This window comes from Bufo bufo, chromosome 3 (genome assembly GCF_905171765.1).
Source record: "Bufo bufo chromosome 3, aBufBuf1.1, whole genome shotgun sequence".
Lineage (NCBI taxonomy): Eukaryota > Metazoa > Chordata > Amphibia > Anura > Bufonidae > Bufo > Bufo bufo.
Genome location: NC_053391.1, coordinates 595,665,467 through 595,737,555, shown reverse-complemented (window position 1 = coordinate 595,737,555; position 72,089 = coordinate 595,665,467). Strand labels below are relative to the sequence as shown.

General features: G+C 44.8%; 1 protein-coding gene and 1 non-coding gene across 3 annotated transcripts; both read right to left on the bottom strand.

The window, feature by feature from the left end:
* Window positions 1-22,159: 22,159 nt before the first annotated feature.
* On the bottom strand, window positions 22,160-63,714 carry LARP4 (La ribonucleoprotein 4). 2 transcript variants are annotated; one of them, XM_040425897.1, is made up of 16 exons: window positions 63,488-63,714; window positions 51,227-51,371; window positions 50,244-50,408; window positions 46,536-46,623; window positions 45,637-45,773; window positions 44,811-44,914; window positions 42,111-42,221; window positions 40,650-40,703; window positions 39,775-39,987; window positions 37,396-37,496; window positions 32,065-32,286; window positions 31,436-31,484; window positions 29,947-30,105; window positions 29,543-29,679; window positions 26,003-26,162; window positions 22,160-25,069 (listed from the first exon to the last, which is right to left on the bottom strand). In XM_040425897.1, the coding sequence occupies exons 1-16, from the start codon at window positions 63,503-63,505 to the stop codon at window positions 24,731-24,733; spliced, it is 2,202 nt and encodes a 733-aa protein (XP_040281831.1). In that variant the 5' UTR covers window positions 63,506-63,714; the 3' UTR covers window positions 22,160-24,730. The 2 variants fall into 2 exon arrangements, with proteins under 2 accessions (XP_040281831.1, XP_040281832.1); XM_040425898.1 differs by lacking the exon at window positions 51,227-51,371.
* Window positions 32,836-32,946, bottom strand: LOC120996867. Its single transcript, XR_005777964.1, has one exon. It is a non-coding gene; the product is annotated as a small nucleolar RNA SNORA76 (small nucleolar RNA).
* Window positions 63,715-72,089: the final 8,375 nt, after the last annotated feature.

The window sequence follows — 72,089 nt, the reverse complement described above, 5'->3', positions numbered from 1 at the left end:
GCTACCAACCTGCTGGCTCAGCCGCTGCCTCACTGAGAACCTTTAAACCCTGCTGCTTCTCCACTTCATCCCAAGGCACAGGAAACAACTGGACAAGGTAAAGGGGAGAAGGCTTTTAAACATTTGTTCTCCACATTGTTTCCTGTCCCTGGGAGGAGGGGTACCCTCTTGTTTAGTGCCGTTTGAGAGGCAGACATACCGCATACTGGGACAAATAAGCCTGAGTTAGGGGCGTAACTACCATAGCGGCAGTCCATGCGACTGCTATGGGGCCCAGGGCAAGAGGGGGCCCAGTCTTAGTTGGGATTATCTCCTCTTCTACTCGGGTTGAAAACTTGGTCAGGACTCTACCCTCTAAAGGAACAACTTTTAGCAAAAGAGGCAGTGAAAAAATGGCCCAAGGGTCACTGAAAAGGGTTTAGGCAGCAACCCTTCTTTCCTGTGTGGGGGGCCTGGTTTGATCCTTGCTATGGGGCCCTTACTTCTCTATGTACGCCACTGGCCTGAGTCACTAACATGGGGACAGGCTGCTGTGTGCATCCGAAAAATTCAATGGCGTTATTTGCCGTAGAATCTGGACACTCATTCTGAGAGCACAATTGTCTTATTATAAGGCCATTTTGGAGTGGGAAACATGCTACATTTCCCAGACATAAGATCAAGGCAATATTTACACAACAGTGAAGAAAAAAGGTCATTAAAAACTGTGTGTTTTTAACATTTTCTTTTTATTGATTAAAACGTATGTATGGGTGCTGTCGGACCGTGATGTACAATGTACAATTTTTTGACGCCCATGTGAATAACCACATTGACTACCATTGTTCTTAAAATGGTCATGTGAATGTAGCCAGATTATGGGGAGGCTTATGTATGAAAAATGTATATTGGCTTGTCCTTCTACCTTGCTAGTCAGTCCCAAGAAGCACTCAAAAGGCAGCATTCCCTCCACACATGCTCTTTTAACTCTTCACATTGACTCTAGCTGGACCTCACAGCAAATTTTGAACATGCTCCTCCCATGTCTATTCAAGGCACCCCACCAACTCAGTAGTTATGCCCCCACACAGTAGTGCTGGACCTGTGGTGTAAATAAAAAAAGTAATACTCACCTAGCCCCGCTCTCCCCAGCAAGTGCAATGCAGTAACGTCATAGCACCTGCTGGACTGAAAGAGCATATGGGCCAAGGACAGGCCAGGTAATGATCCTTGGCCTATGTGCTCTTTTATTCAGCTCAGCAGGTGCGATGCTGTTACTGTATCACGCCAGCTGGGGAGAACACAGACCAGGGAAAAAGGCCTTGGCCATGATGTAGGACAGATGTCCATTACAGCCCGGACCCCTGGTAGTTCTGCCACTGCTTACAGCTCAGCCATATTCCCAAAAATCTGCAAGCAACCATATCCCTGTTATAGCATTACCTCCCCAAACACTCTTGTGGCAGCTTCACTGTGCCACAGCTCATCCTCATTCTGTGGAGGTGATCGCCATATGTAAATGCAGCGGTGCTTCCGCACTGCGGCCAGGCCTAAGTTTTCGTGCACGGCCGACCGGAGCTGTCGGTCGGCCGGGGCACAGAGGGACCTGAGCAGAGAGCGGAGCGGACGCTTGCGCCCACCGGCTGGGGGATTTAACCCCGGACTGGGAATATCGCTGGCCGGAATTTTCTTGCAGCGACTGGCTTCGGCGTTAACCCTTCCGGAGAGGCGCTACCTGGTGCCGGCTCCTGAAAGGGTGGATCCTGGTGGTAGCTGCGGGACCGGCCTGGGACACCACGGTGCATGACCGTGGCCGGCCGAGTAAGCAGCGCCTGCCAGGATGTAATTAACCCCCTAAGTGGCCGTGTAGCCGTCGGCCTACAGGGGAAGTAAGAGGGGGTCCTGGTGTTATAACACAATAGTGTGGCACAGATCTGCTGCCACCTAATATCTGAGGGTCCATACTTGGCTATTGTAAGCCATTCGTTGTTTGGCTGAACATAGTAACGCCCAATTAACAGCAAGTCTGCAACATCCTGTGGCAGAACCCTCTAGTTACTAAAATAAAGCCTAGTGCCTGTTTCCTGGTGCCTGCCACCAAAGAGGGAGGGGGAAGAAGGTTAAAACATACTTGCCTAATCCTGTGTACTCACCTCATCTTCATCCTCTTCTCTTCATCCTCCCTAAGTGGGCCTATAAGGTCACCTTCTCCAGCAGGGTCACCTCCTCAGCAGCTGGCACCAGAGTGGCAGGAGTCTGGTGTGGCGGGACGGTCTTCTCTTTGGCGGACCTAGGTGACCCCTTGGCTGGCAGGATGCAGGGGAGCGAGGCACCTTGTCTTCTTGTGGGGGAGGAGGCAGCGTGGAGGACCAACTCTGCCGTGCTCCCCTCGGGAGAACAGGGAAGCGAGGTGATCACTGTTTCCCACCTGAAAAGAAGAACAATAAAAAACTAAAATAAAAAATCGTCAGGAGCTGCCCTGCAGAGCATGGAGGTCTTGCCTCCTATTGATACTAGAAAAAACTGAAGCTCTCTCTCCAGGCTGGAGGGGGTATAGCTGCCAGGGGAGGAGCTAACAGCTTTATCTAGTGTCAATGCCTCCTAGAAGACATAGCTATACCCACGGTTCCTGTGTCCCCCAATGAATATGGGCGAGAAAGTACCAGCTTACATGAGCTCCACGGTCCATGCCACCAGAGAGGCTGGCATTTTTTCCTATAGTGTTCAAGCACGACCACCACTGATGGATTGCAGGGTGGTTGTAACCATGGAAATGAGAAGTGTATAATGTGATGGGAAAATGAACCAAGCCAGCAAAGGAGGAAATATGGAAAATCACAATACATTAGTAAGTGGCTTGTATTAGCTTTCTCTACATGATAAATGGATGGGGACACCACACGTCGTGTGCTGTCCATATTTCTTTTTTGCGGCTCCATAGAAATAAATGGGTCCGCATTTGATTTGTAAAAAATGCAAACCGAAAATAAGTTTGTGTGCATGAGGCCTAAGTGTGTATACATATGTACATAGCTCTCAGTCACTGATAGCACTTTAAGAACACTCCCGGTCAACTGTCTCACTTCAGCAAGTCGAAAACATGAAAAAGGAGAAAAAGGAAGAAACAAGGTTATTCAAAATCTTTCAAGGGATCAACTAAATGCCCCTGAAGAAGTGGAAAGGGGCGCTAACAGGACTGTAACCACATTATGTGAAGAATGTAGAACAACAGAGTGGAAGTAGGCTGCTCCAGTTAGTGTCAACGAAGTTTAACACTATGTCAATGAAGTGAATAGAAGGAAAAAAACATTACCAGTGAAGTGATTAGGTCTAAACCAGTTGGACAAGACAACACTGATAATCGGGAAGGAGAAGAGCGCCAAACTTCTAATCTAATGCCAGATGTAGTGAAGGGTGAATATGCAGTAAGCCGGATTGGGGTTATGCACACTGACGCTATAATATGCAATGACTGGGTCAGGTGTAAATGATAATTAAGTTGAGTTTTTGGTTTTTGTTTGTGACGCCAATTGCAGCGTGCACAGGGTACTAATACAGGGCCCTTTTAAGATGTTGTAACTCACGTACCAGGTGAGGAATGCCAGAGTGGTATAATGTCTCTGTGTGGTAGTAGTAATAGTGTCAACGGTGTCTCCTACCTGGGTACGGCTGGACTCCTGGATCCTGGCTCACTTGCAATAAAATTAGTGTTGCTAGTAGGAGTAATTGAGGAACTTGGTAGCAATGAATGAGATCCAGAATTGGAATATAATTCAAACTGGTCTTTACTGGATGCAGCATTAATCCACACGAGATACAGCAATAGTCCTTGGTCCCAGCAGGTATTGGCAATGTATGGCAGGAATCTGTCTTCTGCTTCTATCATATGCCTGGAGAATATGGCAGGAATCTATATCTTCTGCTCTATCTTCTGCTGTGTATGGGACTGACTAGCTGAGGAGGATTTTGGCTTCTCCTGGTCTCTGGACGTTACTCACAGTTGTGCTCACAGGGTATGGTTCTTCCTGGAGTTCTGGAGGTGGCTGCTTGCTTTCTACCAGCTGAGGCTGAAGGGCTCAGACTGGGAATGGTGATCTTTAGTCTCAGCCGAGACAAGATTCTGGTTTGGGATCCCTAGAATTGGGAGCTCCTACCAGCACAGCCTTTCCCTAGCCGGGGTGGCTGGCACACTAACTCTAACTAACTTCCTTTCCTCCCCATGAGGCAGGACGTGGGTGAGCCCACTCTGCTCAAAGAGGGGGAGGTAAACTGGAATGTACTATTCCAGTCTAGATATGCTAAACTGAACTAAGTCCCTTCTGAACACATTGCTGCCACCTGCTGGTGTACATGGAAATTACAGCAAAATACATGTAACAGGCTTAGAATATGCACATTTGTGAGAATGTGATGTTAAATTACACAGGATGACAATGCAGATACACTTAACAGGTTGTAGCGGGGTAAAAGAGTTTTGTAACATAACTCTGGGATGTTACAAATATATTATATATTATGTAGTGGTAAGTGGATAAATACCCTTCCATATAAGGAAACAAAGGGATGAATGTAACATTATTATTATAGATTGTTGATGGTAACGGTACCACAATAAAAATCAATGTGACCAGAAATGGACTGAACACCAGTGTGTGGATGTGCCCAATAAAGGTCAAAGTGCAGCAGATCTGCTTCTGATGAAGGGGGTATTATATGGACCCCTGAAACGCGTTGAGCCTAAATTTATTCCTAAATAAAGAGAGAGTTCATGAAGTAGAGGATTGGGCTGCTATTTTCCATCTCCACTGCAGATCTGGCCTACTTACCTGGATTTCTACCTTTCTACGAACTATCCCGGATCAGGTGGGAATCACCCCAGGTGTCTTGAGTTTATCCTGGAGGTGACCTTCCTTGTGAAGTGAGTGGAAAAGTTTTTATCTTTCAATTTGGTATACAATTACTTGTTTTTATATACAGTACAGACCAAAAGTTTGGACACACCTTCTCATTCAAAGAGTTTTTTTTATTTTCATGACTATGAAGGCATCAAAACTATGAATTAACACATGTGGAATTATATACATAACAAACAAGTGTGAAACAACTGAAAATATGTCATATTCTAGGATCTTCAAAGTAGCCACCTTTTGCTTTGATTACTGCTTTGCACACTCTTGGCATTCTCTTGATGAGCTTCAAGAGGTAGTCCCCTGAAATGGTCTTCCAACAGTCTTGAAGGAGTTCCCAGAGATGCTTAGCACTTGTTGGCCCTTTTGCCTTCACTCTGCGGTCCAGCTCACCCCAAACCATCTCGATTGGGTTCAGGTCCGGTGACTGTGGAGGCCAGGTCATCTGGCGCAGCACCCCATCACTCTCCTTCATGGTCAAATAGCCCTTACTTTCAAAGTTTTCCCAATTTTTCGGCTGACTGACTGACCTTAATTTCTTAAAGTAATGATGGCCACTCGTTTTTCTTTACTTAGCTGCTTTTTTCTTGCCATAATACAAATTCTAACAGTTTATTCAGTAGGACTATCAGCTGTGTATCCACCTGACTTCTCCTGAACGCAACTGATGGTCCCAACCCCATTTATAAGGCAAGAAATCACACTTATTAAACCTGACAGGGCACACCTGTGAAGTGAAAACCATTTCAGGGGACTACCTCTTGAAGCTCATCAAGAGAATGCCAAGAGTGTGCAAAGCAGTAATCAAAGCAAAAGGTGGCTACTTTGAAGAACCTAGAATATGACATATTTTCAGTTGTTTCACACTTGTTTGTTATGAATATAATTCCACATGTGTGGATGCCATAGTTTTGATGCCTTCAGTGTGAATCTACAATATTCATAGTCATGAAAATAAAGAAAACTCTTTGAATGAGAAGGTGTGTCCAAACTTTTGGTCTGTACTGTATATCAATTTCACTTTGACCTTTATTGGGCACATCCACACACTGGTGTTCAGTCAATTTCTGGTCACATTGATTTTATTGTGGTACAGTTACCATCAACAATCTATAATAATAATGTTACATTCATCCCTTTGTTTCCTTATATGGAAGGGTATTTATTTATCCACTTACCACTACATAATATATAATATATTAACCCTTCACTACATCTGGCATTAGATTAGAAGTTTGGCGCTCTTCTCCTTCCCGCTTATCAGTGTTGTCTTGTTCAACTGGTTTGGACCTAATCACTTCACTGGTAATGTTTTTTTCCTTCTATTCACTTCAATTCAGCAAGTGGCATTCATCATATAGAGAAAGTTAAGACAAGCCACTTACTAATGTATTGTGATTGTCCATATTGCTTCCTTTGCTGGCTTGGTTCATTTTTATATCACATTGTACATTGCTCAATTCCATGGTTACAACCAGCCTGTAATCCAGCAGTGGTGGTCGTGCTTGCACACAAAAAAAAAAAAAGACAGCCTCTCTGGTGGCCGGAACCATGGGAGCTCACGTAGGCTGGTACTTTTTTCTATAGTGTACAAGCACAGCCATGGTGCTGGACTGCAGGGTGGTCATTACCATGGAAACTTACTCTGCATAATAAATGCTATTTACTGAAGTGGCAAAACCCCTTTAAGTCCCTCTGCACTGATGGTGGACGCATCAAAGAGCTGCAGGTCTCTACATAAGTTTGGCACTTCCTCCAGCAGGCTGTGCATCATACTTTAACCTACACCAGCTCCCTTGCTGGCATAGATTTAAGCCATTTTCCACCCCAAAAACTAGGATGGAAAATTATAAATGAGCCCAGCCTGTCAGCCGCCCACACCACACTTCTTTTTCTCTGCACTCGGGAAAAATGGTGTGAGTGGGGAAAAAGTTATAGATTTTGCTGCAAAAATCCCAAGAGACAAAATCTGATTTATAAATGATCCCCAAAAGTGTTTAACCCCTTCAACCCCGGGCCTGTTTTCCCCCTTCCTGCCCAGTCCATTTTTTGCAAATCTGACATGTGTCACTTTATGTGGTGATAACTTTAAACGCTTTGACTTATCCAGGCCATTCTGAGATAGTTTTTTCGTCACATATTGTACTTCATGACACTGGTAAAATGGAGTAAAAAATAATAATTTTTATTTATAAAAAAATACCAAATTTGCCAAAAATATGGAAAAATTTGCAAATTTCCAAGTTTCAATTTCTCTACTTCTATAATACATAGTAATACCTACAAAAATAGTTATTACTTTACATTTCCCATATGTCTACTTCATGTTTGGATCATTTTGGGAATGATATTTAATTTTTTGGGGACTTTGTTAACCCTTTAGGTGTTCCACAAGAATTAATGGAAAATAGGCAGATTTTTCATTTTAATAATTTTTTTCCAGTTACAAAGCAAGGGTTAACAGCCAAACAAAACTCAATATTTATGATTCTGATTCTGTAGTTTACAGAAACACCCCATATGTGGTCGTAAACCGCTGTACGGGCACACGGCAGGGCGCAGAAGGAAAGGAATGCCATACGGTTTTTAGAAGGCAGATTTTGCTGGACTGGTTTTTTGACACCATGTCCCATTTGAAGCCCCCCTGATGCACCCCTAGAGTAGAAACTCCAGAAAAGTGACCCCATTCTAGAAACTACACCCCTTAAAGTATTTAAAACTGATTTTACAAACTTTGTTAACCCTTTAGGTGTTCCTCAAGAATTAATGGAAAATAGAGATACAATTTCAAAATTTCACTTTTTTGGCAGATTTTCCATTTTAATATTTTTTTTTCAAGTTACAAAGCAAGGGTTAACAGCCAAACAAAACTCAATATTTATGGCCCTGATTCTGTAGTTTACAGAAACACCCCATATGTTGTCGTAAACCGCTGTACGGGCACACAGCAGGGCGCAGAAGGAAAGGAATGCCATACGGTTTTTGGAAGGCAGATTTTGCTGGACTGGTTTTTTGACACCATGTCCCATTTGAAGCTCCCCTGATGCATCCCTACAGTAGAAACTCAAAAAAGTGACTACATTTTGGAAACTAGGGGATAAGGTGCCAGTTTTATTGGTACTATTTTTGGGTACATATGATTTTTTATTGCTCTATATTAAGTTTTTTTGTGAGGCAAGGTAACAAGAAAATTGATGTTTTGGCACCGTTTTTATTTTTACAGCGTTTACCTGAGGGATTAGGTCATGTGACTTTTTTATAGAGCAGATCGTTACGCACGTGGCAATACCTAATATGTCTACTTTTTCTTATTTATTTAAGTTTTACACAATAATAGCATTTTTGAAACCGAAATAATGATATTTTAGTGTCTCATAGTCTGAGAGCCATAGCTTTTTTATTTTTTGACCGATTCTCTCAGGTAGGGTCTCATTTTTTGCGGGATAGGGTGACAGTCTGATTGGTACTATTTTGGGGGGCATACACCTTTTTGATCACTTGCTGTTGCAATTTTTGTGATGTAATGTGACAAAAATGGCTTTTTTTTTACACTTTTTTTTTTTTTTTTTTTACGGTGTTCACCTGAGTGGTTAGGTCATGTGATATTTTTATAGAGCTGTTTGTTACGGACGTGGCGATACCTAATATGTATACTTTTTTTTATTTTTTTCACTTTAGCACAATAATAGCAGTTTTGAAGCAAAAAATAATCATATTTTAGTGTCTCCATAGTCTGAGAGCCATAGTTTTTGTATTTTTTGACCGATTATCTTAGGTATGGTCTCATTTTTTGAGGGATGAGGTGACGGTCTGATTGGTACTATTTTGGGGGGCATAAGCCTTTTTGATCACTTGCTGTTGCAATTTTTGTGATGTAATGTGACAAAAATTGCTTTTTTTTACACCGTTTTTATTTTTATATGGTGTTTATCGGACAGGGTGGATCATGTGATATGATTATAGAGCCAGTCATTACGGACGCGGTGATACCTAATATGTGTGGGTTTTGTTTTTTCAGTTTTTTATTATAAAATAAGGGGAAAGGGGCATTTTTTTTCTTTTTTACTTTATTAATTTTAAGACTATTAATTTTATTAAAAACCCTTTTTTTTTACTTTACTTATGACATTCACTTTTGGGGGTCTGATCCCCTCTGCAATGCATTACAATACATCTGTATTGTAATGCATTGCCTGTTAGTGTATGACACTGAGTCATACACTAACAGGTTGCCTAGGAGACGGGCCTGAGGCTGAATCTCCCGTAGAAGGCAGTTCCCGATGCCGTGCAAGGCATTAGGCAGCCTCTGCACGGCATCGGGCTGCCTTGTGTCGCATCGGGTCCCCGCCACAGCAGTGCCGGGACTCGATGCGATCGTTCACCTGACACAAACCTCTTCTATGCTGCGGTCAGCGCGGACTGCGGCATAGAAGGGTTTAATCCGCTGGCATCGGCTTTTACAGCGATGCCGGCGGATACAGCAGGGGCCCGGCTACCAAGGACTGCCGGGCCCCTGCAGTGATCGCGTGTGCACCGCTCCGGTGCCCGCGCGATCACTATGACGTACTATTACGTCAAATTGCAGGAACTCAGTGGTTCCCATGACGTAACAGTACGTCAAAGGTCGGGAAGGGGTTAAAGTTCTAAGTGCTGAGGCGGAGCTAAGCAGAGCATGTGAGCGGCAGCACGCCGGCCCGAGCTCCTCTGCACCATATGGACAAACATCCTGAAACCCACACTGAACCGGAGATAAAAGCCTCCGTTTAGCTCCTTAACCTACTGCTGACCCCTGGGCTGCACCAGAGCGGGCGTCCTGCGACTATGAAGCTGAAAAAGGACGGGAAAGTGGCGGAGAAGGAAATCCAAGATGGCGCTGGCTCGGCAACTCCAGGCCGACAGTGCCGGACAGCAGAGGCGCAGCGGGATGCGGCGGCCAGGCTGGAGAAGTTTGCCAGGACCTCTTCAGTGGCGGTGAGCAAAGGGTCTCAAAAGAGGCAAGCGGCTGCTAAGGGGGATGTACATATGGACTCTGATCCTGAAATGGAGGAGCCGTCTGGGGGGCCTATCGTCCAATCCAATAGATTCTCTCCACTGTGCCCTGATCCTGATGCAAACACTATGGGGGCTACAGAGTCTGATATGGACGAGCCTACTCTGAAAGATGTAATGCTGGCCATAACTAACTGTGGCAAGTCGCTTACTACTCTTACTGAACAAGTAGTGGCCCTCAAAGAAGACGTTACTATTGTTCGCCATGATTTGAGAAAACTGCAGAACGCACCACGGCCTTAGAAGACAGAATGGTGCAGTTGAGGATATCTTGCCCCCCCCCACTCGAAAAGAGATATGAGAGAGTACGCCAGGCGGGTGGATGTCATTGCCGCCAAACAGGACGACTGGAAAACTGGGGCCCGCTGAAACAACATTAGAATGGTTGGCATACCTGAGAAGCCGGCCAATTTTTTGAAACTTGGCTTAAAAACAAATTTGGCGCGGAGGTGCTGATGCAGTTTTTTGCTGTGGAACGAGCTCATAGAGTTCCTACCCGACCGCTACCACCGGGGGCGCCTCCGAGACCCATACTGGTGAAATTACTGCACTACAGAGATCGGGACATTATTTTGAGGAAAGCCAGGGAGCTGACGGATCTTATGATCGATGGAAATAAGGTGTCACTATATCTGGAATTCTCTCAGGAAGTGCAAAAAAGAAGAGCGAAATTCCTGGACATAAAGAAACGTCTACGGTCCCTGATTGTTGCATATTCCATGATATACCCTGCCAAGTTGCGGATAGTGGCCTTGGGGACTACGACTTTCCACGACAACCCAGAGGAGGCAAGGAAGTGGCTGGACTGTCATGAGCGACAGCTGGCGGCAGATGGAAACTGATGGCCGGAAGATGCGATGATAATCTAAACAACCGCCATTGAGGGCATGTGGTGTGTCAGTCGGTATGTGTGACAGTATGGCTGGTGAGCTTATAAGTGGTTTACAATGTGCAGAGTAGAGTGGCTCCTCCAACCTATCAATGGAGGGGTCATCTCGCATTGGGTTCAATACCTTATGTTCTAGAGGTGCAGGAGGTGTGGGCGTATGTCGCATACTTTGTATATTTTCTAATTGCGATAAAAATTGTTCTCTGTTATTTATGACAGATATATTTATTGCTGATACCGCCCTACGTTTGGGGTAGATAGGCTAACCACTGGTGCTTGGCCTCGACAGCGGGTGCTACTTTGATCCCACGGGCCTGGTAACTCGGGTGTATTTGGTGGGACCCCGCTGTTGAGGCTATAGCGCCATTTTGGGTTCTATTTGTTTGCTTAGTTTAAAGAAAAGGGAGCGGTTCTTTCCCATTTTTGCTAGTTAGAGTCTGTAAATTGTGACCATGATTTCTCAAAGTTCCATAGTTAGAGTCCTGGAGCATGACGTGAGGAATACAGTCAGGTCCATAAATATTGGGACATGGACACAATTCTAACATTTTTGGCTCTATACACTACCACAATGGATTTGAAATTAAACAAACAAGATGTGCTTTAACTGCAGACCGTCAGCTTTAATTTGAGGGTATTTTCATCCAAATCAGGTGAACGGTGTAGGAATTACAACAGTTTGCATATGTGCCTCCCACTTGTTAAGGAACCAAACGTAATGGGACAATTGGCTTCTCAGCTGTTCCATGGCCAGGTGTGTGTTATTCCCTCATTATCCCAATTACAATTAGATTAGGTCCAGAGTTAATTTCAAGTGTGCTATTTGCATTTGGAATCTGTTGCTGTCAACTCTTAAGATGAGATCCAAAGAGCTGTCACTATCAGTGAAGCAAGCCATCATTAGGCTGAAAAAACAAGACAACCCCATCAGAGAGATAGCAAAAACATTAGGCGTGGCCAAAACAACTGTTTGGAACATTCTTAAAAAGAAGGAACGCACTGGTGAGCTCAGCAACACCAAAAGACCCGGAAGACCACTAAAAAACAACTGTGGTGGATGACCGAAGAATTCTTTCCCTGGTGAAGAAAACACCCTTCACAACAGTTGGCCAGATCAAGAACACTCTCCAGGAGGTAGGTGTATGTGTGTCAAAGTCAACAATCAAGAGAAGACTTCACCAGAGTGAATACAGAGGGTTCACCACAACCATTGTTGAGCCTCAAAAACAGGAAGGCCAGATTAGAGTTGCCAAACGACATCTAAAAAAGCCTTCACAGTTCTGGAACAACATCTTATGGACAGATGAGACCAAGATCAACTTGTACCAGAGTGATGAGAAGAGTATGGAGAAGGAAAGGAACTGCTTATGATCCTAAGCATACCACCTCATCAGTGAAGCATGGTGGTGGTAGTGTCATGGCGTGGGCATGTATGGCTGCCAATGGAAATGGTTCTCTTGTATTTATTGATGATGTCACTGCTGACAAAAGCAGCAGGATGAATTCTGAAGTGTTTCGGGCAATATTATCTGCTCATATTCAGCCAAATGCTTCAGAACTCATTGGACGGTGCTTCACAGTGCGGATGGACAATGACCCAAAGCATACTGCAAAAGCAACCAAAGAGTTTTTTAAGGGAAAGAAGTGGAATGTTATGCAATGGCCAAGTCAATCACCTGACCTGAACCCGATTGAGCATGCATTTCACTTGCTGAAGACAAAACTGAAGGGGAAATGCCCCAAGAACAAGCAGAACTGAAGACAGTTGCAGTAGAGGCCTGGCAGAGCATCACTGTAAAGGATCTCCTGACACCCCGACTGCATATCTCCGTTGATGGATGCTCCCAGTGCCTCCCGAGGACTCCAAGCACTCCGCTCGACACCGTTACCACCACAGGAACCAGGAACAGCTCTTACAAGAGCTAGGAGTAATAGCCAGGGGTGTATAAACGTATAGCAATCCCCACACACATGAGACGAGGCTCTATGTTGAATGTAAAATAGGAACTCTTTATTGAACACACAGCATTGACTTATATACACATGACATACTGAGGACATGACATAGCAGCCAATCCTGTACAGTTAAAACACAAAACTAACCCTATTCAACAAACACACTGGCATTATCTGTGACGCAATTAACAAACACACTGGCATTGTCTTTGACGCAATAAACTAACACAATGGCATGGTCTGTGACGCAATTAACAAAATACAATTACCAAAACACATTGGGCTCCTGCCTGTGATACAATTTACCAAACATAATGGGCTAACTTAATCACTTACAGGCAGAAAACACACATTTTTCCCAAAACACAGAAAACACCTCAAAACCCAACATATCCCCATAATGTATACATCCATGGATAGCTCTGATCTGGGTGAACAATATATCCAAAAATCACCCAGATCCGAGCAGGGGTTCCCGAATTCCATGGAAGTCACATTTGTCCGACCGCAAGCATGGCTTTCCTGCCCAAAACAGTTCCACAGATTTAAGCTGTGCGGCCGGTCTGTCTTCTCCTTCAAAGTTAGTATATGGGCCATAATCCTGAGGCAAGAGGCTGGCAAACAGGCTCCTCCAAAACCCAGTGGCGAGGTTAGTTTCGCCACAATCACCAGGGATGAAACCCAGCGTCTGGTGATGTCTATGCGTTCCAGACTTCAGGTTGTAATTGACTGCAAAGGATTTGCAACCAAGTATTAAAAAGTGAAAGTTTGATTTATTATTATTCTGTCTCATTACTTTTGGTTCCTTAACAAGTGGGAGGCACATATGCAAACTGTTGTAATTCCTACACCGTTCACCTGATTTGGATGTAAATACCCTCAAATTAAAGCAGACAGTCTGCAGTTCAAGCACATCTTGTTCATTTCATTTCAAATCCATTTCTCGTGGTGTATAGAGCCAGAAATTTTAGAATTGTGTCGATGTCCCAATATTTATGGACCTGACTGTATATTGTGCCCTTTAGCAGTAGACTCCCTGGGCTCATTCGTCTCAATGTCCTGATGAATAAACTATTATCATGGCAGGAATAGTTCACTTCCTCAGCTGGAATACCAGAGGGGTGAAGGAATGTAATAAAAGGAGGGCTATTCTAGATAGTGTCAAACAGCATCACCCTGTGATATGTTGCATCTAGGAAACGCATTTACTGGAGGATCAAATAAAGCTGCTCAGTCCACATTGGGCTGGACACTGCTATCATACTACGTACTCTACATATGCGAGAGGCGTAAGCATTTTAGTACATAAATCCATAGCTTTTACCTGTATCTCGTATAAGATAGATAGGGAAGGAAGATATATTTGCCTACACTGTATACTATCCCGTGTGATAATAGGGGTTTACATCCCACCACCTTACTCCCCACAGGTGCTTAAGTCTATTTTGATTTATTTAGCGGACATGACGGATGTTCCAGTCATAGTTATGGGAAACTTTAAAAGTATTGTTGACCCTACATTGGATAAGATGGGAGGGGGCTCTCACTCTCCTGGGTGCGACCTCACTCCATTTGGAAAGCTTCTGCTGGAATCCCTTCTGTTGGATTTCTGGCGGTTGAAAAATCCGTTGACGAAACAGTATTTGTGTGTCTCCTCTACCTATGACTTTTTATCGAGGATTGACCTCATATTGGGGAATGCTGGTATGGGGTGCTTTCTCCGAGATATCCAATACTTACCACATAGACTCTCGGACCACTCTCCGGTTCTGGCGATCGCTGACTTTCAGCCTACCAGAATACAGAGAAACATGGTCTGGAAGTTCAATCCGCACTGGTTGAATGTGTTACCGGATCTGGGGGGAATAGGTGACAAACTGAAGGAATATTTTCACCTCAATCTCCCGTCGGCATCTAAACTTGTGGTGTGGGACGCCATGAAGGCCTATTTGAGGGGGCTGCTAATAGTGGAGATTAATGCTAAAAAAAAACGAAACCAAATTGACGGTACAAAGACTGACTACCACGGTGGTGCTCTTGGAGGCAGCACATGTCGCTGCTCCAACGGCGGACACTGAGACAAGGTGGAAGGAGGCGCGGGAAAAATTAAATGACAAATTGTTGCAAAATGCAAAGAATAAGCGCTTCTTCCAAAAGCAGTCCTATTATAAGGAGGGCGAAAAAGCGGGGAGACTGTTGGCTTTAATTTCCAGAGCTCAACAGCAGACATCATATATAGCGGCGCTCAGGGATTCAGAGGGCGTAATAAGAGATGATCCTGACACGATAGTTCATATTATGCAGTCCTTCTATTCCTCGCTGTAGGAGTCCAAGACAACAGCTTCAGAGGAGGAGATTCAGGAGTTTTTACAGCGGCTGCCGCTGCGTACCCTTTCGAGGGAACACAAAGATATGTTAGATGCCCCAGCAACGCTTAAGGAGTTGGAGGAGGCTCTAGGATCCATGTCCAATAATAAGGCACCAGGGAGAGATGGCCTACCTCCTGAATTGTATAAACGGTATGCATCCATACTTTTGCCCCAGTTGCTGGAGGTTTGCAGAGAGGCGAAAGAAGCGGGACGCTTGCCTGCCTCGATGAATGAAGCTATAATTGTGCTCATTCCGAAGCCTGGTAAAGGTGAAAAATAAGCAGATTCTTATAGATGAATTTCGCTCCTGCAGACAGACGTGAAATTTCTGGTGAAAGTGATGGCAAACAGACTAAATCGGGTTATTACGATGCTTATCACACAGGACCAGGCGGATTTCATGCCGAATGCTTCCACTGCTGTTAATGTCAGAAGACTTGTTCTAAATATTCAGGCGAGCCAAATCCACACCGACTGCGGTGGTCGCATCTCTTGATGCGGCCAAAGCATTCGACGGTGTGGAATGGCAATATTTATGGCTAGTGCTTGAAAGGATGGGCTTTGGACATCACTATATAGAGTGAGTACAACTTCTGTATGCATCCCCGAAAGCCGTATTTCGGATTAATGGTAATTTGTCGTACCCCTTTGAGCTGCACAGGGGGACGCGACAAGGGTGTCCCCTGTCGCCGCTTTTGTTTGCGGTGGAGCCTTTGAAACGAGCAGTCTCAGTGCAAGGTTTTCAATATGGTGAGCTGACTGAAAAAGTTGCACTCTATGCAGATGATCTACTGCTGTTCATGGATGACTGGATGAACTCCCTTAAGGGAGCCATGCAGATCATTAATGACTATGGTACACTATCTGGTCTTCGCATTAATTGGACGAAGTCCATAGTTATGCCATTAACTAACAGAGGTGCCCCCGACCTCGAAGACGCCATGGGTCTTACGATAGTATCCTCCTTTAAGTATTAGGCGTTTAAATAACCCCTGATACAAAGGATTATGAAAGCCTGAACTTAACTCCTTTGCTAAATAGATTCAGAGATGAAGTAAATACATGGGTTAAACTGCCGCTCTCCATGGTCGGGAGGACCAACCTTATAAAATGATATTGATGCCCCAGTTACCTTACCTTCTTCATAATACACCCTGCTGGATCCCGCTTCGTTTTTTCTATAAAGTAAATGCCCTGTTTATTGATTTAATTTGGAAGAAGGGTATCTCTCGTATTAAACTTACCACTTTGCACCGACCTAAAACAAATGGGGGCGTGGCCTTACCAGACCAGTGGTTATATTATTTAGCGAGTCAGCTACAACATATTAGGGGCTGGGGGGATGTAGAGGAGATGAATACGGCGGGAAAGATAGTGGGCTATCTTCTGGGGCGGCCCTGTTTGTTGTCCGCGCTGGAGGATAGCACCTTTCACACTAAAGGGGAGTCAATACGGTGTCCTGCACACCATTCACAAGGTGTGGTGGAAGGCCACAAGCATAACAAAAGTCTCTGGTTATACGATGTATACCCTGATATGGCCTAATTTTATGTACAAGGAGTTAGACAAAATTACAGCACTACGGGTGTGGAACTCATATAACCTTGGTAGGATGGCTCAGTTGTACTCGGAGGGTACACTGAAAGAATACACAGTTACAGCAAGAATTCAATATCCCTAAAAAAAAATGTATTTTATTTGTATTTGCAGCTTAGACACGCTATAAAGGCACAGGACAAATCTGAAAAAATTGCCCCAGCACCAAAACATAGCATTATAGATCGTACAGCGACAAGTGGTACTACTAATGGGGTAATATCACTTCATTACAGTGTACTTATTGATATGCAACTTAAGAAAACACCCCCACAATTGTATGCCAAGTGGAAAACTGATATATCAGCCCTAACTGAGGAACAGTGGGAAGGTGTGTTAGGAGATTGCCCGTTGTTAGCTGTCAGTGAAGCGCATAGAGTCTCCCAATTGTACCTATTGCATAGTGTATACAGCACACCAGGAGGATATAGGGATAATGACCTCTGCCCAAGGTGTGATATGTCCAATGCGGACTTAATTCATCTCATATGGAATTGTCAGACTGAGATGGTATTGGACAGAGGTCATAGAACTAATAAACTGTCTTTGATGTAAGCCTAGATGTTGCACCCTTACCATGTGTACTAAGATATTTTGAGATCTTGCCGGGAATGGCAAAAAAAAAAAGAAGCTGCTATTGGGCGGATCCTATATCAAACTAGGAAAAATATAGTATTCCACTGGATAGACAAAACACCACCGACGATACATGAACTGGTGGCTAGAGTACACAATTTGGTTCAAATGGAGAAGTAGGTTTATCACAAGAGAGGCTCCATCAAAACATTTGCGACAGTCTTGTTTTCCTGGATGCAGCATTACAGATATAGCCATCCCCCTAGGCCAGTGATTGTGAACCTTTTAGAGACCGAGTGCCCAAACTGCAACCCTACCACCCACTTATCGCAAAGTACCAACACTGCAATGGCAATGAATACCAATATAGTATGTCTTCAATGCGATTTATCTATAATACCCTGCCTACATTCAATGCGCTGCCTGTGCCATTCATAGTGCACCCTGCGCTGATGAATGGCAGCAAAAGTCTAAGGCATATTGGTACACCATAGACTTGTCCCAGGGCGCGGGTGCCCTGAGTGCTGCCTCTAGCACCCGTGCCATAGGTTTGCCACCACTGCCCTAGGTCAAACACAATGTGTTGTTGTACTGTTGCTATAGCTGACGCGCTAGAAAGGTATGACGGTAGAGTGACTGGATGTCATGTACTACCAGGATGAGTGTGTTTATGAGACATATATGGGATGTGAATCGGGATATAGGGCACACTGTGCATATGATTGTACATGTTGATCTACTGCTGGACTCGTTTCTGGATTCATGGACTCTGGACTTTATTGGTCACAGGACTATGGGATGGGGAGTTGGGGGGGTTTACTCTTGTTCTTAATATGTTATTGAAAAGACAAAAATATTTAATTAAAAAAAAGTTCTAAGTGCTGATGACCTTTCTTGGATCTGGTCTTGTTCTCTAGCCCTCAACCTCTGCATTTCTGAGAGCTCAAACAAACATTTAAATGGAACCCGTCACCATGAAATGCAGTACAGTCTGTAGGCAGCATGATAAAGATCAGAAGGAGCTGAGCAGATTGATATATAGTTTTACAGTAAAAGATTCAGTAATATAAAATATCTGATCATTCTGGGCTTAGAAGTCATATGGATGGCCCAGATCAGTGATTGTATACAGTCATGAAGAGGTAGTCGTCAAAGTTAGTTGTCAACTACTAGTTTGGACTGCCCACATGACTCCTAAGCGCACAATGAGCACAGATTTAAAGGGTTTTTCTGATTATTTTTTTTAACCAATGAATAGGGCTTCAGTATCTGATTGGTAGGAGTCTGACACCTGGGACCCCCCGCCGATCAGCTGTTCACGAAAGCAGCGGTGCGGCGCTCTCTGCTTTTCCATAGGCCAGTGATGTCATGTGCATCATTCACGAGGCCTAGGAGCAGGTTAGCCCCATTCAAGTGAATGGGGCCAAGCATGGTACCAAGCACAGCTGCTATACAACGTAATGCTCTGTTTGTAAGCTGTGAGAAGGCAGCCTTCTCAAACAGCTGATCAAAGGAGGTCCTGTGTGTCAGACCCCCACTGATCAGATAGGTCATCAGAAAAAAAACTCAAAACCCTAATAATTTTACTGAATCTTTTCCCATTAAACTATATATAAAATTTGCTCAGCTCCTTCTGCTCTGTAACATGCTGCCTACAGACTGTACTGCATTTTCTTTGATTATATGGTTTTATAGTAAAAAAAAAAAAAAAAAAAAAAACTGTATGAACTATCTCAATTTGTGAGAATAAACGAGAACCTGTCACAAAGAAAATGCAGTGTAAGTGCTCGTTCACACGACCGTGCCATTTTTTTTGTGGTCCACAAATTGTGGATCCGCAAAACACGGATGGCGCCCGTGTGCCTTCTGCATTTTGCGGAACGGAACAGGAGGACTATTATAGAAATTCCTATTCTTGTCTGCAAAACGGGCATGAATAAGAAAGGACTCAATTTTTGCGGGGCCACATGATGGAGCAACAGATGCGGACAGCACACAGTGCTGTCCGCATCTTTTGCGTACCCATTGAAATGAATGGTTCCGTATGCGGAACGCAGAAAACGGCCAATATACAGAACGCAAAATACGTTAGTGTGAACGAGCCCTTATCTTTAGACATGTTATAGAGCAGAAGGAGCCGAGCAGACTGATTATATGGTTTTATAGTAAAAAAAAATAACTGTATGAACTATCTCAATTTGTGAGATTAAACGAGAACCTGTCACAGTCTGCTCGGCTCCTTCTGGTCTATAACATGTCTAAAGATAAGGGCTCGTTCACACTAACGTATTTTGCGTTCTGTATATTGGCAGTTTTCTGCGTTCCACATACGGAACCATTCATTTTAATGGGTACGCAAAAGATGCGGACAGCACTCTGTGTGCTGTCCGCATCCGTTGCTCCATCATGTGGCCCCGCAAAAATTATGAGTCCTTTCTTATTCATGCCCGTTTTGCAGACAAGAATAGGAATTTCTATAATAGTCCTCCTGTTCCGTTCTGCAAAATGCAGAAGGCACACGGGCGCCATCCGTGTTTTGCGGATCCACAATTTGTGGACCACAAAAAAAAAAAAAAAAATGGCACGGTCGTGTGAACGAGCACTTACACTGCATTTTCTTTTGACAGCTTCCCTTAAATTAAAGTTCTCAGTTTGATCAGAATTCAGCTTAAAGTGAACTGTCACCAGTTTTATGCTGCTAGGTTCTAACAGCTTCAGCGCATACCAATGAGTCCTGATATTCATGAGCTTCTGGCTTTCTCCGACCCCGGAACTAGTTTTTTTTCTTCAACCGAACCAGCAGCAGGGGGCGAAGAAAATTAGAAGCCTATTCAGGACTCATCAGAATGCACTGGAGCTGTTGAACACAAGATTTTGGTAAAGAAAGTGACCCAGCATTTTGCTAAGGAGACCCATCACTAGTTTATGTTACCCTTAGGGCTCTTTCACACCTGCGTTGTTCTGTTCCGGCATAGAGTTCCGTCGTCGGGGCTCTATGCCGGAAGAATCCTGATCAGGATTATCCCAATGCATTCTGAATGGAGAGAAATCCGTTCAGGATGCATCAGTATGCCTTCAGTTCCGGACCGGAATGTTTTTTGGCCAGAGAAAATACCGCAGCATGCTGCGCTTTTTGCTCCGGTCAAAAATCCTGAACACTTGCCGCAAGGCCGGATCCGGAATTAATGCCCATTGAAAGGCATTAATCCGGACTTAAGCTAAACGTCGTTTCAGCGCATTGCCGGATCCGTCGTTTAGCTTTTTCTGAATGGTTACCATGGCTGCCAGAACGCTAAAGTCCTGTTTGCCATGGTAAAGTGTAGTGGGGAGCAGTATACTTACCGTCCGTGCGGCTCCCGAGGCGCTTCAGAGTGACGCCAGGGCGCCCCACGTGCATGGATGATGTGATCGCATGGATCACGTCATCCATGCGCATGGGGCACCCTGACGTCATTCTGGAGCGCCCCGGGAGCCGCACGGACGGTAAGTATACTGCTCCCCACTACTACTATGGCAACCAGGACTTTAATAGCGTCCTGGCTGCCATAGTAACACTGAACGCATTTTGAAGACGGATCCGTCTTCAAATGCTTTGTTCACTTGCAGTGTTACGGATCCGGCAGGCACTTCCGGCAAACAGAGTGCACGACTGATCCGGACAACGCAAGTGTGAAAGAGGCCTTAGTTAGGACACCATAAAACTGCCGACAGATTGTTTAAATAAGCCCTTATGACCAAACATATGCAAATTTAGTGGCTAGGGCTACAACACAACTTTTTGTAAGGCTACTGATTAAATTTTAAATTATCAAACAGTTTAAAGGAATGCATGAGGTCTATACAGTCTTGTAACAGTTAAAATCAATCCATTCTACTACAAAAGGTCGCAGTAAAGCCTGGGCCTAATGTATGATGTAAATGTCCTGATCCTATGGTGTGCCCATCTTTCAGGTACTATACAGCCAGGAAAGGAAAGAAAAAAAAAAAAAAAAAAGTGGTAGAGGCAGATTCACTACAGTGGTAAGATCAAGGCATGGTTATTAGAAGTACATTTAGGTGGAGAACTTCAAAAATATAAGTTGCCCTACGGGCAGATTTTTGATAAATGTTAGACAAATTCATTTTTGTTGGCCATAGCATCCAATTACAGCACTGCTTTAGTTTCCCAAGAGCAGAATACAACATGAAAGCTGTGCGGAGATTGATTGCTATGGGCAAGAGGTTTTTCTTTTTGTCAGTTTCATAAATCTTGCCCAATGTGTTTAGGTTTGGTTTTATGAAATCCACTTTGAAATATCATAAGTTGACAGCTCGAAGGAAATTATATATCAGACTTTACCCTTTAAATCAGCTTTATTCTTCTAAATCTGGTATTTCAATATTTCGTAGCACCTTGGCAATGTCCAGAATAGAATACAAACACACATACATTTAAAGCATGAACCCTACTTTACAATGTTGAATTAGGACAATAAACTGGAACAATTGGGGGTGGGGAGTATGTTTTATTTGGACTAAAAAGACCCATGACTGAAAATGCCAAGGCAAGTTATAATCACCAGGTAAAAGGATGTAGATACATTTTCTCACAGTTCAGCTTAAAAAGATAGGTTTCTGGTACAATTTAGTTTTTGTAACAAGCAGATTTATAAGTGCCAGAAGGTGATGTTTTACGGGACAAAAAATAAAAATAAAAAATTCTAATGTTCCAGATTCAAGACAAACTCTTCCTTGATCGTCAAAAACACAAAAAGTTGAAAACATGGTACCACAGTAAAGGACGCCCTGACAACACAATATACAGAACAAAAAGTTGCATTATGGCGGAAACACACGTGTAAATATTCTAGAATAAAACTCAAAAGAAACTGGAGAAAAACAAAAATAAAAATGTATAATAAAAAAAGGAATAAAACCAAAAAGCAACTACTCTACACTAGTGCAGTTTCCACAGACAGCTAAAAAAAAACAAAAAAAAAAAAAACAAAAAAACAAAAAAACACACGGATTTATCACACTCGCCAAAAAGGTGTTTCTGGGTATCTGAAGTGATACAGTTTTCATGTCATTTCACTTTAAGCAGATCGTAAATCACAAACTACTCTGCCAGCATATCTAGTTAGAGAAGGAATGTTATATAGCACACCATTTTAGATATTAATTATACAATGTTAAGCAGTTTGCAGTCTAATAGTGTATTAATAGTGGTAGGATCATTACTTTGAATAAAGGCAATTTTTCTTTTTATGTTAAAAACAGCAAAAAAAAAAAATATATATCAAAAAATTATTCCAAATACCAAACAAAAACGCCCTGTACTTTTTTGGAACATGCTCACCAATGGGACTAGGTAATAACATTGTATGCTAAGAAATAAGCCAAAGGTAGCTACAGGCAAGTATATCAGATACTGATTAAAAAGGGACAATCAAAAAATACAGTATTGAAGATTGTTAATGGCTTAAGTCATAATCAGATTTTCAGAGTATGAATGTGAGGATATGCTTGCGTTAGTAATCAGCCGCAAAGGCTGCACGTTTGTCATGCAACATACTGCATTTCTAGTTCATAACCTAGATACTTTTACAGCCCTAGTTATACTTTGATAGCCCCAGTTCACACAAAAAAAAAGCCAGCAAAATATCTTGCGCAAAAAAATTAAAATAAATACTTTGTTATGGAGATCAGAGCCTTATGTAGCACTTATACTGAAAGCCAACATTTCCACACATTTATCGGCATTTCTGTACATGAGCTGGAAGTCTGAAGGAAAAAATTATAATATGCTATACACAACACAGAGCCATCCTTTCAATTTCACATATTAAATCAACTTACATAATAAGATTTCTGCAAGTCACAATCAATGATAATTTATTTTACATCTAGAAAAAAAAAAAAAAAAGAAAAAAATTATATATAGTACAATTAAGAAATACTCGTATCCTATTTCCACAAGAATAGGATTAAATGCACTGCATTCACATTTCCAGATTTAGACTAGAACGAGATAAAAAGGCTAAGATGGGACCCATTCCAGTGATTAATGAGAAAACGGGTCCCGTCGCTTCTGTGTAACTAGCACGATACGAGTGCTCCCAAGTCAATTTCAGTCGACGTGCAGACCTCGCACAGAAAGAGGCCCGGACATACAAAAATAGCAGTGAATGGTGCAATCGAGATGGGATTTAAAGTTTTGAAAAAGTTATTGATTTGAAAAAGAAAAATAATAATTCACACAAACCTGACTAATTTTATACAGAGGAATATAACGTAATGAAGACTATGAAACAGCAGACAAGCTTTAGACAGATTTGTACAAGTTTGAATAATGAAGCGAAACCAAAAATTTCAATAGAAAACTAGTTCAGTTCTGATGCCTTCTATCATGACTGTAGTCACCAATTTTACGAAGGCTACAAGAAAAAAAAATCTCAATGTATGGATTTTTTTTTTTTTTACAAATGGTGGGAGAGATTGCATCAGTTTACTAGAAATCTATGAAAAAAGACCCCACAGGCTTGTCACAGATAAAGAACAATAAGCCCAGTGAGAAGTAGGTGAGATCATATCAGTTATGCATAGCCCTTTAAAGACGACATACATATACACCGCATGGATTCACGGATTAACACTGCTAATGTGAAAACCATGCTCGAGACGGAGAAAAAAAATATATAGCACGTATGAGAGAACTCTGATTACAGACACACATGCCATTGCTATAGCTAAGCTTCTGTTATCTTCCAAAAAATTCTGGCTTGACAGGTAAACAGCTTCAAAAGAAACTTTAGTAAGGTCAAAAGACAAACTAAATTTCGAGCTAATAGACAGTATAGCTGTACATTCAGTTTTATAATCTGTGACAAAACAGCATCTGGCCACAGTTACATAACACACTGACCACACACTGCACCTTTTTTTTTCCACTTCAAGGCCAAAATGGCATACACATACTACCAGCAAAGCCTTAAATAGATTAAAAAAATTAATTTTAAATTTCTATTTTTTTTGTTTACTTTTTTTTTAACAGATCTATTTCTCAAAAATATTTTCTTTTCCCCTCTTCGACCGAGAGTCTTCTAGGTTTATGACACAACCCTGAAAAATGATAGAGCAGGTAACTTCTGCAACAACAAAAAAAAAAAAATCCCACAGATCTGATCCCCTCCCCCCCCCTCCCAAAAAAAAAAAAAAAAAATATACAAAAAAATCCTATTTTTATAGGTCATTTTCTTTTTTAAGTCGTATCTGAACCACGCTACCACCTCAAAATACTAATCTGAGATGAAAGCTTGGTTCCATTACGGCCACTTTGTACAAAGTGATCAACATAAATGATGACCATTTCCATGTAAGTCTTTTTTCTTTCTTTGATGTCAGTCTGATTTCATGGTTAAACAAAGTTTTTACTTTGGTGATCTTGGTGGCACATATTGCTCCTTGCCATTACGTCTTGCTGCTCCCTGAGGTGAAGACCTGCGTACAAACTGGCGCCTCTGTTCCCTGATTTTCCCAGCACCACCTCGGGGTGTCCCATTGCTTCGGTGGCCAGGAGATTCTTTTACTTTTCCTTCAACCTTCTCATGGGTCTTTTCAGAACCTTTTTCCGGAGGAGTAGAGGTTTCTTCATTTTTGGCAGGTGATGCTATATTTGTACGAAGCTCTCGAAGTGGCTGCACTGGAGCTGGTGCAAGTTCCTTGGGAGGCCTCTGACATACCTCAGCGTAACTTAGTTTTCGTGGTTCCTTGAGACAAAAAGATGGTTGTAATCGTGAACACATGGCATTAAAAGGACAAGTCAGGCTGACCGAACAGAAGATGGATATTGCAGAATAGATTAACACAACTACCCTCACATGTTGGTGCTTTTAGAATATATCTAACAAATAGATTAAACCAGCAACCTCCCTATCCAACTGTTTTCATAGAGACATAGCTGTTTTTCCTTTGATGATCTGAGGCTCCGTTCTCGAACTAGAATACTTACTTAATATGCAAGTTAGGCCTTTGGTGCAATGAGGGTCACATTTGATCTTGTTGCAGCCAAGTTCCACAGAAAGGAGCAGAGCTTGGGCGCATTAAGAGCTATGGTGATGCCCTTGTTGCACCATATGTCTAATTTGCATATTAGGAAAAGATAGAACTCTGGAACGGAGTGTCTATCCAACAGTTGGACAGGGAGGTCGCTGGTGACAGCCTATATGGCTTTAGAGTTCACGCGTTGTGAATACATCAAAACAGTGTGTATTGTATTGCTCTTTTGGCTGTTTGATTTAGAACAGTTCACTTTTAAAAACAGTCAGTAAACACATTTAAAAACTACAGCAATTTGAAGTAAAACGCATGCTGCTCGCCAATCTTCTGCTACATGTGAACGCAGCCCCCAAGGTAGTCTATAATATCCAAAGCATTCCAAATTCGTCATTAAAGTACTAGACTTGAACTGTCCAGGCAGAAGCAGTCGATTACAGAAAGCCATATCTGGACCAATTTCCTCCCAAGAACATAGGTGCAGCAAGCTACCAGTGCTCGAAAGCAGAATACAGCAGCAGCGAGGAGGCGGCGAGGGGCTGTGGAGACAACCATCATAAGGACGCACCCTTCTTTGCCCGTCTTGGGAGGCACACTAGCACATAGACTGCAAGCAGTTGTAAAAGCAATCGGCACATAACTAGTACCTGTGTACTCTGAGCAGGAGATGCGTTCCCCATGGGTGCAGTGGCAGCAGGCTTAGTTGGTTTCACAGCAGAAGTGCACACGGGTAGCACTGCTGAAGTCTGGCTTCCAACATCTTTGTGACAAAAAATTTCTGGAGGTTTCTTCTCAGTAACGGAGTTGCTAAGGAGGGGAGGAACATTAAACCAACAGAGAGACAAATTAAAATAATTGAAGGTCTACACATGCATATCCGTAGTAGGCTTTTAGGATTAAATGGGTTTTCCAGGTTATAGATATTGATGTGGGTCCCCACTGTCAGCAGCAGCTGCCGGAACAAAACACAGAATGGAGGCAGAAGCAGGCTCATCTAGGCAGTGGCCATGCAGGTGTGTAACTCGAGTGCAAGCTAGCTGCAGAAAGCCAGCATGGCCACCCTATAGGGAACAAAGCTGTGCTTTCCAGCTCAATTCTCTGTGTTAGTTTTGGCGCTGCTGCATACAGGTGGAACGCTAGGTGTTAGACCCCAAACCATCTGATGAGGATAGGTCATCAATATCTAGAACAAGGGTCAGCAACCCTCGGCACGCCAGCTGTTCTTGTAATTCCCATAAACGTAAATACAGCATTCAGAGTTGTAGTTTCAGAACAGCTGGAGGTGGCTGACCCCTCAGCTGTAACCTGGAAGACCACTTTAACCTTTTTAGAACTTTAAAAGGTGATGACCAGATAGATTTAAGTCCCACAGTACATATCACACAGCCCTCAGATCTCATAATCTTGCAGTCATTGGAAGAACAATGCAGAGAAATTCTGGCCAGAAAAATAAAAAAGTTAACAAAATGGAACATAAATAAAAGAATGAGAAAGAACAAAAAGGAGTGGAATTAGAAGAAAAATACATAATAAGAGTACACAGAATTATGTCTGCAAGTCCTTTACCCTCTAAGCGCGATACTTGATCATCACAGGGCTAAAAGTACATGAAACTACTAATTACAAAACAGTTATTCAATAAAAAGAAAGCTGGCTGTATATTTTAGGTAGCCGTCAGCCAAATAGAGCCCGATTCCCCCATACATGTTCACGTTGGGAGATAAAGCATATAAAAATCCTACAGCTTTTCTCTAGTCAGCATACCCCCCATACACATACTATTGGCTGGTCTCTACTGAAACATTCAAGCTCAGCAGACATTAAAGAAGCACTTCAGACTTCTTTCTATTGAGCCCCCAACTTGTAAAATCCCTAAGGGCTGTTTCACACGAGCGGATGCAGTGCGTGGCATCCGCTCCGTGAAAGAGTGCCAAGACCCGATGCAGACTGCAGAGGCACGGAGCATTAACATGATTGATAATGCTCCGTGCCTCTCTGTGATCTCTTTACTACGAAATCACAGTGACAACCATTCACTGGATATTGATGACCTTTTCTAGGGATAGGTTATTTTTAGGAGACTGGAAAACCCCTTTTATATAATATACCTGTTTCCTATATAAAATCAAAAGGTAAAAATATTTGGCCAATATGTGGCAAGCAAATGGCATACATGCCTTATACCTCGTAGTATTTTAGACACTTTTCACCCCTCGTTCACCAAGGGTGCATGGCTAAAAATATGCCAAAAATGTAGCATTTTTGGCACAAGTTAATTCAACCAATAAGGCTACTTTCACACTTGCATTCAGGGTTCCGCTTGTGAGCTCCGTTTGAAGGGTCTCACAAGTGGCCCCGAACGGATCCGTACAGCCCCAATGCATTCTGAGTGGATGCGGATCCGCTCAGAATGCATCAGTCTGGCAGCACTCAGCCTCCGCTCCGTTCAGCAGGCGGACACCCGAACACAGCTTGCAGCGTTTTCGTGTCTGCCTGGCCGTGCGGAGCCAAACGGATCCATCCAGACTTACAATGTAAGTCAATGGGGATGGATCCGTTTGAAGTTGACACAATATGGTGCAATTTCAAACGGATCCGTTCCCCATTGACTTTCAATGCAAAGTCTGGACGGATCCGTGTGACTTTCACTTTTTTTTCTGAAATATAATGCAGACGGATTCGTTCTGAACGGATACCATTGTTTGCATTATAGGAGCGGATCCGTCTGTGCAGACACCAGACGGATCCGCTCCGATCGCAAGTGTGAAAGTAGCCTAAGTCGTGTAAAGTTAGACTAGACCAGGGGTGGCCAACCTGTGGCTCTTTGCTTCTTCAAGTGAGGCTCTAGCTGTGAAGCCAGGAAGCAGTCAGGCCGGCTCACTCCATGCTCAGATCTCTTTTCCTGATAGGGCACTGTTACTACTTTGCAGCTGCAGCTCACTCTTCACTATGTCCTGATGAACCGTGTGAGAACGTAGTATGTGGAGACACGCACTATGACCTGACGTTGTGCTCATCAGGTCACAGTGGAGAGCATGTCAGACCTGCAGAGTAGCAGGAGCCCAGTGCCTGATCAGGAGAGGGAAGATTTTTTTTATTTTTTATTATAGAACTGAGCATAGGGGTCTGATCTTAGCATGGGAGGTTCTGATCTGAACAATAGGGGTCTGATCTGAGCATGAGTGGGACAATCTGAGCATTTGAGGGGGGGGGGGGGGGGGGGGGGGGGGGGAGAAAGAGATCTGAGTACTGAGGGTCTGACACTGGGAGTCTGATTTGTGTTGCCTGATCCGAGCATTGGGGGTCTGAGGATCTTATTGTAGGTCAGATTAGGATTGGGGATCTGATTTAAGAGTCTGATCTGAGGTCAGATGAAAAACAGTGTTTTTTTCTCTGCTAATGAAAAATAAGAAAAAATATTTTTTTTAGCAGATCTCAGATCGGATTAAAAATATTTATTTATCTTATTTTTCTTTGTTAAAACCTAGGTGGATCTTGTAGGGCGAAAAATACGGCGACTCGTGTGTAATATTATAGCGTGTGGCTCCTGGTAGTAATTTTTTTTTTGGGCTCCTTGTGTATGTAAGGTTGGCCACCCCTGGACTAGACAGACATTCTAAAGATGCACTAGGTTTATCAACCAGTAAAAGCCAAATGTGATACATCTGGCACAGCTGTCGACTTCCTAGTCTAAAGGAAGGAACAGCTCGGGAAGGAAATGTTCCTTCTAGAAAACTACCTGCTAGTTAGTGGAGGTGAAATGGCTGCATTTACATTGAGCACTCACCTCCACAGTATAAGGATGAGCCATCGCTCGTACTCAAACAGCTGCATTATTTCTGGGCAGCAGAGTGCCGGTTACACAGCACAATCTACTGCCATGATTGAGCGTTTTGCTAGTTCATCGGGTGATCTGCGGCACCTTTAGAAGAGCAGATTGCCGGGAACTTGCATTCCCAATAATTGGTCCAAACATCTCTACACTGCCTATTCGGTAGGACAGATTTACCAATACCATCTTCTATGAGGCTATGGCTACATTGGTCACCCAACAACAATGTAGCCAATGCCATAGCCTCTTATGAAATGGTATTGCGTGATCAGTGTCGCCATACCTTCTACCTTTGTACCTATACTTTATTTTGCACAATTTACGCAAACTCAAACAGTACACAAACTGTGCCCACCTAGGTTGAGGTTGAGGTGGTGGTGTAACAGCTCGTGTAGCATGCAGTGTTGAACTTGTGATCGTGTGCTGCACTGGATTTTTTGCAGGTTCTTCCTGAGCAGGACTTATCAAGCTTGGAGGCAATTCCTTATTTTCCTAAATGAATACAGAATATGTTAGAGATCAAAGAGTAAACAATTGGGAGAAAAATAATATTTTTTTTGAAATTTCCATTAGTTTCTGCTGGCATGTAAAAATTCACAGAATATTACATACAGCACACATAAGCCCTAGTCACAGCCATGTAAATGAAGAGCATCCACACACCCACACATTAGGATTTACTGTTGAAACATGGGCAGGAAATACACACTACAGACAACTTGAGCAAACAATATCCTCAACAAGTTCTTTGAGACCCACTTTTTCTTTGCAGATTCCTTTGACAACATCAGCCATCCTGCTTTCAAGTACAGGCTCCCCCGGCGTGCTCACTACACTTCCTGGCAATGGAGGGAAATTAGATGCCAGCAAGTCAAACTTTGGTGTCGGTGCAATTTCTTCCATTGTAGTCAGCGGACGCTGAAACAAATAATGCAAAAATCAACAAACTGCAAGGGGTGTGCATGTAGAGATGGATTCCACCGCACAGTCATAAGCTTTACATTATTGTAGCCCTCAGATCTCATAATCTTGCAATCATTGAGAAGCCAAGCGGACAGGGCCTGAGCAAAGTGGACAGCAATGAGAAAGAGGTTAGATGGAAAAGAAAGAAATGAGGAAAGAATGAAAATGTGATGAGAGAAGCTCAGACTTCTGAACGCCAGCCATGTTCCCTCTAAGCGCGATACTTGATCATCACTGGGCCGTACAATATCAGATATGAGACATGAAAGTCAGTCATGAGATTCTAGTCTAAACGAGAAATTACTTTTAACAAAATACCAATAAGGCCTCACTCACACAACCGTATTTTTGCGGATTGGATGCGGACCCATTCATTTCAATGGGTCAGCAAAAAAATGCACAGCACACTGTGTACTGCCCGCAACCGTATGTCCGTTACACAGTCCCGCAAAAAAAGATAGAACACATCCTATTCTTATACATTTTGCAGACTAGTCATTGTTACAATGGATCCGCCTTAAAAAAAATAAAAAATCTAAATAAAAACGCAACACTGATGTCATCCGTGTTTTGTAGACTGCAAAATACATACGGTCGTGTAAAAGCACCCTAAACAAAAAGGTATGCAAACCGGGGTCTGCTGGGCTAATAGCATTTGTGATCTTATGAGTCTTCTCAATCGCACATTTCTCTCATATTACACATACAGGGGAAATATTGAGAATAAGGCTACTAGCGTTTACAGATCAGTCATGGATCTTCAAAAACGCTTCCATTACAATACAACCGCATGCATCCGTCATGAACGGATCCGGTTGTATTATGTCTTCTATAGCCAAGACGGATCAGTCTTGAACACCATTGAAAGTCAAAAGGGGAAGGATCCGTTTTCTATTGTGTCAGAAAACTGATCCATCTTGCTCACCACCACAATGCAGATAGAAAAACGCTGCAGGCAGCGTTTGTGTCTGCCACCAGAGTGGAATGGAGACTGTTGGAGGCAAACTGATGTATTCTGAGCGGATCCTTTTCCATTCAGAATGCATTAGGACAAAACTGATCAGTTTTGGACCGCTTTTGAGAGCCCATGACGGATCTCAGAAACGGAAAGTCAAAACGCTAGTGTGAAAGTAGCCCAACACAATTTCAAATAGCTGGAAAAAGGTCACACATTCACCAGGGTTGATAGAATTGCATTTGCAGTGCTAGCCCGAATCAAGACTTGACGTGTAGGGGGAGAATAAAAACAAAAAAAAAACACACAAAAAAAAAAAAAAACACTTACTGAAGTGCGATCATCATCTCTTCTTCGTCTACCTCTGAAGATATTTCTCCTGCAAGAAACCGTAGAGAAAAATCGGATCACTTCTGTAATAAGCAGTGTCTAAACTGAACACATACATACAGGTCGGCAGTTGGGACTTTAAATATGGAGCCTGCTAACGCTTGCAGCGGGTGCCATGGCCCTGGGTGCCTGCTGTTTTAGACCGCAGGCACACGGGGCTGATGTCCACGACTGACGGTAATGCCGATCACTGAATTTTAACCCTTCAGATGCAATGGTCAAATGTGACCCGGCTTTTTCGCACCTACATATGCCGTGAAGCATGTGGTTCCAGGTGTGTTTGTATCCCCCTGGCAAGGATGGGGAAAGCCAGAGCATGTGTGATTCAGCACCTATCCTTCTGAGTGACAGGAGGCTGCCGCACATTAGTTCCTATGGAGAGCCTGCCTGTGCCTATGGCATTGGAGGCTTAGAAAAGAAATCTAGTGATTCATTGCTGTAGTTCCCTAGGAGAACTATGAAAAACTGTATATAAATAAAAAATAGTCACAAAAAAAAAAACAGAAGAAAATTGATATACGGCACCCTAAACAGAACAAAAAACTGCAGTACACTTAAATGCTACTCACCTCCCCCGAGCACCTCCATCGGTACCATTCTGTTCTAGATGTAAAGAGTCCTTAGAAAAAACATCCTGATGTCCAGTTAAAGATGTGATGTGCCGATCTGATGGGAAGGGACGAGAGCTGGGTCTGTTTATATGGACATCAACTAATGGTACGATGGTTGTAGTGCCACCCTCAGCAGTTCTTTCTGAAGAGTTTGGAGATGATCGGAATTGAGGCTTCCCACTAATGGAAGACAGGGATAAAAAAAAATATTAACATTACATTCTGCAAGCCAACAGAAGAAGTCCACATCAAGGACCAGGAATAGATGCCATTACTAATCCTTGAACATGAACTGCATGAATAAAAAACCTCAAATATTTAGAATGGAGATGAGATCTAAGGCCGCTTTCACACTGAGTTTGATGAGGGATTGTGAGGTAAAACCAAGTGTGGGTCAAAAACACAAAAGTGGAAATCTTCCCATTATACCTCAATTCTGTATAGGCTCCACTTTTGGTTTTTGCCTAGAAAAACTGATTGAAATCCCTGTCCAAGCATTATCTGTGTGTAATTTGCTTAAATGGCCCTTTACATGGGCCGAGAATCCAAAACTTAATCTGGCAGTGTAAGGGTACTTTCAGATTAGCGGCAGGGGACTCCAGCAGGCTGTGCCGGTGGGTGAACAGCCTGTCGGATCTGTCCTGCCGCTAGTTCACGTGTGCCCCCGGACTGCCGCTCCGTCCCCATCGACTATAATGGGAGCGGGGGCGGAGTTCCGGCGGTGGCATGACGAGAGGCAGCCGGACTAAAAGTACTGCATGCAGTACTTTTAGTCCGGCTGCCTCTTGCTGTGCCGCTGCAACTCCGCCCCCATTATAGTCAATGGGGACGGAGCGGCAGTCCGGGGGCACACGTGAACTAGCGGCAGGACAGATCCGACAGGATGTTCACCGGCTGGAACAGCCTGCCGGAGTCCCCTGCCGCTAGTGTGAAACTAGCCTAAATGAACCACTGATTACGCGAAACGCTCAATCATCAGGTAATCCAATCATTTGTGCAAACAAAAAACGCCGTTTGCCGGCAGCAGATCATACCGTGTAAACATGACCTGATGCTGGCAAACTAGTCAGTAGGACGAAGAGCGATGGCATTAGTGATCACTTCTCACCATACTCTGGAGGAGATCACTTCATAGAAATACAGCTGTCTCTTCCATCAGCGAGTAGCAGATTGATGGGAAGGAACGCTCCCTTCCTGACAATCTGCTGCTCTGTCGTCCCATGTAAAAGGACCTTAACACAATCATGACATGATCACCCATAAACGAGACTAAATCCTATTCAGGTTGACACAAATATCTTTCAGGTGCAAAAGCTGTAAAATAAAGCAAACGTCCATAAACTGCACACCCACAAGATTATGGATGTCTATCTGATGTGCTCTAGGTCTACATCCGTCTTATAGTTTTCATGCAACAAAAATGATATTTAAAACGGGTCACATGCACAACTTTTTGAACCAGAAATGCTCTCGGCAGTAATGGTTTCTCTCCCTAAACTCCAATTTGCCGATTTGAAAGGAAGCTGAAAAGAATGAGAAATGTATTACACACCTACCATTAAGTGATACAGAATAAGGAGGCCCATCAATTACCTTCATCATCCTCCATATACACACCTAAAGGGGTTGTCCCATATTTGATATGTATTGCCCACCCCACTGATCACTAGAAAGGTGGTCCTGAACTCCCATAGAAGAGGCTGATGCGGCTCAATAGGGAACCAGCATTTAGGGGTGACAACAAGGACAGTACAACCGCTCTACCCGGGGAGGGGAGCCATGGAAACAATTCACATATGCAAACTGAATAAGGGCATACCCAAAACCACAAGGAGGCAATGCTGATGCTGTCACCGTAGTAGATGGTAGAGGCAATGCACTACATGTGAAGGAAAGAAGGAGCGTAGCCATCGCCACAGAAATCGGCAGGTTATACCATGCACAGAAAACAGTACTAATACTCATGAGAAGTGAGCAAACCCACCAGCTGCAGCATGTCATGTTACTGGCAGATGACTGCACTATAGGGAATAAAAGTACCTGTCCGCCAGCACCTCAGGAACACCATACATATAAGGCCTGGAGGATCTATCGCACCCGGTGATGGCAGAACATGAGCACAGTGCCACCTGTGATAAGGAAATGTAGGCACAATCACAGCTACTACTAGCGAGAAGGTTCCACGCCTAGGAGGAATAGCGTGCAGATACCGCACAAAACACCAGGGCCGATACTCCACATGGAGAAAAGGGATGCAGAAAAAATAAAAATAAAAACACACACACACGGGACAGAGTCACAGTAGCCACGGAACAGGAGTAGCCAGAAACTCTAGCCAGCACAAGGCTGCCTTATCGGGGGAAGCCATAGCACAACTACGGTCTCCAGGGCCAGAGGAGGCTCCCCCTGTGAATGAGGCCAAACCGCAGTAGTCACCAAGAAAATGGTGCTGACGCATCTCTCCACTTGAGAAGGAAGAAAACTGGCAAGTAGTGCCGACGTTCCACCTACTGACAGAATGGACGCTGAGCGTCAGCCTGTCAGCTACAGTCCTACCGGGAAGACAGAGGCTGCCACGTAGGCGCCCGACACCAATCCAATCCATACAATGACTACCTGAGGAAGGGGATAGTGTGGTGTAGTCACAGTATCCAGGAGTAGTGCCAAAATACAACCTATGACGGGGGATAAGGCGACTGTAAGGACAGAGTCTAGCAATAGACCATCCATGGAACAGGAAGCAAATGCGACAAGGAAGTACTGAGAGGGTAGTCGCAGTAGTCAACATTCAAGCGATTACTCCACCTAAGGCCCCATGCACATGACAGTTGTGTTTTGCAGTCCGCAAATTGCGGATCCGCAAAACACAGATTGCGTCCGTGTGCGTTCCGCAATTTGCAGAACGGCACGGACAGCCATTAATATAACTGCCTATTCTTGTCCACAAAACTGAGAAAAGAAAAAAAAAAGTAAAAAAAAGACAGGTTATATATTTTTTTGAAGACCATGGAACGGATGTGCTGTCTGCATCTTTTGCGGCCCCATTGAAGTAAATCGGTCTGCATCCAAGCCGCAAAAACTGCGGCTCGGATGCTGACCAAAACAACGTTCGTGTGCATGAGGCCTAAGAAAGATGGAAAATGCGACAGATAGGACAGCTTCCAGAGGTAGTGAATTACTCCGCTGATGGAAAGAATAAATGGTACGGACTGTACGGTACCCAATGGAAGTGCTATTACCCTGTCTATGGAAGCTGTGTAATTTTTCAGGCTGTACAGTACCCAGTGGAAGTGCAATTACTCTGCCTATGGAGGAAGACAATGCTATGGGCTGTACAGTATCCAGTGGTAGTGCAAGTACTCTGCCTATGGAGGAAGGGTAATGCTACAGACTACTGTATCAAGTGAAAATGCAATTACTCTGCCTAAAGGAGGGCAATGCCACAGGCAGTACAGCATCCAGTACAAGTGGAATTACTCTGCCTATGGAAGGAGTGGAATGCAACAGGATGTACAGGGTCCAGTGGTAAGCGCACATATTCCGCCTAAGGAAGGAGGGGAATGTGACAGGACCTACAGAATCCAGTAGTAGTGAACCGACTTCGCTTATGGAACTACAGGGAATGCGGTATTCAGCGGTAGTGCGGTATTCAGCGGTAGTGCGGTATTCAGCGGTAGTGCAAAACTGCCGCTTATGGAAGGAAAGTAGCGCTACCGGACGTATGTATCCAGCAGTAGTGCGAGCATCCAGCTGTAGTGGTAAGAACTCTGACTATGGAATGGCAGTGGGAACTAGATCTAGAACAGGACCAGATAGCTCTGAGGGTTAATATATATAGCTTTTAATTACATACAGCTCAAATCTAAACCCCCAGCTGTCTCTGGTGCGAGGAAGAAATGGCGTGAAAATTTCATGCTCTGAAACAGCTTTGAAGTTACAGCCTTATGTAGGCAGCAGAGTCGGGGCCTCTAGTACAGCGGAGCAGGAGCGCAAACCTGCGACATACCCCGGGCGGGAGCCTGGGAACTGCTACGGGGAGCTGGATGGACATGGACCAGAAGGCTGGGAATAAGCAGAAGGTGGCCTGACATGAAGTCTCCCCTATACGCTGGGAGAGGGACACCTGCCGAAACTGAGGCCACAGGGGAAGGTAAGCAGGCCTCCGTGGGGGATATTCACAGCTTCGGCGTGTTACCCCTTGGAGAGGTAAGCTACACTGGTAACAGAGGGGACTTAGTGGAGGCCTGACCTGGTGACCCGAAAGCTGGTGGGATACAGAGGCTTTAGGAACCTCTGGTTCTCCTTGCCTCCTGGACACCAGGAACGAGCAGCGGGCTTGAGGACCCCCCTGCACTCCCGTCTCTTGGGTGGGAACGCAGGCAGCTTGGAGACTGCCATCAGCCCAGCTAAAAGGAAAGAAAAATACAAAAATGGAGGAAAAATAAAAATAAATGCAGACCTGCAAAGCAGGGAGGTCTGCCTCCTACGGACATCAAGCTAAAACGGATTAGCTCAGTGTCTGTAGGAGTTTAGCTGAGAGGAGGAGCCAACACTTTTTTGCTTAGTGTCGCCTCCTAGTGGCAGCAGCTATACACCCATGGTATTTTCTATGATACGAGCGAGAAATATGACTTTTGTATCATACGATCATTACCAACCACATCTAGTGATTAACCACTAATAAAACTTATGTTGGGTTCATCTTTCAAAAGAAAAAATAAGCCGCACAACTTCATTTGGCAGGGCAGGTATAGAACCGTCACAGCTGCAACTTGCACTGCGTTGCAAAGCAGCAAAAAACAAGTTCTATCCACGCAAGCAAAAATTACTGCAGACGCTGGATATTAGTGCAGTGTCCGCTTCATGACCCTAAATGACCCTACAAATTACTGTCAGAAATGAGAAGCGAGCCGAACCATTCCAGAAAGCTCCCATCAGACGGTTTTATACAAAAGCAGCAGGCACTGCTAAAGCAAGCTCCCTTTGTCTGTACCGCTGAATTTCAATCCTGTGTGCAGATGTATAACTGGCCCTTTCCAGTAAAGCTGGGATCTGTTGTCACAACAATTCCATAAAAATGTATTTTGGCACTCATGCAACGCTCACGTACAGACTTAGAAGCAATATCCAAAACTCAATGGGAGAGGTTACATCACAGTTCTGCAATACATCCATAGGCCATTACCACTTATGTCATTTGGCCATATTATAGGATTTGTAGACTAGAGGCACAGATTTAATTTATTTCTTAAAAATACACAAGTGTGAAAGTGCGGAGCTTGTACCTACCGGTTTCTATGAAAAGGTCGACCTATACTTAAAGCAGCATTTGTTTTGTAAGAGCCTGAAGAATTAAAACCATTAACATAACCGCCATTTGGAAACGGAGCCTGCAGGAGAAAAAAAATAAAAATAAAATATATATATATATATATATATATATATTAGTATTCAGTGAGTTGGAGAATCTCTAAAAAGTGAGAGACAACCAAGTTATTGATAACTAGCAATGTCAGTCTGGTTTATGAGGTTGGAGACGCGTGTTTTGTCTTTGGTACACTGAAAGAAAAACATTGTTAGGCCTCATGCTCACGACCGTACGTCTTTTTGCGGTCCACAAAAAACACGGATAACGTCTGTATTTTGCAGAACGAAACAGCTGGCCCCTAATAGAACAGTACTATCCTTGTCCGTAATGCAGACAATAGGACATGTTTTATTTCTTTACGGAACGCACATGGAGTAACTTACTTTTTTTGCGGACCCATTGAAATGAATGGATCCGTATAAGGTCTGCAGAAAAAAATAAAAACACGGAAAGAAAATACGTTCGTGTGCACGAGCCCTTACAGGGCTTGTCTAAATTTTCTAAAGAAACTGAACACCGCAGCAGTCACACGCTGTCAATGTGACGTCATTGCTGCAGCTGGGTCTACACAGCCTGGACGGGAGAATTTGAGCGACTGCGCAAGTTCAATTAATGGTTTATTCTTTATTTTTAAACACCCCGAGTGATGCCCAGACAACTCCTTTAACATGGCTATGTCTAAAACAGGGGTATCAAACACGTGGCCCCTGAGGCAACTATCGGCAACCCGCAACCAGCATCTGAGGGGACAGCTGTTTAGTGGGCCATGAAAGCCAATGGCTCCCCATCCCCACGATTCAAAGGCCGCAGGCCACTAGGATTGAAGCCTATGAGGCAGTACACCTCCTGCATCGGGTCTTACGCAGTGTGATGGCATGATCACAAATACCTGAATCCTGATTCAAGCATTCGTAATCAAATCATTACGCTGCCAGAGACACAGCGCACATTGTTATAGTGATTTTACTAAGGGGGCCATAAACACTGTGGCAGGGGGCTTTATAACTACTGGGGACACTATAAGGGGCTTTATTACTACGTGGCTCTATAGGTCATCCCACTAGTATAGAGCTTAGTAGGGTGACCCTATAGCTTGACCTTGGTACTGCTGGGGGCAATAATGCAGGCCATATTTCTACAGAGGGCACAATGATATTACAGGGCGTACTGTGGGGGTCATCATTATTGGGCAAAATTAGGAGGACATTGGTTTTAATGGTGGAAATCTTGAGGATCATTATCACTATTAGATGTACTGTAGGGGCACTATTACTATTGGGAGCAGTCGGGGAGCATTTATACTATGGGGGGACCATTTGTATGGCACTATTTTTGTGGGCAATGGGAAGGACAGCAGGCACAATATTGGGGCATCAGGAGGGGGTGGATGATGGAAAAATTAAGCATCTAAGACAGCTCTCTGCATAAACAAGACTGGTAATAAGTCATTGTGGAGGTCTGGTCTGAATGGAGAAGATGAGGAAAGAATGTCTACATCAAGGTTCTATATTCTATTAACAAAAATGACGTATTGTATTTGAAATAAATGCAGGCCTTCACAGGGAGATGTGCTGTGACCTGGGGGAGCAGTCAGGCAGTAATAGATGCTTGTAGCATTCTGCTACAAGCGTCTAACATTGGAAAACCCAAAAGCCGATGGAGCGCTTTTTCCTTATGCAAGACCGCCACCTGCTGGCTATAAAATTAACTGTCAGACTGCAGACTGCTAATTAACCCAATAGCAATAGTAAATTTGTATGTAAAGTACACAAAATTTTAAAAATCTAGGTATTTGATTAGCTATATTTTTTTATAGAAGGTTTTTTTTTCTGTGCAAAAAAAGAAAGAAACCAAAAACCTTAAAATGTCCAAATTTCCCCAAGATGAATACCATAGGGGGAAATATATATATTTTGAAGGGGCCGCTAAAAACAAAAATGTGCTCCAGTTGAGGATTTGCAGCGGGCCCAGCCAGCAGATGAATTACATATAAATAACACTATAGCAAATACAGATGGTGAACATAGTAATCAAGGCCCTCAGATCTCATAATCTTCCAATCACAGAGATGGCCCAACATTCATTAACCGAGAGGAATTTAAAAAAAAAAGCCTTTCAACTTCAGGGACCAGAAATGGAAGCCATCCCTGGTGTCTGAATCTGTAGATTAAAACTAAATCTACATTAGAATTTAACAATCTCATGTAAATGAATGTGGACCTTTTTCTCTCAAGCGCATGTTCTCATCACTGGGCCACACTTGACACACGGACATTTAGTTATTATGTATGGCTACTTACCAGTGGTGTTTCAAAGTAAGGTGCTGGGTTTGGAGACCATGTCTGAGGCACAAGGTTATAGAGTGAATACTGTTGATGAGGACTATATACAGGCTGCATAAAGAGTGGAGAATGAAACTGTGCTTGTGTCTGAACGGGCTGACTGTACACATTCGAGTCCACCGTTCGATATCCATTCTTCGCAAAGAACGTGTTGATGGCTTTTATCCTTGCCTGGAGGATGGAAAAACAAGCAGCAGTGTTGAGACTGGCTCCCTCACACCCAACCTGTGAGGCTCTGTTCACATCTTCACTGTTCCTTTCCACTGATCTGCTCCATCGCAGGAGCAGAACAATGAAAAGATGGCAGTGGCAGATCTGTTCCTTGACCAACAGTGCCCGATGGACCTCACTGCCTATAACCGCGCTGTGTTGCGTTTCCGTCATAATTTCCAAAATTTAACTGGGAAAACAAAACATAGGGCTGCATTCTGCATGATTTTGTCCAGTATCACTTTCTGATCACACAGATGTGAACACCCCTTCGGTTAAGGAAAAAATTTCAGAATCTGATTAATGAGAAGAATGGAATAGTGGCCCTGTAGTCAGATAGCTAGCCCCTTCTCTGCAGTCAGCCTAACTTTAGAACCGTAATACTAAGCCACGGCTGACATTCTGTGCGCTACTGGGACTGTCAGGCAGTATGTAATTAACAAGACTGCCTGAGACTGTGCTGGTCTTCAATCAAAGCACATTGGCCATTGAAATTAAAAAGCAAAAAAAAAAAAAATATGGAAAGAAATTAATAAAGTTTGCAGTGGAAAAGTTAATAAAAAAGTGTGTGTATAATTTATAAAAATCATATATTAACCAGTAAAAGGAAAACATGATCTTACCATTATTGGCTTGTCCTGAAATGTTTTAACTTCTTCCCTTAAATATTTAAAAGCCTGTGGGTGTGAGAATAGTGTTGTGTAGTGAGTATACACAAGACAACAAGCTACCAGAAATGGTGTTGTAGTATTTTAGAATATTAAATTAACGTTTGCAATATGGACTATAAATTGCTGTATTTTACAAGCATTATTTACGGAGCTACATGCTCAGGATATGTCAATATATCGGCAGGAGTCCGACCCCCAGGACCTCGTCCATCAGCAGTTTGAAGAGAACGCAGTGCTCATGCTGCATTCTCTTCACCGTTTCCCTGCTCGCCATCGATGTCGCAGTGGTAAGCAGGTCGAATTACAGTTCCTCCGTCCCATTCACGTCAATGGGAAGGAGCAGTTCCACTCAGTTTGTTCCTTCCCATTGAATTAAATGGGACCGAGGAGATGTAATTACACCTGCTCATCGCTGCGATGTCAAGCAGGTAAACAGTGAAGAGAATGCAGCGCTCTCTTTCAGGTTTCAAACAGCTGATCTGCAGGGGGGGGGGTGTTGGAAGTTGATAGGACATCAATATAAGAAACCGGCCAACCCTTTTAACACTGTTGACAAAAATAAAATAAAAACCACACCTATGTCCATCAAGTTCAACCAAGAAATAGGTGGGGATGCACTATTTCTTTTGAAAGATGTTTCTACTAAGCTTTCTCATCTACCCAGGTAGTATTCTGTTTAGATAGAACTCATTGACCCATTAAATTGGCATATCTTATGTCACTCTCTGTAACGGAGATATGTATTTTTGCAGACCGAGCACTGCATAAATTTGTGGCATTTTGGAAAACCAACGCCCAACATTAGCAGGTGCGGAAAAATTTGTGACATTTTCAGGTATTCCTCTTAAACTATTAAGGCCAGTTTCATCAGATTATTACAGGAGCACTTTCCTAAGTGTGCCGGCCCGACCATGGCTCTACTGACCCAAACTAAGCATCATAGATTTAGTTGAGCCTCCGTCAGATCAGAACTCTCCGTCACAGACACATTAGTGTACTTGGAATGCGGCATGTAAAACAGGCCTTAAACTGCAAAGAAACCTTAGAAACTATGCTTCCTTTCCTTGTCACCTTGCAAATCTGGTTAATGACAAAAAATGCAGTCCTTGCAGTAATTTGTCTTACTTGCACCATCTGCAACTTATTTTGTTTGCAGATGTTTAATCACACCCTGGCATAAGTTGCTTCGTAAATGTGGGCCATGTTTTCCTACAGAAAGCGGACAACCGCTTTTAGCATGTCACCCCCTGAGGCCTCAGATCCAACTCTAGTCAAGAATTTTGCAGTGGGAAGCTGCAGCTAACAGGGCTCACGACAGGGCTCGTCTTCATGAGACAATCCATAGACGCACCCATATGCTGTACACTTGGAACCTATGGAAATATCCCAAAATAGAACCACACCCCATCTCACCTGTTGTGCATCAGTGTCAGACTGGAATGTAACATACCAGTTATTGTTGTGAGCAAACTCACAACTTATCACTTTTGGACAATTTTCATTATCGAATAGTGCTTTAACCTCCTGTAAGATACCAAAGTGATAGTTAGATGTTAAATATCCAATCATGGGAGGATTAAAAAGTAGTAATATAATCATGTCTGCCAAAGGATGTTGCAGAAATATCTTTCCCCATCCGTATAAATGGGGTTTTCAGAAAACCAGAAACAACCCCAGTCAGATATTACTGCGTGGCTGCATGGGCCATAGCAGGCTTAGGCCATTAAGAGCGCACTGTTCTGTCAGTCTGCATTGTTCATGGCTGGTACCCTTACACACAATGAAACCTTTTCTCCCTCGCTCTGTCTTATGTGCGATACACCCACCGACTCCACCTAATAGCACCAAATGCCGTACTCCGCAGTTCCATAGAAGTAAATGGTGCTCAATATGCATGCACACCACCGCACACTCCATTCTCCTAGGGCAGTGATGGCGAACCTTTTACAGGCCGAGTGGCTAAACTATAACCCAAAACCCACATATAAATCGCAAATTGCCAACACGGCAATTTCCCTGAATACTACAGTCATATATAGTATATCTTCCATATCATTTAGCTATAATAGCCTGCCTACATTCACCACCACTGTCCTAGGGTATTCTAGAGTCTTCTATTTTTGTGGGAGAAGGGCTTCCATCATTAGGACACCTGGCGATCAGGCACAGATAGGAGATAAGTAGTGCTAGTAGGAAAACCCCTGGGGGGGGGGGGGGGGGGGGGGAACGGAACAAATGCTGGCAGCTACCTCAACTCAGGATTGCCTACATAACCAACAAAATGCACTTTAGGAACTAGCGCTGCAATCTCCAAATTTTAGTCCGGGACTACATGGAGAAAACTGGATAAACCATCAAACATTATGCTCCTAGATTTAAAGGGATTCCGTCAGCCAGATTTTCAATACAGAGCTGTTCATATCAGTCTCCTTTATTTAAATAAAAATATACAAATTTTATCCCCACTTGTCATTTCATTTTTTATAACAAAAAAAAAAAAAAAACGCTTTTATTTATATGATAATTATCTTCATAAGGTGCCCAAAGGGCTGTCCCTCTGGCTGTTGGCGCCCTGCCACGCCCCTTATCTTGGAGCCCAGTGCTGCCCTGCTGTTAATTATTCACTCCTGTTTTTGGCAGTGCGCCGTAACCTCGTGCATGCGCCAATGTTACCGTCAGGGCCCACGCGGTGTTTTGGCAGCAGCCTCATCTAGGGAAATCGTGCATGCGCCAGCTTTCTGCGCAGAAAGCTGGCGCATGCGCGATTCACCTGGATTAAAAAAAAAAAAAAAAGCAGAGCGGGGCGTAGCTGGTCTCCAACGGCCAGAGGAACAAGCCCCTTGGGGACCTTATGAAGGTAATTGGCATACATAAGAGCGATTTTTACCAAAAATAAAATGACAGGTGGGGGCATTTTTATTTAGATAAAGGAGACATATGATGAAATGAACAGCTCTGTATCGAAAATATGACTGACAGAATCCCTTTAAAAAACAAAATGGCAGTCATCCTTGGGGTGTTGGAATTTTTGCAAAAGGTCTAGTCTAACCATGGTCAGGATTTTGTGATTTTCAGGAGCTATGCAGCAATGAATTCCCCTCAATGTTGGCAAAAGTCAGACCTTGTACAGTAAGGTGCGCAGAACCCCCCCAAATACTACTAGACACTGAACAAGGAGGGGTGCCGAGATGGATTTGGTGTGGTAAAAGATACCCTAGCACAGGGCACGACAAATCCCAGGCGCCAGGTCGCCATGCTGATCAGGAATTTTGTACTGGCGCCTGGCTATTTGCCCTCACATTGGGCACTCTCGGCACTCCGCTGCCTTTACGTGGACTTCTCGGACAGTCTGGCAGGGAAAGTTACATGGACCCGCCGTGCCCGATCACTGTACGCTGCCCGCGGTACATGTGCGCACGGTTCTGTACGCTGCCCGCAGTACATGTATACTTCAGGCATACTAACAAGGGGTGCGGTGCTTTTTAAAAAAAAGGAAATAATTTTTGGGGTGATCATGCCAATAAGTAATAACGTACTAAAATGCAAACATCTTTCTTTGGGACTTCAGAAAATGAAAATCAGTTCAGATCATCAATGCAGCAAGAAAGTTTAGGTGATTTGTTAATGATCAACATGAAAGGACCATCTGTGAAGGAGTTTGATCCTGCAAAGGCTGTTGACTATTGGTACTTTAATTCTAAAATACAAGGCATGTTCATGGCCACAAAAAGCAAACGGAAAAAAAAAAAAAAGGATCTATTTCATAAAAATATTCTGGTGTCATTATAATATGTTCATTATCTTGTTAATGCCCATGTTGTTTGGTTCTAGACTTCTTTATATGTTAAATTTAAGAGGTGTTATTTTCAGCGACAAAAATAATGCTTTATAAAAGGTTAAAAAAAAAAATTAAAAAAAAGACTGCTCCTAACTTTTTTAGCTAGCTCCTAGATTCCAAGGAATTTTGTCAAGCCCTGCCCTAGCAGGAATTTGTACCATGACAAGCTGGCAGGGTTATTTGTGTAAAGTAGATAATTCACATCTGGATGGCAGAGACACTAAATATTAAGTAACCACATCAGCATTACTTCAGCAGATTCTGAGGCACTGTACCTCCACAGGAGTCGTTTCTGGGATTTCACGTAGAATTATTATACATCGCTTATGGTTTGGTCGCACTTTTTCTCCTTTTTCATCAACCTGTACCACAGGAGTAGCTAGGACAAAAATAGAAACGGTTATATAAGCAGCATTACTGCCAACCTACAGCAAAATGTTACGTAGCAATAAAATGATAGAGTGCCACCAGCTAAACGTAGATGCCAACCAAAGATCACAAGCAGCACAAGAGCCGAAGTCCAAGCATTCCATGACCACAACCCTAAGCACAGAGATGTGCTGAGATTAAGGCTACTTTCAACACTTGCGTTCCGGGTTCCGCTTGAAGGCTCTCCCAAGCGGCCACGAATGCATCCGTCCAGCCCTAATGCATTCTGAGTGGATGCGGATCCGCTCAGAATGCCTCAGTCTGGCTCCGCTTGGCCTCCGTTCCGCTCAGCAGGCGGACACCCGAACGCAGCTTGCAGCGTTCGGGTGTCCGCCTGGCCGTGCGGAGCCAAATGGATCCGCCCAGACTTACAATGTAAGTCAATGGGGACGGATCCGTTTGAAGTTGACAATATGGTGCAATTTCAAACGGATCCGTCCCCCATTGACTTTCAATGCAAAGTCTGGACGGATCCGTCTGACTAACTTTCACACTTAGATTTTTTTCTGAAATATAATGCAGACCGATCCGTTCTGAACGGATACCATCGTTTGCATTATAGGAGCGGATCAGTCTGAGCAGACACCAGACGGATCCGCTCCTAACGCAAGTGTGAAAGTAGCCTAACAAAGGAAAAGCAAAGGTATCCAAACACAAGGTGTCACTACTTACAGCGCAGAACTTCCACAATCAGGTCCATATCAGTGGTCAGCTTCTTTATTCCTTCCATGTTTGCTATTGTCCATATAGGTACAAACTGATCACTATCCATTTGTGACATCAAATATAAGTCTTTAGATAGGTTCTCTCTGCAGCAGAAAATATAAAATGTACCAACATTTAGAACATAAAATAAACAATTTCTTGCACCTTCCACTAACGTAGCTAAACGTTTAACTTTTTTGTAAAATGTCCAATACTTTTTGTAATGTACTTTAATGCATTTTTTAATAGAGATATCCCCCCCCCTCCCCAAAGAGCACCTTTCCCTTTGCGCTTAAAATCCACTTTTCTCCACACCACTGACTTGTCAGCGATGTACGGACTATGCACTTTATAAATGGGGCACACAGAACAGGCAGGAGTGCATATTGCTGCTCCTGCCGGTGCCCCCCGGAGGCTTACAAAATGCTGGCATAGCACATTGGTACCCTGTAACCACATATTATGCCAGGATTAGCTGAGCGGAGCAGGCTCCTGCCTGCTTTGCTAAGCCAAGAGCAACCATGCAGGACTCTTAGCGAAGCAGGAACAGGCAGGAGCCTTCTCTGCTCAGCTAATCCTGGCATAGTACATGGTTACAGGGTATCCATGTGCTATGCCAGCATTTAGTAAGCCTCCAGGGGGGCAGAAGCAGCAATGTGCGCTCCTGCCCATACTCCACTAAAGAGTCAGTGGTGTACAGAAGAGTGGATTTTAGGCTCACTTTAGGAGGGGATCTCAATTAAAAACGCATTAAAGTACATTTCAAAAAGTATTATTAGGTCATTAGGAGAATTTTACCAAAGACAAAAGTTTAGTTACTCTTTAATAGGTTAATACAAAACATTACTCAGCCTAGTTCTACTTACCTTGAAAAGCAAAATTCTAATTGTTTCTTAAGACATTCTTTCAGATCTTCGGCAGAAACAGCCTGTGGAACAGTTGAAGTGCTTTCACCTTCATGAAGAAAAGTTAAAAAGTCAATTTTTTAAAAACCGTACTGCGCTACAAGCTATGTGCAGATTTCATTACAGACACCCCACAGCGTGTGCAGGAGATTTAAAATCTCATCCATTTCGCTGCCACTATAAAAACTATGGAGGACATCAATGTTTTTATGCCACTATGTGGCATTAAGTTGCAAATTACAGCGCAAGCTATATTTGCGCCATTTTAGAGGGTTTTGTGGAAGGGGGCAGGGCTTAGCATAGACCGCCAGTTTTACTATAACTTACACCAGAAACTCAAGTCTGCTCCTGTGAATTCTGTGCATGCAACTCAACTGTGAAAAATCTGCCTTATTATTATATTTTGTAGTTAAATTAGTGCCACTAGTAACACTTATCCCCTATACGCAGGATGGGGAACAAGTGTTTGATTGTTGGCAGTCCGACTGCCGCCCCCCCGTGATCATGAGGATTTGTAAGTGCTGTTGAACTGGACAATGAGAATGACTCCTCCATTCCATTCACATCTATGGGACAGCACTTGCAGCAGGTCCACAGAAGTGAATAGAGAGGACCGCCACTCCGTTCTCAAAGGGCATTTCAGTAGCACTTACGTACAACTATTTTTGTGATCCCTGAAGGCCTTCGTTGTCGGATCCTGATCAAAACACTTAAGCCACTTTCCCGCGAGCGAGTTTCCTGCGCGGGTGCAATGAACGCATAGCACCCGCACGGAATCCTGACCCATTTTTTTCAATGGGTCTGTGTACATGAGCGTTTTCTTCATGCATCAGTTCTGCGTTGTGTGAAAAACGCAGCATGTTCTATATTGTGTGTTTTTCACACAGCCCTGGCCCCATAGAAGTGAATGGGGGTTCAGTGAAAAACGCATTGCATTCGCACTTGCTTGCGGATGCAATAAGTTTTTCACTGATGGTTGCTAAGAGATGTGGTTTGTAAACCTTCAGTTTTTTATCGCGTGCCAAAAAAAGCATTGCACCCGCGTGGAAAAAACTGAACGCAATTGCAGACAAAACTGACTGAACTTGCTTGCAAAATGGTGCGAGTTTCACTGAACTCATCCTGAACCAATTCGTCACGCTCGTGTGAAAGAGCCCTTAGGGTGCAGACACATTCATTATTTTTTTATGCAGTTTTCAATGCCAAAACCAGGAGTAGGTAAAAAAAAAAAAAAAAAAAAGTTCTGTATTTAATACTTCCCCTCCTTTTATGACCCACGCCTGATTTTGGCTTCAAAAACTGCATCAAAAAGTCTTAATGTGTGACAGCGCTCTTATTCCCCATCAAGTAGATAGGGGATAAGTGTTATAAGTGGCACAACGTCTTTAATTAAGCAAAGTACATACATTTGGTATTGCCTAATCTTACTAAATGCCGTAATAAGTCATTTTTACTGTACACAGCAGAAACAAACTTGTAAGAATGGCGCATTCCTGTTTTTTATACATCCACCCCATTAATTTCTCTAGATTCCCAATATATTGTATGGAATATTAAATGGTGCCATTAAAAAGTACAGCTTGTCCTACACAAAAAAAAAAAAGAAGGATTACGTGAATAAAGAAAAAAAAAAAAAAGTTATGGCTCTTGGATAACAGTAAAAACAAACACGAAATAAAAAATAAATAAAAAATGGCTGCAGCAAGGTTAATGAGATGGTTAGGGGGATAAAATGGTTAACTATTTATATTAGGGGTGCACCGAAATGAAAATTCTGGTCCGAAACCGAAACCGAAAATTCAGGATGCCCTTGACCGAAAACCGAAACCGCCTTTTTGCCCAAATACTTTTAAAATACTTTTTTTTTAATGATTTTATTAATAATTCTTTTTCATGAATGAAATTCATCTGTGGGTGGCGCTGTTATGGAGAGGGGGATCTGTGGGTGGCGCTGTTATGGAGAGGGGGATCTGTGGGTGGCGCTATGGAGAGGGGGATCTGTGGGTGGCGCTGTTATGGAGAGGGGGATCTGTGGGTGGCTCTGTTATGGAGAGGGGGATCTGTGGGTGGCGCTGTTATGGAGAGGGGGATCTGTGGGTGGCGCTGTTATGGAGAGGGGGATCTGTGGGTGGCGCTGTTATGGAGAGGGGGATCTGTGGGTGGCGCTGTTATGGAGAGGGGGATCTGTGGGTGGCGCTGTTATGGAGAGGGGGATCTGTGGGTGGCGCTGTTATGGAGAGGGGGATCTGTGGGTGGCATTGTTATGGAGAGGGGGATCTGTGGGTGGCGCTGTTATGGAGAGGGGGATCTGTGGGTGGCGCTGTTATGGAAAGGGGGATCTGTGGGTGGCGCTGTTATGGAGAGGGGGATCTGTGGGTGGCGCTGTTATGGAGAGGGGGATCTGTGCACTGTTATGGAGAGGGGGATCTGTGGGTGGCGCTGTTATGGAGAGGGGGATCTGTGGGTGGCGCTGTTATGGAGAGGGGGATCTGTGGGTGGCGCTGTTATGGAGAGGGGGATCTGTGCACTGTTATGGAGAGGGGGATCTGTGGGTGGCGCTGTTATGGAGAGGGGGATCTGTGGGTGGCTCTGTTATGGAGGGGGGGATATGTGCACTGTTATGGGCATAACAGTGCACAGATCCCTTTCCCCATAACAGTGCACAGATCCCTTTCCCCATAACAGTGCACAGATCCCTTTCCCCATAACAGTGCACAGATCCCTTTCCCCATAACAGTGCACAGATCCCCCCTCCCCATAGCAGTGCCATAGGCCGATCCCCCTACCCATAACAGCCCCGGCCCTGCTGCTCACAGCATCACTCACTGCATCTTTATTTTACCTTACAATCGTGAGGCTCCAGTAACTAACAACTCTGCAGGCAGAGCGGAGGGCGGCGTAACGTCACTTACTCACGTGACGCACCTGCTCCGCCCACTTTATGAATGAAGGAGGCGGAGCAGGCGCGTCACGTGAGTAAGTGACGTTACGCCGGCCTCCGCTCTGCCTGCAGAGTTGTTAGTTACTGGAGCCTCACGATTGTAAGGTAAAATTAAGATGCAGTGACAAAGTAAACCGCCCGCCCGGCGCCCGCCCGCAGATGGTGGGTGACAAATCCCACACCCCATATTTTCGGCCGATATGTAACAATATCGGCCGAAGTGGATTAGGTGCATTTTCGGCCGATATTTTCGGCTGCCGAAATTTCGGTGCACCCCTAATTTATATAAAGTTGGAGTACTCATTTCACAGCAACAGGCGAAAAGCAAAATAAGACAAGTTTTCTGGTGGAAGGAAGGATCTGGAGGTTCTCAGCATAACAGCAATGTTGCTTTTTATTTTTTTTAAATAAGGAAGTACATACATTTCACACTTTCAGAACTAACAAATCAAGGAAGAAAAAAATAAAAATCATCTATGACGGGCATGCTCAACCTGCGGCCCTGCAGCTGTTGTAAAACTACAACTCCCACAATTCCCTGCTTTAGGCTGATAGCTGTACGGGCATGCTGGGAGTTGTAGTTTTGCAACAGCTGGAGGGCTGCAGGTTGAGCATGCCTGATCCATGACATGCCCAATTCAGATGAGGGCTTATAAATTAGGACAAAAAGGAAAGCTCCATTTTGGCCCATATTAATTCTTGATGTAATGGGGAGATTGTGGGTTTACCTGAAACCTCGAACATTTGGTATCCAAGTTCGTCTTGAACTAATAGGTCCATTCCATTTGCTGCTGCTGCTTCCTCTAACTGAAGGCCATTCCTATTCGCTTCACAAGAGGGGGAATACATTACTTCTAGGGGTTGACAAGTTTCACTTAGACTTTCTAGATTGCCTGCGGGGGGAAAAAAAAATAAAAAAATTACAAAAGGTTTTATTAGAACATAAAGTTCCAAAGCTGGTATTTCTTTCAAACTACCAGAAAAAAAATAAAAATAGAATTGATTGGTGATGGATAGGTTGTGGTTCAAACGTCCCAAAGCTTTTTAGCGTTGGCTGACCATACCTGTTCTATACCTACGTCCCTCCTTAATTCTCCCCTTCTTGAAAAGTAGGTAAATTGTGCTAAAAGGGTGGCTAGTTTGAGCAGTCCGACAAAAAACAACGGAGAGCAGCCGCGCATGTGCGGTGCACCCACTGGCACTCTGCAGGCCCGTACCCATCAAACATTGGGGCCATATCCTAGAGATATGCCCCCAATGTCCAAGGTGGGCATATCCCTTTTAAGAGGCTTGAATAGGTGATCCTCTGATTGCTTGTACCATAGACTGTAATAGAATACTATTACAGTCTATGGTATTTTCACTGTCTGCCTGTCTAGCCATGCAGCAGGCAATTTCTTATGGCAGGCCTGAGGTCCTTCACAAGACCCCAGACCTCCACAGAAATCAATCTGAGCTCCATGAATCCGCCACAGGGACTTCTATCGGAGATTGACTGTGGCTTCTGAGGAGTTAATTGTCCAGGATCAGAGTCATCTTCGATCCCAGTCATCGCGGCCAGGTGACAGCTGTATTACACAGCCGGCACCCACCACGAATGGTGCAGGCTCAGCTTGTGAGCTCACTTCTTACATTTACAGCACACGACGTACAATTGCGTTGCAGTGGGCATCTGAGTAAGTCTGGATGAACACAAACCATGATGACCAACCTTCTGTGTGTAGTTCTGCTGTGGCCACTGCTTCATCCCAAGACTCATCTGTGCCATTGACTGTCTCAGAAACTTCAGTGTTTCCTTGAGGGATTTCCTGCCATACTTTTGCATTAGGATTTAAACCAGCTCCTTTGGACGCCACCTAATTAGAATAAGCCAATACGTTTATACAAATACATCAGATTTGCAGTTATAATACAAAAGAAGCTAGTTCGTAGTTCAACACACTTCAACTAAATTTAGAGAGGACCTGTCACCATGAAATGCAATCTGCAGGCAGCATGATAGAGCAGGAAAAGCTGAGCAGACGGATATATAGTTTTTAATGTGACTAATCCTCTAAATTTACCATTTCTAAATAACAGTACAGTGGAACTTAATCTATCAACCACAATTGCTTCCAAATGACAATGAATGGTTATGGACACCTATGTGGCATTATTTTGCTGAAATGCATGAATGCTTGGCTAAAAATAATTCCTTACAGACTTTGAAACAACTTTGCACCATTTGTCTTCTGCAGCCTGCGCGCATTCTCATATATTGCAGGCTGCTCAGTCCAGTTCAGTGTAAAATCCAGCAGACAAGCTCTCAGATTGATCCCGATGAAGGTGCTGGAAACAAGTTTCCTTATGCACCTTGGATTACAGTAGATTTTCATCATGTTCCAATAAAGGATTGATATATCTTTGAACTTGGTGCTGGGCTGACACCAGACCATTTGAACCTCCCAGATAGCCCAGTCTGTAGCTGAAATACATGCATTTCATAAAAATAAAAGAAAAGCCCTTACAAGATTTTCCCCATCTTTTAAAAGTATGGTATATCGCTAGGGCCTATCACCTTATGACCGGTGGAGTCTGACCCCCGAGCACTGCATACCCTTACCCTAGAAAGTACTCCCTGCACAGCGGTGTTGCTTGCCATCTGGCCTTGCAGGGAACTACAGCCGGCCCCATAACTTGAATAAGGGAAACACTGCAGATGGCCAGGGTGTCATGCACAAGACAGGAAACCCCCTTCAATGTTTTTCAGGTCACCACCATGTCAGTAACACAAGATCGCAGAACAATGCGATACACTTAGAGTAACAAATTAGCTGACGTTTGGAAAGCAGAGGATATCCTGGATTATCTCTGTCCACTGAAGTAACCTGATCTCCAAGTATTACTGATACACTGGAAAATACAATAAACCGAGTCTGGTCCTGCAGTACACACATTCAGAGTACCTTTACAACAGTGCCTATAGAACATTGCAAAACTGAAGAACTTCCTACGGTTCTAGATGACTGAAGGAGGCATAGCAAGGTAGTGGAGACACCCCCCCCATTTTATAAAAAAAAAAAAAATATCATCTTAGAAGTGAATGAAGCGGTCACGTGTCACATGGCTGAAGAGGATGAACTGCCAGGCACAAACCGACCAAGTTCAGCAGTAGAAAGGAAAGGCGGCGGCACTCACCACTGTAGAAAAAACGTACTCCCTTTTTTCCTCCATGAGTAAAATAGTAGGGTTGGAGCATACATGCAGTTATCACAGCGGGTGTAGCAGCGACAGCCTTTTCGCGCTGGACTAGCGCTTTATCTGGCCACTGACCAATTATGTATTGTACTGATACTTTTTACTGGCCGAGCACCACCATTACCGTTTCTATTTTGACACGGTGTGACAGACATTGTGCGGATGAAGACACGTGGCAGTGCCACTCAGCTCTGTACTCTCACTGATACAAACCCACCAAGACCAACTTGTAAAGCGATAAAAGGTTCTTTCATTGCAAGGAGAAAACGCGTTTCTGAGATAAAGTCTCCTTCATCAGGTTTAGGCCTCATGCACACGACCGTAGTTCTGGTCCGCTTCCGAATTGCAGTTTTTGCGGCTCGGGTGTGGACCCATTAACTTCAATAGGGCTACAAAAGATGTGGACAGCACTCAGTGCTGTCCACATCCGTTACTCCGTTCGATGGCCCCGCAAAAAAAATTAAATAATATAACATGTCCTATTCTTTATCATTTTGTTAAACATACATGAAAATTTATGGCTAAAAAATTCTAAGGCTACTTTCACACTCACGTTTGGTGCGGATCAGTCATGGATCTGCACAGACGGATCAGTTCAGATAATACAACCGTCTGCATCTGCTCAGAACGGATAATCTTTAACATAGCCAAGACGGATCCGTCTTGAACACCATTGAAAGTCAATGGAGGACGGATCCAATTTCTATTGTGCCAGATTGCGTCAGTGAAAACGGATCCGTCCCAATTGACTTACATTGCGTGTCAGGACGGATCCGTTTTGGTGTCCGCCTCCAAAGTGGAATGGAGACTGAACTGATGCATTCTGAGCGGATCCTTTTCCATTCAGAATGCATTAGGGCAAAACTGATCCGTTTTGGACCGTTTGTGAGAGCCCTGAACGGATCTGACAAACAGAAACCAAAACACCAGTGTGAAAGTAGCCTAAATTGGTGGACTTCATTTTACCCCTTCAAACACCTGAACACCAGGGGTTAAAGGAGTCAGACCCCCACAGATCTAATCTTGATGGCCTATCCTGAGGATAGATCAATATATTTGCACTGCACAACCACTTTAATAACGCAGGGATACAGAACTGCAGATTCCCATAAAGCATATTATGCTTCGTGCTCTTCTAAGTTCCCTTTACAACGGTGCCCCCGACCAGGTAGCTTTACAGCAGAAGTGCAACGGACCCCAACTACTTAAATAACCACTGTGGGGTCGGGCACAGCTGGGCAGGGGGAAAAAATGGTTGAGGGGACAAAAGGAGCTGCATGGGTGGGCCCAGTCATCAGACCGCCATGATCACACTGATGGCATATCCTAGCGCTACCAGTTTATCATATGGGAATATCCCCTTTTAAAGGGCTTCTGTCACCCCACTAAAGTCTTTTTTTTGGGCTAGTTAAATTACTTATATTGCGATATATGAAAATATAATGGTCTTACTGTGATTCAGCAGTTTCTTCTAAAAACGAAGTTTTATAATATGTAAATTAGGTCTCTACCAGCAAGTAGGGCGTCTACTTGCTGGTAGCAGCTGCAGAAAACCGCCCCCTCGTCGTGTTAATTGACAGGGCCAGCCGGGATCTCCGCCTCCATCCAGCCCTGTCGGCATTTCAAAATTTGCGCGCCTGTGTTCATTCGGCGCAGGCGCTCTGAGATGAGGAGGCTCGCCTCCTCAGCACTCCCTCAGTGCGCCTGCGCCGATGACTTCTATTTCGGTGATGTCATCGGCGCAGGCGCACTGAGGGAGTTCTGAGGAGGCGAGCCTCCTCATCTCAGAGCGCCTGCGCAGAATGAACACATGCACGCGATTTTTGAAATGCCGACAGGGCTGGCCAGAGGAGGAGATCCCGGCTGGCCCTGTCAATCAACACGACGAGGGGGCGGTTTTCTGCAGCTGCTACCAGCAAGTAAACGCCCTACTTGCTGGTAGAGACCAGATTTACATATTATAAAACTTCGTTTTTAGAAGAAACTGCTGAATCAAAGTAAGCCCATTATATTTTCATATATCGCAATATACGTAATTTAACTAGCCCAAAAAAAAAAAAAAAGAAAAACGACTTTAGTGGGGTGACAGAAGCCCTTTAAAGGAGAGTCCGTGAAAAGACTAAACCCTTTCCAAGCAGGCTACCAAAGCAATGGCTTAATAAAGGCATCCAAACAGATACCCTGCAATCTACTCTTACAGCGGTCATAAGAGGCCTCCAGCGCGGTGACGTCACGGTTTCCAGGTACATTAGCAGCATACACTCCCAAACACTGGCACATTGCTCCCATTGTGTGACAAGTAACAGGCACAAGGCAAACACTTCAGTAGTAATGACATGCGAACGGATGTGGACAAACAGGTTGGACCGAGGGAAACACAAGTAAGGGCACTATTACACAGGCGGATAGCACAGACGATTGTCGGCAGGGAAGCGTTGTTAGCAATGACCGCACAATAATCTGAATGTGGAATATAAACTTAAAGGGGTTATCCACAGCTTCCACCCCCAATGCCTGGGCCCCTCATATAGATTATAGATTATACGTACCCCGCTCCTCAGCACTCAGGTCCCTTCGGGCCGCTGCATCTACCTGTTGTGCGGATGAAAACGTGGGAATCAGCAAATAGCAGGCCCTGACAAGGAAAAGCCTCCCTAGTACCGCGGGTGACGCTAGGGAGGCTCGCTGTGCGGGGATCAGGAGCAATGCAGGTGCAGGGGAGTGGGGTAAGTATAATCTATATCAGGGGTCCGGGCATTGGTGGCTGGGGGGCATGTTTTAGACATTATCACCTACACAGCTCAAAGAGCAACCACACAGAGTAATTCTAATTAATTATTCTTTATTAGATATCCAACATGATGGATGGTATATCAGTTAAAAAACATATACAAAAGACAGTACATACTGGGAACAGATCGATGTTACAATAAATGTATAAAAACAGAGTACGCTCCAAACCAAAAAGGGACTAGTATCCCCCCGTATACAATGGCGCGGTATCAGCTAGGTGGGGCACATGTAGCAATAAAGGCATCCAGAGCATGCATACACCAACACTCCAAACATTTAATGGAGTGTAAGCCTGGATGCCGCCCACAACCAGCGGAGACCGCGAAGAGGTAAGGGAGGAACAAAACACTAGTAAAGTGCAAGTGCAATAAATACCTACTGACCCTGGTCTGAAACAGCCACCCATGTTTTAGACATTGGATAACCCCGTTCACAATCAACACAAACCCAGCAACCAACACAAGATTTTCTGCTGAAGTCCATTGAGGCCTGTGCTTCGTAATACATTTGGTGGATCTTACTCCAGCGCACTCTTTACTAAGTCTTAGTTCACATTTGGTCAGTGATTTCCATTGATGAGTGAGCCAAAACTGGAAGTGGCGCAGTTCCACCACTGTTTTCTGCACTTTAAATTTACAACGTAACTAGTGTTACTGTCAGGCCTCATGCACACGACCGTTGTCTGCATCTGTTCCTCATTTTTCAGTTTAGCAGAGGTCCCATTCATTTCTATGGAGCTGTGAAAAAAAACTGACAGTCCTCCGTTTTTCTCCACGTCCGTGATCCCAGTCCGTCAAAAAAATATAACCTGTCCTATTCTTGTCTGTGGGTCCGTCATAATTTTTTTTTAAAAAACACAACAGATGCACAACTGGTATGTCAGCCGTGTCCGTTTTTTTTCTACAAGACTTTGGTGCAATAAAATTACACTTTATTAACCTTCCTTTTTCTCCCCGTCAGACAAAAAAAAAAAAAGGAAGACACAAGGAAACACAACTGAAGCAAAATCGGACACGGACCACTGTCGTGTGCATGAGGCCTTATCCAATGGGTCAGTTACGATTATGGCCATGCCACATGTGTAGTTTGGGGTTTATTTTTTTTACTACTTTTGCACAGTAATAGCGCGGCTCGTTATGTCGCCACATTTAAATAACCAGAACTCATTTTTGCAATGTGTTTGGGGCGAGATGTGGTTTTCACTGGTACCATTTTTGGGGGGGGGGGGGGAACATGGGACTTAACACTTATTTTTGGGGTGGGGTGAATAGGAGAAAAAAATCCATATTATGTTTGTTTTTTGTACGTTGTTTAAGAGGTGGTTTAAGTAACATTTTTAATATACGGGTTCCCACACACAAGGTGATATCATGTGTGTGTTGACCATTTAAAAAAAATAAAAATAAAAAAAACTATGGGAAAAAAAAAAGTAATATTTTTTTCAATAAACTTTTTTCTTTTTAACTTACTAACTAGGGAGCAGAGCTTTTAGAATACATAGGCTATAATGCATTGGTATACAAGGTGTGCCAATCACTGCAACAGTGACAGGCAGTCTATTAGGCTGTGTCTGCTGCACAGTCTAATAGACATTCAGAAATGGCAGCCCTAGGGGCCTCTGTTGGGCCCCTGGCTACCATGGCTGATGGTGGCAGGAGTCCTCTCCCTCCACCTGCCTAAAAGCTGCGGCAGTTATTGACTGCGGCATTGGAGTTATGCCTGCTGTTACCGTAGGAACCAGTCTTCAGTTAGTGCTGGGCTTGTGCGGTGATCCAGTGCACAGGTCAGTTCAGTCCCTGTCACCCACGGCAGAATTAATGGAGTAGGCAGAGGGGACTAAACGGATCTCACATGCTGTGTTAATGTGGCACTCCAACACAAAGAAAGTCATGTGTAAAAACACACATGAGACTTCCTTCAAAGGGGTTGTCCAGGTTCAGAGCTGAACCCGGACATACCTCCATTTTCACCCAGGTAGCCCCTGACTTGAGCATTGGACCAGTTCATGCTCTGATGCTCTCCTACACTAAATCGCAAAGGCATTTTCAGGAGTTCCATGGGGCTGCCAGGAAGCCTGTGACATCACCGGCACTCATGGGCGGGCTTTAGCGCTGCCCTAGCCAGTAAAACGGCTAGGGCAGCGCTAAAGCACGCCCATCAGAGCCGGTGACGTCACCGAACACACTGCCGGGCGGAAGCCTCCACTTGGCAGTGTGTTATTGTAAACCAAAGAGCCCTTGCCCTGCACGATCTAGCGCAGGGCAAGGGAGCACGCTCTGATGGCAACATCAGGGGGGCTGCCTGAGTGAAAATATAGGTATGTCCGGGTTTAGCTCTGAACCGGGACAACCCCTTTAAATTAAAATTGCCTGTACAAGTGTCTGACGCTTGTACAGGCATTAATGCAACCTCTGCTGGTGCATCCTTAAGTCTAACACTTATGTCTTGAGATGTTACTACACTTTCTACACCACCTCATCACTGAAGTAAAGCTGCGACAATTTTTATTACCCTTTACAAATTCTCAGATAATAAACCTGGCTTAAATCAGCTCAAGAGGCTAATCACACCGACTTTACAAAACTGGAGTGAGGGCGAGTTCACATCACCGATTATTTTTTTGTTCTTCTGATCTGTCAAAAGAACAGAAAAAAATATGGATCCTGTAAAAAAACCAAACACACAGATCCTGAGTAGGGATGAGCGATTAAAATACTGCACGGTGCGAATGTATTGTCCGATGAGCCAAACTTATTACTTTGAGAAGTCTCGCGAGACTTCAGTTAGTAACTTAAAATTTAAGGCTACTTTCACACCTGCATTCAGTGCGAATCAGTCTTGTATCTGCACAGACGGATCCGTACAGATAATGCAAACGCTTGTAACCGTTCAGAACGGATCCGTTTGCATTATTCTTTAAAAAAAAAAAAAAAAGGCTAACTGATCTGTTTTCAATTGCACCATATTGTGTCAGTGAAAACGGATCTGTCCCCATTAACTTACGTTGTAAGTCAGGACGGTTCCGTTTGGCTCCACATCGCCAGGCGGACATATCAAAACAGTGCAAGCAGCGTTTTGGTGTCCGCCTCCAGAGCGGAATGGAGGCAGAACGGATCCTTATCCATTCAGAATGCACTGGAGCTGAACTGATCCGTTTTGGGCCGCTTGTGAGAGCCCTGAAACAGATCTCACAAGCAGACCCAGAAACGCCAGTGTGAAAGTAGCCTAACTTCTACTGTAAAAACTTTTTACGGAACTTAAATTAATTTTTGCCTTGCGAGACTTCGTGAAGTAATAACTTCGGCTCATTGGAGCCAATCATTCTAATACTGTACAGAGCGAGTATTGTAACGAAGTTTTATGCGAATCGACTTCAGACGTTTCAGATTCGCTCATCCCTAACCCCAAGCATCAGTTATGCACATTAGGCATCCATTTGAGCCATTTCCATTCTGCCTGAAGTACATCCCCCCCCCCCCCCCCCCAAATGACAGATCTCTGATGGAAACGGCTCAAACAGATGTGCATCACTGACTAACAGGATCAGTTTTTTTGTTTTCTATATTTCTGTTACTCTGACAGATCAGATGAACGGAAAAAAAAAAAAATGTGAACTCTGCCTGAGTGATGTAAAATGCTGCTAAATTACACTATTTTACAATTTTTGAAGCCAGAATTCTGGCATACAGGGCTCGATAAACCCCCCACCCGTCAAGTATTGGCACCCTGTGTAAAGATGGTGGTGAAGTCATGAGTAGATGCTTGACCTGAAGACCTGTGGTGCAGGTTAATGCCCTTTAATCTATTTGGGACGACTATTAATCCACATTGGATTATATGGATTTCCAGCCCATAAAGGTGCTGAATTAAAGGACTTGACTTTTTCCACCCTTGATGCACTGGCATTCTGGCACAAGACCTGGCAGGATCTACTGGACTGAATTAACAGTCATCACCAGCTATGCCAAAGAGGCTTAAAGGCTTGTCCAGGGTTAGAAAAACATATCGGCTTTCTTCCAAAAACAGCGCCACACCTGTCTATTGGCTGTATCTGGTAGTGCAACTCCGCTTCCTATAAATATGGGCAATTCCCATCTGGACATGGAATAACCACAGGGGTAAATGTGCTCAGCTATGTCCCAATGAAGTGAACGAAGAGAGATGTTCATGGGCGGCCATCTCTCCATTCATGGTGGCACCTCTTGTGAACAAAAAGGAATACCCTTTTTCCGGTACAACCCGCCACTGTTACACCACACCCTGAGGTTACAACTCTCCAAGTGGTTGTCTTCATGGACACATTTCCACTTACGGAAAAGCTGGGTGACAACCTATTGCATTATACACCCCTCTCTGTTGTTGAGCCCAACTTTCCGTGACCTTATTGGAGAAACACTACTTAGGATTTAGACATTTATCACTGAAGGTCTGAGAAAGCTTTAACGGCCACCACATTGGTTATTGGACAATTTCCAGAAGCCGGTCGAGCTGAGAAAGGGCTGCCGAGTGACAGCTCAGTAATAAAAGTGACATCACTAAATATTGCATGATCTACTATGGCCGGTCAGGGTTAATCTTTCTGGTTTCACACTATAGCAATTCTATTCAGATCCTTCTCTTAATTGCTGGTTTCTATCCACAATGCTCACAGTTTACAGGATTGCCCAAGGCTGATCGTTAACTATTTGGATTGTAATTAAATTATAAAAGTGACTATTAAATAAACCCTCACGGCCCCTCTGTAGATTAGTATCGCCACCTTGACTGGAGCAGTAGAGCAGTCTCACAGATGAGACTGGCAGGATGCGCCCCTCACATGGCCGTCAGTCCAGCTCACCACACTTTCTGCTCCCCCTGCGAGGGCTTTTTGGCAGGAGGACAGAGGCCGCGACGCTTGCAGTTATTTGGCTAGCAATGATAACATTTGGCCTCTGTCCAAGTGATCACATTACACAATGTTTGGCAGGGAAGGATGTGTCATTAACCTTGACGACCACTCGGTCCAATGTACAGCTGCCCCCAAACGTCCCGATAATTGGCCGATAATCTCAGTCTACGGTAACATGGCGCAGAGCGCGGCTCACGTGAACAGGGAGCACAAGTACACAATGCACCAAAGGCAATAGGGCAGCAGAGGGGGTCCGGCACCTGACCATCACTCCCAAGAGACTGATCTGAAGGAACACCATGGGTAAGCGTCCTCCGAGCAAACTGCCACTGATGCCAAGACTTCAATCTGACCACACCAAATTTTGGCTTCACTGCTGATATATCTGTGCATCAATGCCTTGAAGTGCAATGCTGAAGAACATGTTCCTCATTGCATAATTCTTTAAGAGGGGTTGTCTCACCACCTAGCGATATGCTACCAATATCATTTAGGTACTGGGACCCCCACCTATCTCCAGAACGGCCCCCCCTTAAAGTAAAGGAGGGTGAAGCGTGGCCACAGTCTATTCACTTCTATGGGAGTTCTGACAGTCGGGCTCAGCTATTTCTGGCAGTCCCATAGAGGTGTATGGAGAGATGGGCAGGCATGCGTGGTGTGCTGTCCATTCACTTCTGATAGTAGCCCAGAACGCCCATAGAAGTGAACAGAGCACACTGCGCATGCGTGGTGTGCTGTCCATTCACTTCTGATAGTAGCCCAGAACGCCCATAGAAGTGAACAGAGCACACTGCGCATGCGTGGTGTGCTGCCATTCACTTCTGATAGTAGCCCAGAACGCCCATAGAAGTGAACAGAGCACACTGCGCATGCGTGGTGTGCTGTCCATTCACTTCTGATAGTAGCCCAGAACGCCCATAGAAGTGAACAGAGCACACTGCGCATGCGTGGTGTGCTCTTCTTTGCTTTGGGTAACCTGATCTGCAGATAGGAGCAGGTAAGGGTTGATTCTGCTGATTAAAACAATGCCTATCCTATGAAAATTGTCAAGAAGTTCCTGACAAAAAATTCTTAATACAAACGAGGGCTCCAGCATACAGAGGGTCAGGCATTTGCCCCTTGGTGCACCAGAGCCTTCATCTGTATGGAGGTACCAGGGGTAAGACACCCCACTGATCGTAAACTGATGGCATAGCCAAGCCTTAATCTTGCTTTTCCAAATTAGTCCCACAACTGTATTACATATGGGTCTGGTGCTTCGATCATTATCATGACTACACTCAGTTTCCAACCACTGACATTTGCATCGATAGCATATTCCATAAGGCACCGTCAGTCTTGGTCTGACTGCCACCAACGACTACAAAGCTCTCAGGTCTATTCTAGTCTACGGAAAAACCTGGCCCGTCCAGAAAAGCAAGTGTGACTGCAGGAGCTCTGTTTTCACATAGGCAGAGAACGAACGATGGCATCTCAAACCTAAGGTGTAATGAAAGGGGTTGTCCCATGGAGACAACTCATCAGATCGTCGGGGCCCGATCTTCCCCATCAAGTAGGCGCCAGGCCGCTCCATTCAGTTCTATGGGGCTGTTGGAGCTTGTACTCTGCCCGTCCCATAGAGCTGAGAGGAGCGGCGGACATGCAAACTGGGACCATGGCCCCCCCAAAAATCAGACACTACCTTGTGCCAAAGGGAAAAGAAATGAGATATGGATACCTGCCTTGAAAAAAACAAAAAACCTGAATGAAGAGGTTAATGATTCTGCCACAAGAGCAGGCCTGAAGCCTGTCATGCCTACTAGTGTCATCAGACTCAGGCAGCTGCTCCGAATTGCGTCATTAAAAACGGATATATGCTGTAATCCTGTGCAGGCGCCTGTGCACATCTTGTATGAGACTAGGATGTAAAACCGACAAGAATCATACACATGGCGAGAAAGTCCTGTGTGAACGAGGCCTTGGAAAGACTTACATATACGGACTCTACGGACCACAGTCACAATGGCGGATCAGTTTTGTAACAGCCGAATATAACTACAGATACAATTAATAGGCAAGTTAAACTGATCCAGGTGACGACACAGACAGGACAGGAGCGTCTGTCCCCAGACAGTCACAATAAGAGCGCACGTCCTTGAGCCGTCCTCACTCAGCACTTTTTAGCTCTGGGAAAGCTGGGTGACAACAAATATGGCGGCCGCTATCGACCTAGACAGCCATATGGAGAAGCAATAACGTCAGGCTCGCTTGCTGGTGGTCACCCAGCTTTTCCTGCCTCAGAAAAGAGAACACTGCACCTAACTCACCCTCAGGGGTTAACTTTAGTCCCTGGGGGTAAACTGCCGCCAACATGGAGAAAAGTCAAAGCTTTCCAAACAAAATGGAAGATAAGCGGCCCCGGTAACGTCCTTGGCCACAGCAGGAAGTGGGGTCAGCCAGCACTGGCGACTTGTTGCTCATCACGTGTGCGGGGGGGGGGGCTGCTTATTTATAACCCAGGCGTTAAAAGCACAACCCCCCCCCCTAATCCGGCACCATATGTAACTGTGCAGACAGGGCGCTGAAGGGTTAACCCGCGCCAGCTGCTCCCGGTGATTGCACATAATGACCTAGTTACAGGAGCCGGGCGGCATGGCGCCGGTACCACAGCTGATCGCCCCACGATGGGAGTCGTGGCAGGTACACGCTGCCGGGCACCAGCATGGGCCCCGGGCACCTCCCATATGGCGGAGCCGTCCGCACAGCCGGGTGGTCAGGGTCGTGGCTCCATGTCACCTTGGCTGTGCAGCAGCGGCGGCGGCCGTGACAAAAGGTCACCGCAGCGTCTTTCAGCCACCCCCTCCCCCACCGGGCCCCTCGCCGGCCAGAAGTCCAACTGGAAGGGCCGCTCCCCCAACTACTCGGCGTGGAGTCCGGCGCTGCACTCCCTCCTCGTGAGCGCCCAGCTGCAGCGGCCGGGCCCGCGGAGGATTGCTGTGTCAGCCCGGCCTCGGTCACATGGCGGCCTGCTGCCCCTGCTCTCTCGCTCCCCACCCTCACTTCCCCGACTCTCACCTCCACGAACAAGAGCATCCTATCACGGCACGGAGCGGGACCCGGGGCGCAGGCACTCGGGGGGAGGGGGCCGGGGGGGGACACGGGGCAGGAGAGAGAGACACAAGGATTAGTGCGGGAGAGGAAGGAAGGACGAGTGAGTGACAGCGGCGGGCCCGCACTGCTTGTCACACAGGCCAAGCCCCCACACCCTCCCCGAGCTGCGGCGCTAGAGCCCGGCCTCTTCCGCCGCCCTCGCCTCCCATTAGACACTGCAACGCATGCGCACCCAGCAACTGCTTCCGTGGGTCAGAGGTCAGCACCTGGCGCCATGATAACACGTGCGACACAGCAGCGTCCCTTGCAGGTCATGCCGGCAGCCGCCATTTTACCGCAGGGCAACAGGCAGACTGGGGAGGAGGAGGGCAGGGGCGGAGCCTTATGAACACTCGGCGCACGCGCGGGAGGGCGGAGTTATCAGAAACCCCATGAAGTGTTTGCCGTTTTTTGTTTTTTTTAAGCATGTGTTCTGTTCTTAACTTCATGGGTCAGAATTGTCCCACAGAAAGGCTGTCAGCCCTGCACAGGGTGGACTTTTATCAAATGCCGGTCCCTCTGGACATATTGGACGTGTGGTGCGTACCGTGCGTTCTTTGGCCCTGGGTCTTTACGCTATTATTTTTTTTTTTTATAAAAACTTTATTTATTATAGAGAAGTCTATTTAAAAACACTGGGGATAAAACAGCATACCATGGAGGGAGTGTGTCACCTGGATGGGGTTAGGACAGGTCCCCGGTCTGTGATCCGCGGGGGTCTGCCGAGTGAGGCGACCATTGTATTCTAGCGAGTGCTGCATCGTCTTCCATTGTATAGCGGCCGTGCTTGGTATCACAGTTCAACCCCTTCGCTTCAATAGGGGTGAGCTGACCTCAGACAACGTGACCTATAGTCGTGATGTCACTGGTCTGCAGGAAGCTGTGAGAAGGCCATGGCACTACTGTGAGGATGGATCAGTAAGAATTAGGCATCTGTCAGCAGTATTGTACCTATGACACTGGCTGACCTGTTACATGTGCACTTGGCAGCTGAAGGCATCTGTGTTGGTCCCATGTTCATATGTGCCCACATTGCTGAGAAATGTTTTATTATATGCAAAGGAGCCTCTAGGAGCAATGGGGCGTTGCTGTTACACCTAGAGGCTCTACTCTCACTGCAACTCTCTTTGCACTTTGACTTTAGGAGCAGTCAGGGCCAAGCATGATGATGTTTGCACTGCCTGGTCCTGTCAGTCAACATGCAGAGAGCACTGCAGGTGCAGAGAGAGCAGAGCCTCTAGGTGTTACAGCAACGCCTACGTTGTCTCTATGGGCTCATTTGTATATATTAAAACTTTATTGTTTTTTCAGTGATGTGGACACTACTCACAAAAAGTTAGGGATATTTGGCTTGTGGGTGAAATTTCAGGATGAACCTGAAATGCACTCTAATCTTTACAAGTGAACTTAATGTGACGTTCTCTAAACCTTTGAATGCACATATCCAACTGCTCAGTGTTTCAGTACTTTGTGCACAACTTGCTGTTCTCTAAGGGCTCTTTCACACTTGCGTTATTGTCTTCCGGCATAGAGTTCCGTCGTCGGGGCTCTATGCCGGAAGAATACTGATCAGGATTATCCTAATGCATTCTGAATGGAGAGTAATCCGTTCAGGATGCATCAGGATGTCTTCAGTTCCGGTACGGAACGTTTTTTGGCCGGAGAAAATACCGCAGCATGCTGCGCTTTTTGCTCCGGCCAAAAATCCTGAAGACTTGCCGCAAGGCCGGATCCGGGATCAATGCCCATTGAAAGGCATTGATCCGGATCCGGCCTTAAGCTAAACGTCGTTTCGGCGCATTGCCGGACCCGACGTTTAGCTTTTTCTGAATAGTTACCATGGCTGCCGGGACGCTAAAGTCCTGACAGCCATGGTAAGTGTAGCGGGGAGCGGGGGAGCAGTGTACTTACCGTCCGTGCGGCTCCCCGGGCGCTCCAGAGTGACGTCAGGGCGCCCCAAGCGCATGGATCACGTGATCACATGGATCACGTCATCCATGCGCATGGGGCGCTCTGACGTCATTCTGGAGCGCCCGGGGAGCCGCACGGACTGTAAGTATACCGCTCCCCGCTCCTACTATGGCAACCAGGACTTTAATAGCGTCCTGGGTGCCATAGTAACACTGAAAGCATTTGGAAGACGGTTCCGTCTTCAAATGCTTTCAGTTCACTTGCGTTGTTACGGATCCGGCAGGCACCTCCGGCAACGGAAGTGCATGCCGGATCCCCACAACGCAAGTGTGAAAGAGGCCTAACAAGGAGCTTAACAGCAAAATTCACAACAGGTGTTTGATCCATGAATCGCCCAATAGATTTCCTGGTTCAATCAGAATTGGTATTTAAACAGTCCTCCTCATCATGCTGTTCACATTTTGACATAATGAGACCAAGACAACACCTAACAATTGATCAACAGTACCTCGCCATTGCGAGGCTCCAACCAGGATGTTGTCAGACGGAAGTGGCCACTAAGCTTAGATTGTCACAGAGCATGAGACTAGGAGAGTCACAGAAAGGCATAGAAGTGGACGTCCTCTGGCCACAACCCACACTGATGGCCGCTTCATTATGAAAAATGCCCTGCGGAACCGGGTGATGAATGCCTCACAACTCCAGGCACCTAAGTGTCACATCAGACCATTAAAAACCATTTACATCTGTGTGCTAGACGACCTGCAAGGGTTCCGACCACAGGCTTCATTGTCTTGCATTGGCAAGGGAGCATCTACACTGGATGAGGGACCAGTGGGCTCAGCGCTGTTCACTGACGAAACAGAAACAATGTCCGCCAACGATGTTGGAGAAGTCAAGGAGAGCACTATGCATCTGCCACTGTTGTCACCAGCCTTTGGTGGTGTTACAGTGTGGGCAGGTGTGGCAAATAGAGTGGCCTGCACTTTCTCCACACCTGATTCCCATTGACTAGGAGTACACTGCACACACTATGGAGTGATGTGGGGATTCCACCGTGTGCACCACAAGCTGCAGCTGCTGAAGGCCACCTGCATGCGCAGTAGAATACAAGCAGTTCTTCCTCGTGGATTCCCATGTGGCAAAAAATGGAGCACAGTACAGTACCAGCAAAGTGTAGGAGTCTACAGAAATCTCATGTACACTGCAGATTGTTTACATGTGGGTATTGACCTGCCCTGCCGATTTCCAAATCTGCAGCATACCAACTATATTTCCGGTTTTAGGTGCAGATTTTACCCATTTCCAATGAAGGATGAGATCTGCAGTTTGCATCAAATCCACACCAAAAAACTCTGTTAGGCTACTTTCACACTAGCGTTCGGAGCGGATCCGTCTGATGTTTCATCAGACGGATCCGCTCCGATAATGCAGACGTTCGCATCCGTTCAGAACGGATCCGTCTGCATTATTACTTAGAAAATTTTCTAAGTCTGAAAGTAGCCCGAGCGGATCCGTTCAGACTTTACATTGAAAGTCAATGGGGAACGGATCCGCTTGAAGATTGAGCCATATAGTGTCATCTTCAAGCGGATCCGTCCCCATTGACTTACATTGTAAGTGTGGACGGATCCGCTCGCCTCCGCACGGCCAGGCGGACACCCGAACGCTGCAAGCAGCGTTCAGGTGTCCGCTCGCGGAGCGGAGGCTGAACGCTGGCAGGCGGATGCATTCTCAGTGGATCCGCCTCCACTGAGAATGCATTAGGGCCGGACGGATGCGTTCGGGGCCGCTCGTGAGCCCCTTCAAACGGAGCGCACGAGCGGACACCCGAACGCTAGTGTGAAAGTAGCCTTAGAAATTGCGGATACGCACATAAATTCACACAGAAGTTTTTGTGGATTTCACCCTCTCTCGTGTGCAGGCCGCCTAATACTGATTGTAGCAAAGTAACCCATCGTTTTGCTCGGTTACAGCCGCATAAAACTGCTGACGGACTCCCTTTAATAATTCCCTACTGACTTGTAACTGAGATCTGTTACTGAGCACTTGTTAAAAAGCAAACGAGTTGTGGCCGCGACTGTGACCAGCGTCACTCGTAATGCTAGGGAGGCCGGTCACAGTCCGCTATTGGCTGCTCCCCATCGCCAGATGTTTTGATCCGCATGTGCAGGGATCAGGGGGACGTGGGTGCCAGGGAGCAGGGCAGTGAATGGATCTGCATCTGTGACACTGTGTGCACACGGCCGGTGTCCGTATATTGCGGGCCGCAACATGGGCACAGCTGGCAAACGTTCGTGTGCATGAGCCCTGATGCGAACTCCTCCGGCTGGCTGTAAATGAACTGTGAGCCGACAGGCTGTGAATGAATTCACTTTTTCATAAAATAAATAAATAATGAAAAGTAAAATTTAAAAAAATCATATCCCCCCTTTTAGTTCATAAAAAAAATAAAAATTATATTTATTAGTTTTAGCAGTAGTATAGATACTTGTGTAAAATATACAAACGTATACACATTTTTGTTCCTTTCTTAAATTTAGAAATACTTTGTCTTGAAACCTTTTGGTAACAGAAAAAAATTGACAGGAAAAATATAAATTTTTCTCCTAATTTGCACAGTTTTTCATTAAATATATTGTAAATATTATATCTGTCACCTAACGGCACAAAAGAAAGGTGTAAGTGTCCCGTGAGAAATAATATAAAATACATGTAGGATGGCTCAGAAATTAGTTCTTTGCAGTTCGATAGACTCATTGCGAAAACTGAAAAATTGACCTGGTAAGGAATGGGGGTAAAACACTCCAGTAATGGCGCCTTTTAGGGCTCTTTCACACTTGCGTTGTCCGGATCCGGCATGTACTCCACTTGCCGGAATTACACTCCGGATCCGGAAAAACGCAAGTGTACTGAAAGCATTTGAAGACGGAACCGTCTTCAAAATGCTTTCAGTGTTACTATGGCACCCAGGACGCTATTAAAGTCCTGGTTGCCATAGTAGTAGTGGGGAGCGGGGGAGCGGTATACTTACAGTCCGTGCGGCTCCCGGGGCGCTCCAGAATGACGTCAGAGCGCCCCATGCGTATGGATGACGTGTCCATGCGATCACGTGATCCATGCGCTTGGGGCGCCCTGACGTCACTCTGAAGCGCCCCGGGAGCCGCACGGACGGTAAGTATGCTGCTCCCCCGCTCCCCACTACACTTTACCATGGCAAACAGGACTTTAGCGTCCCGGCAGCCATGGTAACCACTCTGAAAAAGCTAAACGTCGGGTCCGGCAATGCGCCGAAACGATGTTTAGCTTAAGGCTGGATCCGGATCAATGCCTTTCAATGGGCATTAATTCCGGATCCGGCATTGCGGCAAGTGTTCCGGATTTTTGGCCGGAGCAAAAAGCGCAGCATGCTGCGGTATTTTCTCCGGCCAAAAACGTTCCGTTCCGGAACTGAAGACATCCTGATGCATCCTGAACGGATTTCTCTCCATTCAGAATGCATTAGGATAATCCTGATCAGGATTCTTCCGGCATAGAGCCCCCGACGACGGAACTCTATGCCGGAAGACAAGAACGCAGGTGTGAAAGAGCCCTCAGTTAAATTAATGTCACTATTTTGTAACTAATGTTATTCAGTTGTGTTTTTCCTTTGCTGGAAGAAAATACAACATAAATGCAGGTTTGTTGTTGCAAAAACCACATGCGCTTTTTTGTGCAATTTTTTTTTTTTTTGCTGCACTAAAACCGCAGCACAGCCACAACATGCGCCAGATACACGCGAATGAGTTCAATGCGAGAAACTCGTGTGTGACAGTGTGAGTTCCCGTTATGACCTCCGCTCCTATTACCAAGTATTTTTTTGTCCACATCCGATCCACATTTTTTGCGGGTCAGGTGCAGACCCATTCGCCCATGGCCCCACAGAAAAATAAAACGTCCTAATGTTCATTTTTTGGACAAGGATTGGGCAGTTCCACAGAGTGCAGGACATTCCATTCCGCAAAATGCGGAACACACACAGCCGCCATCCATGTTTTGCGGACTGCATAAACAGCTACGGCCATGTGAATGAGCCCTTATAATGATTTATATAGTTGTGTGCCCCTGTGAGGCCTGGAATCTATTGAATTAGGCCTTATTCGCACATGATTCACGGACATGTGCTGTTCAAGTTCTCTACGGGCAGCACACATACCCATTCATTTTAATGTGTGTAGTCACACATCCGTGTTTTAGCACGGAAGCATGCTCTTTTATGTCCATCACACCCAATATAGTTTATGGTCAGATGCCATCTGTGTTTCATGGTCCATTAGTAGGAGATGCAATGAAAATTAGTTTTGAACTGTACAGTATCTGAAACACAGAGAGCAAAAAACAGACAAACGCAGATCCTTCACGGACATCTTCACAGATGAATCACTGACTATCTTATCGTGGATTACATCACGGATGTGTGAATGAGGCCTTACACTAACATAATTCTGTCAGTGTACTACAAAACATTCTAGGTCTCACCAGGGACACACAGCCTTACAGACGAGCGTGTCCGGATTAGGTACGGATGCATTGCGGATGCGTTCAGTGAAAACTGTGCGATTTCGCAAGCAAGTCCATTCAGTTATGATTGCGTTCAGTTTTTATCGCGCGGGTGCAATGCGATTTAATGCTCGCGCGTGATAAAAAAACTGAATGTTTACAAGCAACATTTCTTAGCAATCATCCGTGAAAAACGCATCACATCCGCACTTGCTTGCAGATGTGATGCGATGTGATTTTCACTCAGCCCCATTCACTTCTATGGGGCCAGCGTTGCGTGAAAATTGCAGAATATAGAACATGCTGCGATTTTCACTCAACGCATAAGTGATACGTGAAAACCAACGCTCATGTACACAGACCCATTAAAATGAATAGGTCCGGATTCCGTGCGTTCGCATCACGCATTGCACCTGCGTGGAATAGTCGCTCATGTGAAAGGGGCCTAAATCATTATAATGCTGTGGGATCCTGTCAGCGGAGGAGCGGAGATCAGAACGGGAACTCAGGCCACCATACGTAGTGAGTTTCTCGCATTGAACTTGCAGGTGTGTCTGGACTAATCGCAAAAGTTGGTTAGCAATTAGAAGCAGCCATGCAGCAGCACACAGAGCACGGAGAGGAAGGGAGTGCAGTAAGTAGTAGTTGTTCAATGAGTAATGTTCCTAATAAAAGTAGTGGAGCAGTAGCACTGACAATAGGCTGTTGTGCATCAAATTTTTTTCTAGAAACTTTTTTGCATAGATTCTGTATGGATCAGTGTTGGGGGGGTTAAAAACCAAGCAGGTGCAAGCATATCGTGTTTCACAGAGGCACCATAGTGTCAGTGCAGGCGCCGTCATACAGCATTTTTCTTTTTTAACAGTAGATCAGAGTTCAATTGCAGGAAGCAGTCTATCAAATTAAAGAGCCACACTTCACATAGCTCTTGGCTGTAGCTAAGGCTCTGCTCAGACTGCTTAAGGCTCCATTCACACAACCGCAACGTGTTTTGCAGATCCGCAAAACACGGACACTGGCAATGTGCGTTCCGCATTTTGCGGACCGCACATCGCCGGCACTAATAGGACATGTTCTATTTTTTTCGGGAATGGCATTGCAGACCCGGAAGTGCGGGTCCGCAATTCCCTATATGGGCAGCACATCGTGCTGCCCCATAGAAAGGAATGGGTCCGTAATTGCGGACGTGTGAATGGGGCCTAAGAGACATTATTTGGTGCCTGCCTTGCCAGATTTGATGGGAAGACGATTGCAGCATGCAAATGTCAAAATGACAGGACTACGATGGAACCTGAAGGACCACATTGTGAGGGTTCATGCACATGGCGTTGTTTTTTTCCGCATCCGATCCACATTTTTTGTGGGTCGGAGGCAAACCCATCAACTTCAAACGGGCACCCGCAAAAAAATAGAAAATGTCCTGTTCTTGTCCATATTATGGACAACGATATGACAGTTCTATAGAGGGCCGGATGTTCTGTGAAATAAGGAATGCATCCGGCATGTATCCGTGTTTTGCATATCTGAAATTTGCGGAGCGCAAAAACGGCTACGGCCGTGTGCATGAGCTCTAAATCAGTGGGATTATTTTGACCAATAGTGTGAACTGGGCTTAACAAAGGTGGTGTTAAGTGAGATCCAAGTTTATTTAGTTACATGGAAAGAAACTGACTAAAGCCTCATTCATACGACAGTAATTTACATATCTTTGCATAACTACTGAGAAGAGGCACATGATCTGGCATAACTACTGTGAGTGGGCACATGATCTGGCATAACTACTGTGAGGGGGCACATAATCTGGTATAACTACCGTAAGGGGGCACAAATCTTGGCATATCTACTGCGAGAGGCACATAATCTAGCATAACTGCTGTGAAAAGGCACATAATCTGGCATAATTACTGTGAGGGGGGCACATAATCTGACATAACTACTGTGAGTGGGCACATGATCTGGCATAACTACTGTGAGGGGGCACATAATCTGGTATAACTACCGTAAGGGGGCACAAATCTTGGCATATCTACTGCGAGAGGCACATAATCTAGCATAACTGCTGTGAAAAGGCACATAA

Bases quoted from the DNA above. Each gene is read 5' to 3' on its own strand.
- LARP4 (XM_040425897.1), bottom strand. The intron at 39,988-40,649 runs GTAAGATCATGT...TCCATCCTCCAG, and splicing joins TTCAGGACAAGCCAATAATG to GCAAGGATAAAAGCCATCAA. The intron at 25,070-26,002 runs GTACTAGTTATG...TTTTGTCTCAAG, and splicing joins CTCCTGCTCAGAGTACACAG to GAACCACGAAAACTAAGTTA.